At 44.8% G+C, this 72,089-nt stretch overlaps 2 protein-coding genes across 3 annotated transcripts in view; one reads left to right on the top strand and one right to left on the bottom strand.

Annotated features, from left to right (window-relative positions):
- POLH (DNA polymerase eta) overlaps positions 1-2,559 on the top strand; it is a 37,971-nt gene extending 35,412 nt beyond the window's left edge. The window contains exons 9-10 of the mRNA XM_082248958.1: positions 1-72; positions 1,704-2,559. The exon at positions 1-72 is cut by the window's left edge and continues 101 nt beyond it. Coding sequence (XP_082105084.1) covers positions 1-72; positions 1,704-2,460 — 829 coding nt within the window. The 3' untranslated portion in view covers positions 2,461-2,559. The remainder of the gene's footprint in view (positions 73-1,703) is intronic.
- Positions 2,560-15,225: 12,666 nt separating this feature from the next.
- LOC309551732 (chordin-like) lies at positions 15,226-71,489 on the bottom strand. Of its 2 annotated transcripts, XM_082252417.1 has the most exons (23): positions 71,336-71,489; positions 68,188-68,291; positions 55,919-56,045; positions 55,651-55,788; positions 48,639-48,756; positions 46,963-47,053; positions 46,738-46,879; positions 44,432-44,569; positions 38,891-38,967; positions 38,619-38,766; positions 33,649-33,755; positions 33,419-33,532; positions 32,053-32,209; positions 28,273-28,484; positions 27,090-27,203; positions 26,047-26,253; positions 24,194-24,287; positions 21,643-21,690; positions 21,467-21,564; positions 21,281-21,383; positions 16,698-16,852; positions 15,485-15,584; positions 15,226-15,402 (listed from the first exon to the last, which is right to left on the bottom strand). In XM_082252417.1, exons 1-23 carry the CDS (start codon positions 71,457-71,459, stop codon positions 15,338-15,340), a joined length of 2,781 nt encoding a protein of 926 aa, XP_082108543.1. In that variant the 5' UTR covers positions 71,460-71,489; the 3' UTR covers positions 15,226-15,337. The 2 variants fall into 2 exon arrangements, with proteins under 2 accessions (XP_082108543.1, XP_082108544.1); XM_082252418.1 differs by lacking the exon at positions 44,432-44,569.
- Positions 71,490-72,089: the final 600 nt, after the last annotated feature.

Here is a 72,089-nt window from a genome sequence, read left to right as displayed (position 1 = left end):
ACAGAAGATCAGCAGCGATGCCTTTGCACTCCTGAAAAGTTTTAATGTGGCCGGAAGCCACCAAGCTGCATGGTAAGTGGATGCCTCTACATAATTGTGAACAATCATTTGTTTGTACAACCGGTATTAGCCCCACAATATGGACACTAAAGCTGGGCATCAATGGATGTTTTTTTCTTCTTTTTCTTTATTTTTAATTTTTTTTTAATTTTTTTTTTCCAATCAGCTAGTGGGCTGATCAAAAAAAGAAACTGAACAGATTTTCCCCTCCACATAAGTGAGGTGGATAAATAAATCCTTCCCACTGTGTTGTATTCTGAAAGCGGTGAAAGCTGTTAGAATACAATGATCAGTGCTGTAGCTGACTGACTGAAAATGCTTTATTGAACAAGCATTTTCTAAAAAGCCTTGTAATTCCCAATGTACTGCGCAGATACTGGTGAGCGCTCTCGCAGTCCATTGAGCTTCCTGGACTGCGGTAACTGCCTGCCCATATCGGAGGTACATGCAGACAATGTACTGACAGTCTGCAAGAGCCTCACATTGCACCTGTGATCTGCTAATCACTGGTGCAAGGATTTACAGGCTCTCAAGAAAAAAAAAAGATAAATGCACATCTTTTTACCTGCAAAAAAAAAAATGTGCATTTATTTATTTTAAGTGAACTTATACTTTAACCACTTAAGCCCCGGAAGATTTTACCCCCTTCCTGACCAGGGGGTATCTTGCGATTCGGTACTGCGTGACTTTAAGGGACAATTGCGCGGTCGTGCGACGCTGTACCTAAATGAATTTGACGTCCTTTTTTTCCCACAAACAGAGCTTTCTTTTGGTGGTATTTGATCACCTGTGCGATTTTTTGATCATGCGCTATAAACAAAAAAAGAGCGACAATTTTGCAAAAATAACTATTTTTCACATTTCTTTTATATGAAATTCCCCAAAAAAATGTAAAAATCAAAATTTTTTTAACATTTTCGGCCAATTTGTTTTATGCTACATATGTTTGGTAAAAAAATTGCAAAAAGCGTATTTTGATTGGTTTGCGCAAAAGTTATCGCGTTTATAAACTAAGGGAAAGATTTTTGTCTTTTTTTTTTTTTTAGTGCGTAATGGCGGCGATCTGTGATTTTTTTTTTTTTTTTGCGGTACTGCGACATTGGGGCGGACAGATCGGACCCTTGACTGACATTTTTGACACTTTTGGGGTTACCAGTGACATTACTGCAGTAATCAGTGCTATATATATGCCCTGTTACTGTAAAATGACACTGGTAGTGAAGGGGTTAACTTTTTATTTGAGAGGGAGGGGCTGTGTGTGTCCCTAGGGGCGTGATTCTAACTGTGATTGGCTGTGGCTTGAGGTGTAGGAACAGTGATCAACGGTCCTACATAGTAGAACCGTATGATCACCATTCCTACACAGGGGAGAATGACAGGCGGCTTGTTTACATTAGCCGCCTGCCTTTCTCCCGCTGTCACGGACGATCGTGAGTGACCCGATGTCCGCCAGGCACGCGCGCGCGGGGGGGGGGGGGGTCCGGCGGCGCGCTCGCTCCCTAGACCCTGCAGTATATGTACTTGCGGCGGTCGGCAAGTGGTTAATAATTTCCCTAGGACAAGCTTTACGTCTCCCAAACAATGCTATTTAGTGGTTTTGCTTTGTGCAGCACATAAAATGATTCACCCCTGTTTTCCTGCAGGTCTCCATCACTCAATCTGCTGGCACTCTCAGCCAGTAAGTTCACAGAGATTGCATCATCTGGAAGTGGAATTTTCAACTTTCTCACCAAAGATCCAGCCAGTACCCAGAATCCTCCTGGTGGCCTCACGCAGATGTCGCCAAACAGCCCCAAAACTCCACATAAATTGCACCAAGATTCAGAGAACAGAGCTCCCAGTGCCATCCAACTGATGTTCCAAAAGGCAGTGGAAAAGAGGAAGAACATCCCAGAGGAAGCCCCTCTTCCCAGTGTTTCCACCCTAAATCCAGATGATAAGCAAGACTGTGTGAATAGCACGGTGTCTGTTCGAAGGTCCTTCTTTGAGTCCAAATCTCACCAACAGCTTACAATGGACCTGGAGAAAACTGAACCTCTGAGCAGTGTCCAGGATGGAGGGGCCTCCTGTGAAGATCATGTATCTGATGAATTTATTTCCTCCTCCATGGACCCAGTAGAACAGAAACCAGGACACCCTGAGGAAGACATGATAAGCTGTGAGAAGTGTCACCAGCAGATTCTGGTGTGGGACATCCCAGAACACATGGATTATCACTTTGCCCAAGAATTACAAGACTCTTTCTCTGTTCCTAGTCCTAGCACTGCTCTATCTAGACCCACCATGACGCCTCAAGCCAAACCTAAAAACAAAGCTAAGAACCATCCAACTCCGAATGCAAAACGCGCCCGGAGTGAAGGCAGCCGGACTTTGGATACCTTCTTTAAAAAGGCTCCTTAGCTCCTGTCTTCTCTGTAGGTCTTTTGCTGACTGTCATCTGCTGCATATAAGTTTCTGGTGGGAATAGATCCCCATGTAAAGATATAGAAAGCCTCTGTGAGCGTTTTACCGTATTTTCTGGAAAGCCTCTGTGAGCGTTTAACCGTATTTTCTGAAGTTGTCATATGATAAAACTTTTTAAAAAGAGGACCTGAACTGTGGAAGCTGTGCCCAAAAATGGCATGCAGAGAGCTCAGTACTAGCCCACCCGTATTGCTTGGCAGAGAACAAAGTATTTGTCACCAATAATGCATGTAGCTGACTTGCTATGCCTTTTGCACAAAATCTCTGTGGAGGTAGCCATCTTGATAAAGGGGCAGACCTTTTTTCTTATGTCAGAGCTGCCCCCAGTGACTCATGATCTAATAATGAGTGGGTTAATGATTAGAGATGAAGGAAGCACAGTTCCACTGAGAAGGATGAAGCAGGGAGATCCTTGCACTGCAGGTCATCAGGCACAGCTTCCTCTCCAGCAAGGAGAACAGAGAGCAGCACAGGAGTGACATCACAGAGTTTCACTCTAAATCTGGTGTAACTAGCAGTCACAGCCAGCAGTGCCTTAAATAATCTCACGCTGCAGATATATAGCTATGAGGCTACAGAACAGGAAGGCCTAGGCACAAAAAGTGCACTGCTATCTTTCAGAAGGAATTCCGAACAAAAGGTAAATCTTTCCAGGGTGCTGCTTTAGGAACAATTATTTCTTGATCTCTATAGGGCAGCAAGGTGTAGGCTGGGTTCACGTCTATGCTAATTAGATCCATTTGGAACCACATCCAATTCGCATGACATGTGAATTTGGCAGCCTTCTCTATGGAGCCGGTTTGCTTTTAGAGTCCTGTGCTTTTTTCGTTTTGGTTCAAGTGCGATTTTCAAGTAAAAATTCGCACCTGAATCATACCTGAACCGGTGCACAAAACCACACTGGACTTCCTTTTAAATATCGCACTCAAACCACAGCCAGACGTGTGAGCCGAGCCTTACTTTGGGTTCAGGTGCAATTAAATCACTTATACTAATTTTAGAATGGTATGCATTTCCACTTTTATCAAGTACAGAGAACTTGGTGGAGCTCCAGTCATTTTTGGGTTTTAATAAAAGTCCGCAGCTACAAAAACTATAACTGCTGACTTTTAATAAACACACACTCACTTGTCCCACGATCTAGTGATGTGCTCAAACGAGCCGTTCCTTTCCTCGGTCTTCTGTCCCTGGTGCCGCCATTTAAACTGTGGGCACCTGGCTGTGACAGCTTGCGACTTCACAGTGGGATGCCCACTGCACATATGCGAACCGCTCTTTGCATTATGATTGGTCTTCCAGGACCTGTAATATGTCCCAGAAGACTGAGGGGAGGGAGGGGGAGAGGAGAACTTCTGCTTGGATCCCTTAGACCAGTGGTCTTCAACTCTGGTCCTCAGGGCCCACTAACAGGCCAGATTTTTAAGTATTACCTTGGGGAGATGCAGACTAGAGTACTGCAATCACTGAGCAGCAAATGATATCACCTGGGATGTATTTCAGTTATCTTGCAAATCTGGGCTGTTAGTGGGCCCTGTAGGCCAGGGTTGAGGACCACTGCCTTAGACGATCTGAGCGAAAGTGGGAGCAGGCACCTGTCAAAAAAAAAAAGTGACAATTTTGTTAAAGGGAAGGAGAGGCCTAAAAGCGGAACGTCTTGGGTGGAGCTTCAGCTTCTTTAACCAGGAATGGTGAAAGGAGGGGAAAGCTCTGGGTCAAGGTCTCGTGTATACTAGGACTACATATACGCTAGCGGAGGATAAAAGAACATTATTGTACCACAAAGAATGCTTCAATGAATTTTCAGATCTCGGAGAACCCCCTGCTAAAAAAATGATACCTATAGCTTACAGTACACACATAAAAATAATTGAGAAAAACAGTGAAAATTTCAGTGTCTCTTTTTAAATGGATGGTCTGTGGAGAAATGCCTTAATTACAATAATAGGTTGGAAAAAAAAAAATGCACATTGGGGATTGTGATATAAATAAAGTTTTAGCAAAAGTGGAAAAAAAGTAAAATGTTACGCCCATACCCTTAACCTCTGTGATACACATGTTGCATATCAAAGCACACACTGGAGTGAGAGCAATCATTCTACGCCCATTATTCATGGTTAATTCGAAAATGATGACCCGAAGAAGCTTTTAAAGATTCTCCAATGGAAAATATAAGGTACTGTAGTATGTAGTCATTTTGCAGGTGCGTGCAAATTAAAAGCTGGACATGTTGAGTATCTGTTTACTGACCAAAACACATATTTGATATTTTACATGCCCTGAAATTTAACTTTAGTGTATTTTTACTGAAATTGTATGCTTGGTAAGCAGTGTCACATAAAAAATTGAAACTACCACCTTTTTATGCTATATAATGTGTGGGGTTTTTAATTAATCTTGAGGCCTAAAGTGATTTTTTTTTAAAAAATGTGTGCAAAAACACAAAGTTCTGGCAGCAAAACATTCATTAAACATTTGACATATTTTGGGGGTTCTGTTGGTCCTCCTTCATCAGGGCTTTTCGATGTACAGTATTTATAAAGCTTGTCTGAGCTGTCAGAAAAAAAGGGGGTGGAGAGCTGAGTGGGAAGAGCTTTTGAGAGCTGATTGAAGGGAAGAGACACAACCCCTTCACACACAGGAACAGCGCTGAGGCTGTCGGTAAGCTGGAGGTCCCTCCCCTGTCACCATTTTTCTCTTGGTGTCAGGAAAACTTGTCAGAAGTGACTCATGCTATTGAATAGCAGGGAAACGAGGCAGCAGACAGAAATTACACTTAGTGCTCTGGATTGAGACAAGTAGACACTATAGAGGGATATGCTTTAGAGATTTACAACCACTTTAAATTTGCACTAAGTATCCAGGCTTTAATGAGCTCTGGACATGATGGGGTGAAGTGATGATCTTGTGCATAGAAATGTTTCATTGTTGTATAAACCTTATTTTTAAATGTGTATTTTGTAATTATTTTTGGAGATGGCTATGGTTGTATCTATTACCTATGCAAGTCCTGCTTAAGAGTGTTGCACATTCTTCGCTGAATTTGTCAGCTGATTGAAAACTATAGGTATAGTATGTGGCAAAATTATTTTTATATCCTTGATGGCAGTAGCAGGGATGCTGGTTTTATTTTGGGGTACACAGCCTCTGGCAGGAGAATTTTTATAATTTAATATAAGATATATGACCATAGTAACCAGGAATGTGCATGGAAAATGTGAACACTGCATTTAATAAACTATATTACCAAAAGTATTGGGACGCTGCCTTTACACGCATATGAACTCAGGCGTCGTAGTCCGTAAGGTTCAATATTAATTTGTAAAACTTGTTTTGTACACTGGTGTGCAGTCATGTTGGAACAGGAAGGGGCCATCCTCAAACTGTCCCCACAAAGTTGGGAGCATGAAATTGTCCAAGATGTCTTAAGGCCCGTACACACGCGTCGATAATTGGCCGTGAATTTTCGGCCAACGTCCGATTTTCGGCTTGTTAGTATGATGCTTCCGACAACCGACTTTTCGGCTGAAAAAAATCTGGTGTGCATGCTATAAAATTTTTGTTGGCCGTCAACACAACGGCCGATTTTCCGTCAGTCAGTACAGATTTCGGCAGACAAAAATCTGATGAGCAAGACTGGGCATGCTCAGAGAAGAAAAAACACACGGAAAGTAAACCAGCACATGACATCACTTCTGAAGTTGGTTTTTGTTGGCCGAGAAAATTAGTGTGCAGTCTAGACACATTCCAACCAACAAAACACCACTCTGGACAAAAGTCGGACGATCGGTCGGCCGATAATCGTTGCGTGTGTACGAGGCATTAGTATGCTGACACCTTAAAAGTTCCCTTTACTGGAACTAAGGGGCCAAGCACAACCCCTGATAAACAACTCCACACCATAATCCCCCCTCTGCCAAATGATTTGTACCAGTGCATAAAGCAAGGTCCAAAAAGACATAGATGAGCCAGTTTGGGGTGGAGGAACTTGACTGGCCTGCACAGAGTCCTGACCTCAACCTGATAGAACATCTTTGGGATAAATTAGAGTGTAGACTGCGAGCCAGGCCTTCTTATCCAACATCGGTGCTTGACCTCACAACTGCCCTTCTGAAAGAATGGTCAAACATTCCCATAGACACACTCCTAAACCTTGTGGACAGCCTTCCCAGAAGAGTTGAAGCTGTTATAGCTGCAAAGGGTGGGCCAACTCAATATTGAACCCTACGGACTAAGGGTCCTTTCACACGGGCGGTCCGTATGTCCGTTTTTCATCCCATCCGTTTGCTGATGATATACGGACATAATGCATGTCAATGGGATTGCGGATGTCAGTGGACGACCATCCGCTGACTTCTGATTTGCGTCCTTTCCGATCAGTTCAGTTTTTTGGAACGGAAGAGAACCCTAGTTTTCTTCCGTTTAAAAAACGGAACGGACGCAAAAACGGATGTCAGCGGTGTCATCCGCTGACATCCACAATCCCATTGACATATATTATCTCCGTTTATCATCCGCAAACAGATGGGATGATAAACGGACTTACGGAACGGACACTCCAAAGTGTCATCCATGTCCGTTTAAAAAAAAAAAAAGTGCCTGAGCGGAGGAAAATACAGACCGCGCCGTGTGAAAGGACCCTTTGGCTCCTTTCACACAGGCGGACCGTTCAGATCCACCTGTCTGTTTTTTTGGCGGATCTGAACGGATGCCCCATGCATCTCTATGGGGCATCGGATGTCAGCGGAGACATGTCTGCTGACGTCCGATCCGTCAAATCTGGACGGATGGAAACCCTATATTCCATCTGTCCATCGGATCGGATGAGAACGGACAGACGGTCCATTCTCATCCGAATCCCCCATAGAAAACAGTGGGGACCTGACAGCTCTGTCAGAGCTGCCATCCGCCTGCTCAGCGGGGGGGGATCGATCCCCGCTGAGAAAAACGGAGTCCGCCAACCGACTCTACAGTGTGAAAGGGGCCTTAGACTGGGATGCCATTAAAGTTCATGCGTGTGTAAAGGCAGGTGTCCCAATACTTTTGTATTATATACAATACATAGTGTGTGTGCAGTAGTATGTAAAAATAACACCATACACCAGAAATGTCTTGTATTTTATTGAGGATTTGTGCAATGTATTCCAAAGCTAATTTCTAGACAAGCTACTCCATCTACGTTTGAAATAAATTAATGTAAACTGTTTACCTACTAAAGGATTTGACGCTCAGTACAGACTGTCTTGTGATTCTTGCTGGGAAAACTCAGCCATGGCCTGGACCTCCTTTTTCTCCATTGCAGTTCAAGTGACTGTCATAAGGGAAATACAGGGGCTGCTATGATTCTCTCCTGAGGAAAATCTACTTTAGAGACCTGAAATAAACATGCGATGTGGGAGTTGTAATTCCTTCTTTCTATACTTATTCCAGGATTTAGGGTTACCATATACGTTGTTATATCACTATAGAATCTTTGCACAGTCAACTTAACCACTTAAGCCCCGGAAGATTTTACCCCCTTCCTGACCAGGGCCTATTTTGCTATTCGGCACTGCGTGACTTTAACGGACAATTGCGCGGTCGTGCGACACTGTACCTAAATTAATTTGACGTCCTTTTTTTTTCCACAAACAGAGCTTTCTTTTGGTGGTATTTGATCACCTGTTCGATTTTTACTTTTTGCGCTATAAACAAAAAAACAGCGTAAATTTTGCAAAAATAACAATATTTTTCACATTTTTTTTATATGAAATTCCCCCCCAAAAAAAGGAAAAATCAAAATTTTTTAACATTTTGGGGCATTTTTATTTTTTTTACCATATGTTTGGTAAAACCGCCCAAAAGCGTATTTTGATTGGTTTGTGCAAAAGTTATTGTGTTTACTAACAAAGGGAAAGATTTTTGTCATTTTTGTTGTTTTTTTTTTTTTTTAACGCGTAATGGCGGCGATCTGCGATTTTTTTTTTTTTTTTTTTTTTTTTTTTTTTTTTTTTTTTGCAGGGCTGCGACATTGCGGCTGACAGATTGGACCCTTGACTGACATTTTTGACACTTTTGGGGTTACCAGTGACATTTCTACAGTAATCAGTGCTATACATATGCACTGTTACTGTAAAATTACACTGGCAGTGAAGGGGTTAACTTTTTTGAGAGGGAGGGGTTATGTGTATCCCTAGGGGCGTGCTTCTAACTGTGATTGCCTGTGGCTTGAGGTGTAGGAACAGTGATCAACGGTCCTACATAATAGAACCGTATGATCACCATTCCTACACAGGGGAGAATGACAGGCGGCTTGTTTACATCAGCCGCCTGCCTTTCTCCCTCTCCACGCGATGATCGCGAGTGCCAGGTTGACCTGATGTCCACCGGTCACACGCGCGGGGGGGGGGGGGGGGGGGTCCCTGACCACGCGGGAGCGTGCCTCCGGCAGCGCGCGCTCGCTCCCTAGACCCTCACAGGCTAGCAACGTCTCCCTACGTCGCACTGCCTGTGAGGGGCTGACTGCCGACGTAAATAGTTGTGCGGCGGTTGGCAAGTGGTTAAAGTGGTTGTTATCCCTTCCATATACCCAGTGAAGTGACTGGCCTCAGGTGATACACAGAGATAGCAAATTCTCTGACATAATCTGTACCTGTTTAGCTACAGCTTTTTCCTCTTCATCTCTTAAAAGTGCTGAGTTTGAAAGCGACCCTGAGTAGTGTTTTAGAAAAAAGGGGGGCGGAGAGCTGCGCTGAGCAGAGCTCAGTGAGAAGGCCTCGGACAGCTGATCAGAGGGAAGGGACACCCCCCCCCCCCCCTCCACACAGGAACAGAGCTGAGGCTGTCAATCAGCTGAAGATCCCTCTCTCGTCACCATTTTTCTCTTGGTGTCAGGAAGACTTGTCAGAAGTGATTCATGTTGGTAGCAGAGAAACGAAGCAGCAGACAGAAATAACACTTAAGGGTTGATTCACTAAAGTCAAGTAGTCTGTGTACTGCAAGGGTACTGCGCTAGATCTAAGGAGAAGCTCTGCTGATTTCTATCATCCAATCATGTGCAAGCAAAAATGCTGTTTTCTTTCTTTTCCTTGCATGTTCCCTTGAGATCTAGAGCACCTACGTGCCTTTAGTAAATCAACCCCTTAGTGCTCTGAATAGGCTTTGTTCATTTTTCATGTCTGAGGTTTACAACCACTTTAAGGGGGAACTCCACTGTATCTGAGCACTACAGACCAAAAACACCATTTTAATTTATTTTCAAAATTCAGAGCAAACTCCCCCATCCATTTATTCCTTCATGCTTTTTTATTCTGTTGAGAAATCACTTTTAAAAACACCCCCCTAATATTTCTAGCTGCTGCCATCTTGAGCTAGAGCAGATTTATGTAGCATTTCATCTGCCCTTAGCTAAAGCATGCAGGCAGGAGTGTGTGCATAATGAGGTTGTAGACCCCCCCCCCCAAAAAAAAAACCTGTAAGACAAAGGCATAATGAGCTAGTATGCATCACATACTAGCTCATTATGAAATACTTACCTTAGAACAGGCATGTCCAACCTGCGGCCCGGAACCTCAGGCAATGCAGCCCACTGCCCCCTAACAATTTTTTTTTTTTTTTTGCTGGGGAGGAAGGAAGTCAGGTCGGGGGCACGGCCACAGCAGCTTCCAAGATAGGCAGAGACTGCCTCGAGGGAGGGCGGAGGATGTGCAGTGTTTCTGACTCCTACCACCATGGCCACTTCAAATCACTGAAGTGGTCATGGTGGTTAGAGTGTTCCTTTATTATCGCTCAGAAGTAAAACCTCTGTATACTGATTCCATTTCATTTGATCACCCTCTAGTTGTGTTAAATAAGTGCGGGGGGCGCGGTGGCGGCATTTTATTACTTATATACCTTAACTATAGTATATATTTTATATGCGGCCCGAGAAAATTTCTCTACACTCAATGTGGCCCAGAGAAGCCAAAAGGTTGGACACCCATGCCTTAGAACGAAGCCCCAGCAGTGCCGGCCGCTCAGCGGTGACACGGCCGAGACATGTTTGGCCCGTCTTGCTTCCCGGTTCACGTTCTCCGGGCATCTAATTGGCCGGAGGCGAGATGAAATCACTCCCGCACATGCGCGTGGGAGCCATCGTTTACGGCACAGGGCTCTGAAGGAACGACACGGGTGGCAGTTCCTTCAGAGCACATGCACCGATGATGTCATCGCCTGCATTAATGGTAAATATCTCCTAAATGGTCCAAGTTTAGGAGATATTTACAGTACCTATAGGAAAGCCTTATTAAAGGCTTACCTTATAGGTACAAGTTAGAGGGTTTACAACCTCTTTACCTGAAAAAGCCCCTTCTCCCATGAAGATTCCTGGGATGTATGGCGACATTATGATTTGGGCTGGAAACCAGGAAGCAAGTGAAGATGTTTAGAGCCTGCTTGGCTGAAACTGTGTGATCCTCCATAGATAGGTACAATGCAGTTAGTGACTATTGTCGCCCTAGGACAGGCGATGTTACTGGTATGAGCTAGTCTTTAACTACTTGCCACCCCATGACGTACCTGTACATTGCAGGTCATTCAGTGGGTATACCAGGATGATAACTGCAGGTATTATCCTGGTATTGTTTTTTTTGTGACCGGTGGATCACTTTCATGTCAAAGCAATGCTAGCTACTAAATAGACGCTGGATTGCTTTTACATCGTCTTCCACCACCTTCCCGGGCTCTCCTATTCCACCGGAAATCCAGAGCGGCCCCGACCATCTCTATGGTCTAAGGCTCCATTCACACCTGGGCGTTTTCAGCTCCAAAAACGCTCAAAAGAAACGCTTCCAAAACTCCCAACAAGTAAAACCCCATTCATTTAAATGGCCCCTGTTCACATCTGAGCGTTTTACAAAACGCCTGTAGCTGAAAAAAGTACATGAGCTTCTTTTTGGGCTGATTACCAGCGTTTTTGATAGATGTCAATGAAAAACGCCTGTAAAATCGCGGTAAAAAACGCTACGCTCAAGTGTGAATGCAGCCTAAGTAACCGGAATTAACAAGTATGTCATCACTACCAGTTTCCTATTTATAAACAAAGCTTTACTGCTTTGAAAAAAAAAAAAAAAAGCATCAGATTGATCTTAGTATGATCTGAAGCTTTTAAAGCGGAGTTCCAGTCCCCTAAACAATTTTTAGTTGAAGAAGCCTGTAGCTTTGAAAAATCAAGTACATGAAGATTATCAGTCATAATGCATTTCGTGTTATTTTATTAAAAAAATAAGCTTTTACTTACCTGATGTCCGAAGCAGGCAGGTTCCATTCTAGCTGTGGTCATCTGAAGCCCTCCCGCATTTATTTCCAGGATTTCTGTGCAGCTGGCTTCCCAGCATGCACCCGGATTTCGCGCCTGCGCAGTAATATCACAGTGCGGCTCTCCCTCCCGTGCAATTACGTAATGCATCAGCTGTTGCTGCGTCCCCACCGCTTCCCAGTGCGCATGCTCCGTCCCCGTGCGCATGCGCAGTCAGTCACTGATCTCGGCTGTAGGTAAATTGTTGCTTAAGTCTGCCTATTCGCGTAATTTCCGGCCTGCAAATAACGCGATATTTCCTCCCTAGGCGATTCGCAAGGAGTCATGGGATACATAACGGGCCCCAATGGGCCATAAAAATATTGGCGACGCCGGGGGCAAATCTAGCCCCCATAGCGACGCCTTTTATCTGGAGATAATAGTGGTGATCGTACCAGAAATAATTGTGCTGGAGACAGAACGCTAGACATCTCAACAGGAACTTTTTATGTTTGGGTGTCAGATCCGATTCGGATAGGGCCCATTTGGTGGATGCTATTGCTTATGCTAAATAAATAGCCCATCCTAGCAGAGAGCACTAGATTCTGTTTTTTATTTCCACACCGATGCTGCATACATTTGGAGAAAGGAGCAGGAGGCGGTGATTGGAAGACCAGGCTATTGGAATTTTCCAAAGTGTGCTTTGACTCTTAGGAGTCTCTCCTTGAGGTGAGCTGCTAGTCTGTCACCAGTCACTGGGAGTACTTGGAGCGGAGCATGCAGCACCTTTTAATCACGTTTATGGATGAAGATTTTAGTCACGATTTCTGACACAATCTTTTATGTGTGATTGGGGACAATTTATTTACGTTTAGTGATTTTTATATCACCTGATTGGGACAATTTGATTGATTTATATCACTTGATTACTTTCACATGATATATTTTTTTCATTTGATATTTAAACACCGATTTATCTTCAAGTGATTGATGTTCACTTGGCGCAGCAATATTATTACTGTCACTGCTATTGCTATCATAAAGGATGTTTACATTCCATGTGGTGACGATAAAAGAAAAAAAAAAATTAAAGGTAAAGTGTAAAAATTAACCACTTACCCTCCGGAAGATTTACCCCCTTCATGACCAGGCCATTTTTTTTGCGATACGGCACTGCAATATTTTACCTGACAATTGCGCGGTCGTGCAACGATGTACCCAAAAAAAAAAAGTATGTCCCTTTTTTTTTTTTTTTTTTTCCCCACAAATAGAACTTTTTTTTGGTGGTATTTGATCATCGCTGCAGTTTTTATTTTTTACGCTATAACCAAAAAAAAAAGCGATAATTAAAAAAAAAATAATAATTCTCTTTCGTTTAGCGACGTACACAGTTTCTGATCTTCTAAACAAATTTAAAAAAAAAATGGAAAAAAATAAAATTTCATCAATTTAGGCCATGTATTCCAAAAAGCGTGTATTGATTTGCGCAAAGGTTATAGCGTCTCCAAACTACAGGATAGATTTGGGGATTTTTTTTTTACTAGTAATACTAATACTGTACATGTAACAAAAAGTGTCAGAAAAAGGTCTGGTCTTCAAGTGATTAAATGAAATTTTTAGGGGATAAATAGTACGCCCAAGGTCTGCAACTGTAAAATATCCTACGAGAAGATGATGTTTTGAGCGATGAACAGTCAGACATTTTCAGCAGTTTATTTGAGTTTAAATAAATACAATTAGAGTTATTTACACGGCGGAAGCATCCACTGAAAGTGCTATAAGTAACGGCAAGTTGTCCAATGTGAAGGGCATATTATGTTCATGCAATCATCCCCCATGTCTGAAGGTTAAGTATGTAATGAGACTTAAGCCCCGTACACACGTACCGATTGTCGGCCGTAAATATTCGGCCGACGACCGATCGGCCGATTGTAGGCTTGTTAGTATGATGCTTCCGACAGCCGACAGCGCATTTTCGGCCGAAAAGAATCTGTCGTGCAGGCATTAAAATTTTTGTTGGCCGACACCAGAACGGCCGATTGTTCACCAGTCAGTACAGATTTCGGCCGACAGACAGCAGATTTGCAAGACTGGGCATGCTCAGAAAAGAAAAAAGACAAGGAAAGTTAACCATCACATGACATCACTTCTGCAGTCGGCTGTTGTTGGCCGACAAAATTTGTGTGCAGTCTTTTGCACTTTTCAGCGGACAGGACATCCCTGGACAAAAGACGGCCGCTCGGTCGGCCGACGATCGGTACGTGTGTACGAGGCAATCCAGTCCTCCCATATCTGTATCTGTCACACACAGAAAAGGGTAACATCACTCAAGGTGAGTACAGTTAGGCTCCGTTCACATGTCAGCGTATGGATCGCGCAGGCGGAAATCGCGGCAACATCGCTCAGCGTTTGGGGGGGCTATTGCAAATCAACGGGCAACGCAATAATCTCCGGATCGCGGGCGGAACCGCGGCGGTTATGCCCGCGATCCATATGCTGACATGTGAACGGAGCCTTAAGCTTAAGTGAAGCCTCGCCTCCGAGAGTGCAGAACATGTAAAGTTGAATGGCCACACATTCCACTGAAAACGCCAATACTTTATTGAAGATTCAGGATAAAAATATCACAGCACACAAGCACAAAAGAGTAGGAAGGTTAACTGCCGGTTCACACTGTTCCGACTTGTCAAGCTACTTGGTCGCCTGACAAGTAGCGGTCCATGCTGTGCAATGGTTCCCATTCTAATAGGAGCGACTCAAGTCGCTCCGATTTAGAAAAAGGTTCCTGCACCTTTTTTTTGCAAAGTCGGAGCGACTTGCATTGACTTTCATTATGTGAAGTCGTTGCAAGCCACGCCAAAGTCGCAGTGCACGGGCGACTGCATTAGTCGCCCGAAGTCGTGTCGGATCAGTGTGAACCGACACCAACACGTTTCACGCACAGCAGCGCTTAATCATATCTGTCACACATTCACTCCTCATCCAGCCCTGCACAGTCTTCCTCATCACATTGGTCATCACGCATATGCCATCTCCAATCTTTTCCAGAATCTTCCTTAAAGATTTGATGATTCCTTATATATTTTTGGTGTTGGAGTCGTGGTGGAGCTGCTCCTGTCACACAGATAATCTGACCATCTGTGAACAGAAGTGATTTCCAGCATCCCATTTATGCTGTGAATGGTGCTTTGTGAATTGCCTGTCCTCACAGATAATGCATGCTATTATACCATAGTGCCATGGTTATCCTCAGATGGAGTAGCCAAAGGCCCGTTTGACATTACAGTACTGCAGATATCTAGTCTCAGAAGCCATGGCAGTCCTGTCGTAAGATTACAACCGAGGCAACAGTCAGTTATATAGAGATCGTTGGTAACGAATTCCGAGTTCTAGCATTGTCTTGAGATGTTCTTTGGCTTATGTCACCACCACCACCACTGAAGTGCTTCTAAAATTAAGCATCCGTTAAGGAGAAATTACAACAGAGAATCCTGCGGCTGTCCTCCTGACCCAGTTTTCTGGGGATTACCCAATATTTGGTCCATATAGTCCATTTTTGGCTTTCTAATATCTCCATGTGCTTGTAGGTTCCTCAGGTCTGGACTTTTCATTTTCCTCTTGGTTATGACCTGCATCAGACACAGGACAATTAGAGGTGGCAAGGGAACTTTGTGAGCTAATGAGCAAAAGATTACATACATTGACACTCACTGAGGCATTCACTGCAGCAGATTCTGTCTGGCGTTTTGCTGGCACTGCATTTGGGGTCGCTGCATTTCCATTTCTCTTTGTCACACTGGGGGATACCATCCTGTGGAGAGACACATGGAGGTCATAGCTTGTTCTGTAGAACCACATCCTTCTCTGCCATGCCCAAGCCTGACAGGTAGAAAAGACCAACAACATTTCATTCACATACATATTCATCATAAAACAAGATCAATAAAATACATTTTAAATATGACATATGGTACAAGTGCCCAAATCTCACCTTTTATTGGCTTTCTGTAGATATGTGCTAAGCAGGAGGAGGGGGAGGGGGACGGGCTGAGCTGTGAACTTATCACGCTGTACCTTATTACACAAGTCAGTGTACAGGGATGACTGCAGTGTTAATTATTCAGGCATTATATTGGAGCTGGATCACTGACCAAGCTGTATTTCTTTAGTATGGTGGAAAAAAAATGTGGTCACCAGCCCCTCTGTGCTGAGAGATATGAAAGAATGATAAGGCTGACAGAACTTCTGTGTGGCCCACAATAAATGCTTAATGCTGTCAAGGTCCGATGAGTTGGATGCCGCTGACTAGTGAGGGTGCAGGCTGAGGAAAGGTCTTTCCAGACCTAAAGCATACTGCAGAAATAGGATGAGATGGCTCGGCCGCCGCACACACACCTCACCCAGCCTGAGTGGTTAGCAGGTAAAAGCAGTCTCAGCTCGATACATCCAGACCATGACTCCAACATGTTTCGCCTCCCCTTGGGCTTAATCATGTAGGATCTACATGATTAGGCCCCGGAGCGAGGTGAAACATGCTGGAGTCGTGGTCTGGATGTATTGAGCTGAGACTGCTTTTACCTGCTAACCCATAGGGCCGGGCTATCTCCTCCTTTTTCTGACAGAACATCTAGGTATCGAGGAGCATGTAACTCACTCCCATTCTACTCATGTCACGGGGCTGGTTCTTCGTGATGGCCACCCAACACTCTCACCTCTGGAAAGGCTCTAAAATAAGACTTTCAGCTTATACAGTGTTTCCTCTCTGCTTGTGGCTGAAAGGAGTGACAGGGAAGCAAATATAATGTGTGTTTGTACTGTTGAGGAGGACAAGAGGAGTTGGGTGACCCTATTCCTTTGTCCTGTATGGCAAAGTATCCTTATCTCTGATCTTCCATCTCCCACACTTCCTGCTGTTTTTACTTACCAGGCAGATGCAGGTCACACACGACACTACGCCATGTTTTTGGATCGTTGGATGCCAGCGCTCGTTGTTTGAATACAAGTGATCCATCACTTTGCATTTGCGTGGCTCATCAGACTGCATTGTGTCTGCCAGCACTGCAGGGTTCTGCTCCTCCTCTACATGGGAGAGGATATAATATCAGTGTTATGAAGAGGAGACAGGAAATTATAATGGTTGGGGGTCAATTAGCAATTTTTATGTTTATACTGTATGCGTCAGGAAAACCAAGCTCATGCCTGTGGCTCAAAGAAATGCACATGCACAGAATTAGGACCTTGTGTGCATCTACACAAGCATGTGTGCGTGAGCATAAGCGTGCTGCTTGTGCTCAAAAGTGTTAGCATGGATGTTTGAATGGACTTTGGTGTGTCTATCCATATCCTGACCCTGCTTGTTCCTGTGCCCTTGTTGCTGACTCTGGCTTGTGACCTGACCTTGCCTCCTCTGCTCGCCCAATACTGACCTTGGCCTGGCTCTAAGTCTACCTCTGGTTCCTGATACTGTACTCCTGTTGTCCGGTTGTTTCCAGCTACTACCCTACCGGGCCAATTATGACATTTCTCTCCTACATTCAAAAAATCTTAATTTTTTTGCTGGAAAATCACTTAGCACTCCCTAAAATATATATATATATATATATTTAGCAGAGGGCTGTAAAGAATAAAATGGTGGGTGTTGCAATTTTTTAATCCATTTTATTGCACACTGTAAGGGAACCGACGACCCACACTGTACTTGTGGTCTTCCGTCAGTATACGGCTTCCTTGCAGTCGTGAACATATATCCCAGATTTTCCTGCCGCCCTCCTTCAAAGCTAGCCAACAACTTAGCTTGTACAAGTTTTGGAACCTTCTCCTTTACTGAACAGTTTCACACTCCATTTATACACACATGAGCACATCCCCCTCCTGATCAAATTACTACACACAGGTCAGGGGTTGTCTGATTACATTATCCTATGCAGATGAAATTGTATACAAAAACAGAATTAACCTGAACTAATTATCTGGACAGAACAATGTGAGGTCATTAACATTTAACAATGGGTCAGGCAGACTTAACACAATACACAATATCTCAATACACAAACAATAGGGAAATCCTGTCTCCAACACCTAAGGACACGGAACAGAAGCAAACGTGAACAGCTCCCCCAATGAACATGCCCAGAATCAAAGAGCAACAGTCCAACATATCTTTCGAGACACATGGCTGACAAACATCACTGTCCCAGTTGAAGCAACCCAAACCATCAAGTATCTGTCCCTCACTCCCAGCAACGGTGAGCACCGTCATACACACAATATAATACCTAATTTTTTGCTAAAATATAAAAGATGATGTTACGCAAAGTAAATAGATACCTAACATATCACACTTTAAATTGCGTACCCCTGTGGAATGGTGCCAAACCACGTACCTAAAAAATCGGAGACGCTTTAAAAGCCTTTGTCAGGTCACCAGTTCAGAGTTACACATGAGGTCTGGAGCTAAAATTATTGCTCTCTCTCTAACATTCACAACGACAACCCAACAACTGTGGTGCAATCACCATTTACATATGCATTTGCGCGTAAGCACGGGGGGAGGGAGTGCTTTTAATTTTATTTTTATTATTTATTTTATTTGAAACTTATTTTTATACTGTTACTTTCATTTTTTTTTTTTTTTATCAACTTTTTTTCTTTCGCAAGGGATGAACAGGCCATGACAGGTACTCTTTTTGGAGAGATCTGGGGTCTATTAGACCCCAATCTCTCTGTTAGCCTCCAATGCAGATGATCAGACAGATTGGTCTGATCAGCTGCTTACCTGGCCGCTAATGGCCAGGTAAACAAAGAGCCTAAAGTGGAAGTGACAAAATCCTCATCACTTCTGGTTCCCGGGGGTCACAGAGAGAGAGGAACATTAGTTCCTCTCTCTCTGTGTAGTGTCTCTGTCGCTGTCGGTTGCAGCGGTCCTGGGCTCCGCGGTCAGACAGGGGAGCCTAGGAAAGGTAACAGCGGCAGGAGTGATCAAGTGGCTGCAGAAGTGATCGAGTGGTTGTTCAGATACACAAAACACTTCTGCTTAGAAGGCAATCATCGGCTGCAATTTTTGTTACTGGGATGATGCCTGTAGCTTCAAGCATCATCCGAGGATAACCACCCCAACCGAAGGACTTTCATGGATGACCTACGGTCAGGAAGTGGTTAAACTGATTCTTTGTCTGCACTCAATCTTTCTTTCATAAGTAAATAATTTAACCACTTTAGGACCGGAGGATTTTCCTGCTTTACGTCCAGGCCACTTTTTGCAACTTGGCACTGTGCGGATTTAACTGACAATTGCACGGTCATGCAACGCCGTACCCAAACAAAATTTACGTCCTTTTTTTCCCACAAGCAGAGCTTTCTTTTGGTGGTATTTGATCACCTCTGCGCTTTTAATTTTTTGCAATATTAATAAAAAAATATCGAAAATTTTGCGAAAAAATTGACATTTTCTACTTTGACAGTTAAAAAATATCCAATATATTCAATTTTTGTCATATATTTAGGCCAAAATGTATTTGACTACATGTCTTTGACAAAAAAATTCTCAATGAGCGTATTTTTAACCGCTTTAAGACCGGAAGATTTTACCCCATTCCTTACCAGGCCATATTTTGCGATTCGGCACTGCGTTATTTTAACTGACAATTGCACGGTCGTGTGACGCTGTACCCAAATTAAATTGATGTCCTTTTTTTCATCACAAATAGAGCTTTCTTTTGGTGGTATTTGATCACAAAAAAAAAGAGCGACAATTTTGAAAAAATCGAAATATTTTTCAAATTTTTTTATATGAAATTCCCCAACAAAAATGTAAAAATCAAAATTTTTTAACATTTTAGGCCAATTTGTTTTTTGCTACATATGTTTGGTAAAAAAAATCGCAATAAGCGTATTTTGATTGGTTTGGACAAAAATTATCGCAGCTACTAACTAAGGGAAATTTATGTAATTTTTATTGTTTTTTTTTTTAACTAGTAATGGCGGCGATCTGCGATTTTTTTTTTTTTTTTGTGGGACTGCCACATTGCGGTGGACAGATCGGACCCCTAACTGACATCTTTGACACTTTTGGGGGGACCAGTGACATTACTACAGTAATCAGTGCTATAAATATGCATTGTTACTGTAAAAATGACACTGGCAGGGAAGGGGTTAACTTTATTGGTGATCAAGGGGTTAAATATATGCCTGGTGCTTACTGACGTGTGTGGGGGGAGGGGACTGTGTGACACAGGCACAGATCGCATGTTCAGCTATGCTGAATCCTGTAATCTGTCCCTGCCTGTCACTTTGTAAACAAAGTGGGCGGATCTCCTCACTCGATCGCCAACGATCGGGGAAGAGCGGCGGTGATCACCGCCTCTCCTCCCCTGGCCCGACTCCCGCTGTGTCTGAATACAGCGGGAGCGAGCCTCCGGCGGCGTGTGCGCGCCGCTCACAAGGGGAGGAGTCCAGCGACATAGGTCTACGTCGCTGGACGATATCGAGCCACTTTGCCACAGTACGCTCCATGTGAGAGGTCGGCAAGTGCTTATTAAAGAGGAAGTAAACCCTCCTCTGACACTTGTACCTATAGGTATGCCTATGATAAGGCTTACCTATAGGTACTGTAAATATCTCCTAAACATGTACCGTTTTGGAGATATTTACCTTACATGCAGCCAGTGACGTCACTGGCGCATGCGCTCTGAAGGGACGGCCGCTCGTGCCGTTTCTTCAGAGCCCCGTGCTGTGACTGTCGGCTCCCGCGCGCACGGGAGTGACGTCACCGCGGCTCCGGCCAATCAGATGGCCGGATGTCGCGATCCCGGAAGACAGGCGACTGGACATGTCGCCCGTCATACAGGTAAGCGGGCGGCACGGCGGGGGCTCGTTCTAAGGTAAGTATTTCATAATGAGCTAGTATGCGATGCATACTAGCTCATTATGTGTTTCTCTTACAGGTTCCAAAAAAAAAAAAATTATATGGGTTTACAGCCTCTTTAATAAATGACACCCAGAGCACTATGGGTTATCTAAGGAAACAGCATAGCACTAGTTATCTTCCAGGCAGGATGTGCCTGATTGAAATCTCGGACAAAGCTGGAGGGAGGAGGCTGGATCACTGCTCTTACTCATTTGCCTGTGCGTGTACAGCTCAGTTTGAGCTGTTGAGCTCTGTAATCAATAGGAGGTAAGCAGAGTTTTGAAAATATATGAAAACTAAGTGAGAGCGCAAGCCTGCTAGGTGGATTTAAGTATATAGTCCTCTACTGGACCTCAGAGAGCATTTAAAACTCTGCCTCACTTTTAAACTGCGTTAGGGCCTGTTTGGATGGGCTTTTGTTCACACCAGAACTACTTCTCTTACACAAAACTGTTGGATCACAAAGCAGCTTGATGCAGATCAGGAGGCCAAATGCACCTGCCAATGAATTTTGAATGAGCACAAAAGATTCAAGCCAATATCACAAACACACTGTATTTGCCACCAAGCGCAAAAGCCCTTCATTTACTACTTCCTATCACCTGGACATTTTTTGCAGCAGTCCATCGGGTTAGAGCGGATCGGATTGGCACAAGAAAGATGGGGGCAGGTCTGTCGCACGCAGTGCAGGTCTTGCGAGGACGTCTAATACAAAGACAGATGGGTAAAGTCAGAGCCAGAGTGAGCTGGTGGGACATTAAGGGTGGAAGGAATGTGGGGAATCTTACTTTGCACGAACAAGTTGCGCATAAAACTAGACCAAAAGGTTCAATCCACGGATGCCATTGTGTTCCAGCGGACCTCCATTCCCCGTTGAAGTAACACCCTACAGTAGAGAGGATGACGTGCTGAAATACCAAATAATAGGTGAGGAACATTGCAGGAGGCAAGGAAAGTTTCCTACCTTCACTTTTAGGTCTTCTGTGGTTCCTCACCAGGATCTCTTTCTTCTCTGAAATAGGTAAAATGCATAATGCAAAATGTTGATACAAAGTGTTGGAGATAATAAAATTGATCTCTATTAAAACTGTAACGGAATACTGACATATGCCATTGGGGCAAACAGACTGCAGACTTGGACATGTAGAGGTAATCGAATGCTGGCTAAGCAGTGTCACTGATTGCTAAGGCTGGCCATAGACGGTTCGAATCTTGGCTGTTTCAGTAGGAACCGGGCAAGATTTGAACCGTGTGTGGGCAGGCTGAATGTACCAAGTTGATTGATCAATCAATTTGGGTACAACCAGCCTGCCAGATTTATTTGCGATTATCGCTAGCGGCTGCTATCTTGCTAGCAGTAATCACTGTCTTCTCCCGGTAGAACACAATGTCTCGGCAGGAGGGATTCCCTTGTTAGCACTGCCCGTGCTGATGGCAGAACCGTGCAAATTTATTTCCTGCAACCCATGGCAGGAAAGAAATTTGCACTGTCTATAGCCTGCCAAAGCCACCTGGTATTATCCATTATGACCCCCCCCCCCCCCCTTTGATTTCCTACATGTTGCCCAGGTAGATCTCAATCTCTGAAAAGTTGTTTACTGCTGCTCTAGATGAAGCTGGCCTCATTTCCTATTTCATTTTGTAAATTTAGTATCCAAACCATCTTGCAGACAGCAGACATAACTCATATCTATTAAGTATCTTGTGCTGTGTTCTTTATTGAGTAAAGAAGAAAACTTTGTGTCTCAGTAAAATCCTAATCTCACAAAATGATTAACCACTTGCCGACCGCTCACATGGATCGTACTGCGGCAAAGTGGCTCGTTATCGTCCAGCGACGTAGGTCTACGTCGCTGAAATCCTCCCCTTGTGGGCGGCGCGCGCGCGCCGCCGGAGGCTCACTCCCGCTGTGTCTGAATTCAGACACAGCGGGAGTCGGGCCAGGGGAGGAGAGGCGGTGATCACCGCTGCTCTTCCCCGATCGTCGGGGATCGAGTGAGGAGATCCGCCCGCTTGTGTAAACAGAGCGGGCGGATCTCCTAAGTGACAGGCAGTCACAGATTACAGGATTCAGCATAGCTGAACCTGCGATCTGTGCCTGTGTCACACAGTACCCTCCCCCCACACACCTCAGTAAGCACCAGGCATACATTAACCCCTTGATCACCAATAAAAAGTTAACCCCTTCCCTGCCAGTGTCCTTTTTACAGTAACAGTGCATATTTATAGCACTGATTACTGTAGTAATGTCACTGGTACCCCCAAAAGTGTCAAAAATGTCAGTTAGGGGTCCGATCTGTCCGCCGCAATGTCGCAGTCCCGCAAAAAAAATTGCAGATCGCCGCCATTACTAGTTAAAAAAAAACAATAATAATGACATAAATTTCCCATAGTTAGTAGCTGCGATAACTTTTGCGCAAACCAATCAAAGTATGCTTATTGCAATTTTTTTTTACCAAATATATGTAGCAGAAAACAAATTGGCCTGAAATGTTAAAAAATTTTGATTTTTACATTTTTTTTGGGGAATTTCATATAAAAAAATGTTAAAAATATTGTTATTTTTTCAAAATTATCGCTCTCTTTTTGTTTATAGCACAAAAAGTAAAAGTCGCACAGGTGATCAAATATCACCAAAAGTAAGCTCTGTTTGTGGGGGGAAAAAGGACATAAATTTAATTTGGGTACATCATCGCACGACCGCGCAATTGTCAGTTAAAATAACGCAGTGCCGAATCGCAAAATATGGCCTGGTCAGGAATGGGGTAAAATCTTCCGGTCTTAACGTGGTTAAAGATACGCTCATTGAGAATTTTTTGTCAAAGACATGTAGCTAAATACATTTTGGCCTAAATATATGACAAAAATTGAATATATTGGATATTTTTTAACTGTCAAAGTAGAAAAATATTGTTATTTTTTCAAAATTGTCCCTTTTTTTATTAATTTCGCAAAAAATGAAAAGCACAGAGGTGATCAAATACCACCAAAAGGAAGCTCTGTTTGTGGGAAAAAAAGGACGTAAATTTCGTTTGGGTACGGCGTTGCATGACTGCGCAATTGTCAGTTAAAGTCGCACAGTGCCGAATCGCAAAAGGTGGCCTGGACGTAAAGCAGGAAAATCCTCCGGTCCTAAAGTGGTTAAGGGTCACAAGTCTTACCCCTCTTGGTGGACTTTTTTGGTTGACTATTGCCAAAGTTTTGTGGTTCATAATGCTTTACTACAGTTAGGCTTCCTAGCAGGTGAGGTTATGGCCTCTATATGAAGCTAGTCTCATGTCATAATTTATTTTATAAACTTAGTATCCAAATCCTCCAGTAGGTGGCAGCATAACCTATGTACATTGAATATCCTGTGCTGTGTATCTCAATAAACAGTGCAATATTTATAACACATTTATGTGACTACGTAAAATCCTATTGATTGACCTATCGGACACGGTAACCCCCGAAGCACAATATTCATCTAACTGCAACTAAGGCAAATCATTATTCGGCATTTGCTGGGAACATACCGTCACACACTGGGCAGCAGTGCTCTGCCAGCTGGATAGGTTGGCTGCAGTGCAGAGGATGGCACACAATAGGGTCACAGATCACTGTGCGCTTCTGGAAGAGAAATGAAGGAGTAATGTCATCAGGTCATTTCTCACGTTACAGATATTGTATTTATTCTGCACAGGGAAGCAATCATAAAGCTACGGGCCTACTGGATTCTACAAAGATTGTATATTGCCAAATGAGTACAAACAAAGATTTTCTTGGTAGTATTATCTTCCAAGAAATATTTCTATATTTTCTAAAGGTCAAAAAAAAAGTAGAATTATTTTTTTCTAGTATAACCACTATAGTTACTGTAGACACAAATACAAATTTAAAGCGGTAGTATACCGATTTTTGTGACTTTTACCTACAGGTAAGCCTATAATAAGGCTTACCTGTAGGTACAATTAATATATCCTAAACCTACACGGTTTAGGAGATATTTGCCCTGCATGCAGCCGCTGACGTCTGCGGCGCATGCGCTCTGAAGGTCCGGCGGTCCTTCAGAGCTGCTTGCCGGATTTTGCCGGAAAGTGAAACTCCCGCGCACATGCGTGGGAGTGACGTCATCGCGACTCCCGGAAGAGACACAGATGGAGCATGTCAGCTCCCACACCGGTGTCCGGGGGTCCATGTTGGGGTTTCGTTTTAAGGTAAGTATTTCATAATGAGCTAGTATGCGATGAACACTAGCTCATTATGCCTTTGTCTTGCAGGGTTTTTTTTTTTTGGGAGTTGCAGTAATGTATGCCAGATGTCTGACCTAAGTGTCAGGACTATTACAGATAACGGACAATTGTTATCAAATACTTACCGTAATTTTCCTTTCCTGGCCTATCCTCACGTCAGCAAGCAAGGGGTTAGCATCTCCTCTGGAGCCCACAAGACCACCTCTTCCTAGCTAAATAAAAGACAGCCCCTCCCCCAACTGAATTGTTTGATAACATAGTCTGTGACAGGCCACGAGGGAGGGAGTCCGGTGCTGACGTGAGGATAGGCCAGGAAAGGAAAATTACGGTAAATATTTGATAACAATTTTCAGTTTTCCTGGCCCACCTCACGTCAGCACACAATGGGATATACCATAGCTGAATACAGGGCAGGAGAGAACACATGAAAGGAGACACTGACCATCCAAAAAATGCTGCTAAAACCAAAAAGAATTGATCTTCCTTGTCCCAAACTTGCTGACTCCACATATAGTTTGTAAAGTTGAATGAAGGCCACACAAGAACTTCAAGCTAGCTGTCTTGCATAGATCTTCCAAGCAATCCTGGCATAACTGCCTCAAAGGCTGCTGCCCCTCTAGTCAAATAAGCTTGCAACTGTTTCAGAGCAGAAAGGCCTACTTCCTGCATGACAATTTAATTATCCTGGTAATCCAACAGTGGATGACACTTGAGGACCTAATAGCTAAATGAAAAGATCGTCCTCTTTCCTTTTTGACCAAGTATACTGTTAGTAACTTGACCATGTGTGAAAACTCGGAAGGACTACTTCCCAGTTTCGATGTAAACTGGATACCACTTTAAAATTGAACTTTAGAGATAGACGTAGTATCACTATTTCTGGTAAAAAATAGACACAAAAGGGCCCTTGCAGGAAAGTGTTGCAATCTTCAACATCCTTCTGTCTGAAGTAGTTGCTGTCAGAAGAACTAGTTTACCCTGAGGAATGCCACTGGAAATTAAACCGTAGGATAAACGGGTGTCGGCACCAGTGCTTTCAAATCTAAGCCTAGATTAAGACTTTATTCTTAATTTTTAAAAAATGTATAAACAGAAGTTATCGGCAGCGTTCATTACATTCTCCAACAATGCTGTACCTGGCAGATGCACTCAGAGCATTTCCTGTCATAGTCAGGGGCCCAGCGACTGCCATGGGCCCTTCGTTTTCCTTCAAAATAACAAGACCTGGGATCTCTTTGAAGTTCGTCTGGGTGGCTCTGGCTGCTCTTGTCAGTTGATTCATTCTCAGAGTCATCAGGGGATGGTGAAGTTCCTCCCAGTTTACAAGTGTTTGGAATATGGACCTAAACAGGACAGGGGGAACAATACACACAGTTGCTGTCCCTTAATTTATAATATCAATGTTGTAACATCATTTCATCCAGAAGGGCAATCTGCATTTCATACTTGCCTGACCCCACATCTCACACTTGACCATAGATCTCACTTGACCCCAGATCTCACAAATGACTATGGATTTCACTTGACCCCAGATCTCAAACCTGACCATGGATCTCACTTGACTCCAGATCTCACACGTGTCAATGGATCTTACTTGACCCAGATCTCACATGTGACCATAGACCTCACTTGACCCCAGATACAATGACAATGGAACTCAATTGACTACAGTTCTCATACCTGACCATGGATCTCACTTGACCCCAGATCTCACACGTGTCCATGGATCTCACTTGACCCCAGATCTCACATGAGACCATGAACCTCACTTGACCCCAGATCTCACATGTGACCATGGATCTCACTTGACCCCAGATCTCACATGAGACCATGAACCTCACTTGACCCCAGATCTCACATGTGACCATGGATCTCACTTGACCTCAGATCTCACAAATGGCAATGGATTTCACTTGACCCTAGTTCTCACACCTGACCGTGGATCTCACTTGACCCTAGATCTCACATGTGTCCATAGATCTCACTTTACTCCAGATCGCACATGAGACCATGGACCTCACTTGACCCTAGATTGCGCACGAGACCATGGACCTCCCTTCACCCCAGATCTCACACGTGACCATGGATCTCACTTGACCCTAGATCTCACACCTCACCATGAATTTCACTAGACTCCAGTGTTCAACTAACACCCTATTTTCCTGACCCTAGATCTCACCTGACCCCGGATCTCACCGCGTGGGTTCAGCTTTGTGCTGACTTGGATGAAGGCCGTGCCATGGTTCAGGTGACTGAAGAGTTCCGTGTCCAAGTCCTTCACACATCCTAGAGCCTGCCAAAGGATATGATAAAAGACTATACGGTAACAGAAAGTGAGTCTGGAATGTAAATAATATCTTCCAGGGCAGACCTGCATTGTGCAGATTTGCCCTGAAATTTGTATCATTTTGCAGTTTTCGTATTGCTATCATTACTGCACACTGTGCATACATCGTAAATGCATTTTGAATGTTTAGATTGTGTCTTCTGTGGATTTAATGAGCTTTTATCACAATGACCTTTTAAAATTAAATAAGCTTTATTTAAAAATAATAAACAAATCCTATAGCAAATACATACAGTAACAGATGCAGCCTCACTGCACATTAAATCTTTAGCCAAATGCTGCTGAACACATATATACAAAGAAGAATTATCTTGTATTAAAACTTCTTCTTCCCAGTCCTCTAATTACCGGCCCTTCCATTACCAGTCTTTACCCACTGCCCTCTTTATTACCAACCCCCATTCACTGCCCTACCATTACTACCCTCCACTCATTGCACTTCCATTACCGGCCTCCGCTCACCGCTCTCCCATGGCCACCTTATACCTTTTGCTCTCTGATCACCAGTCTCCACTCAATGCCTTGCCATTACCAGCCTTTACTCGCTGCTATCAACCTCCACAAACTGCCCTTCTATTACTGGTCTTCATTCACCAGCTATCCTATTACCCATCTGCACTCACTGCCCTCCCAATACCAACCTCCACTCACTGCCCTCCCATTACCACCCATTGCCCTCCTATTAAGAACATTTACTCACTGCCCTCCTGTTATCAACTACAAACCTTTGCCTCCTCATTATCAGCCTCCACTTACTGCCCTTCCATTATAAGTCTTTATTCACTGCCCTCCAATTACTAGCCTGCCCTTTTCTTGACCAGCCTTCACTCACTGCCCTCCTGTTGCCAACCTCCAACTACTGCCCTCCCATTACCAAGCGCCAGTCACTGCTCTACCATTACTGATCTCCATTCACCAGCCCTTCCTTTACTTGCTCTTCAATGACTTCTAGTTACTGATTTTCCCATCACCTGACTTCACTCATTGACCTCGAGTCTCACTGGCCTCAACTCACCTGGGACCCATAGAAGCCTTTTAGAAGCCTCTTGTGCTTTTGTGTGCTGTGCAGATGAGCGTTCAGTGCTGCATCCTCTGTGCGTTCCAGTCCTGTCACCACAATCTGATACTGCAAGTGGCAGTATTCATCCAGCAACATCCAGGCGTGACCTGCTGTCCCCGTCATCAAAGGAGGGGACACAAACTGACCTGCCAGTGGTATTGGAGATTCTACAAATATAAACAGATGTGTAACCTTGTGTGGCAGAAAGTGCCATTGCCATTGGAAGAAGAGGTACAGAAAATGTTATATGGAGAGATTCTTCACCCAGCAGAGAGGAATGGACGGAGAACAAACAAGAGCAAAGAGTGAAAGGACTCAGTAGAAGGATAGAAGACTAATCAGAATGAAGATATAGGGATATAGAACAATCCCACAGCTACACAGAGGGCAGCCCCAGAGTTAAAAATTAATCATGCACATAGCCAGATAGACATATAATATATATATATATATATATACAGTGGGGATCGAAAGTTTGGGCACCCCAGGTAAAAATTTGTATTAATGTGCATAAAGAAGCCAAGGAAAGATGGAAAAATCTCCAAAAGGCATCAAATTACAGATTAGACATTCTTATAATATGTCAACAAATGTAAGATTTTATTTCCATCATTGACACTTTCAAAATTACAGAAAACAAAAAAATGGTGTCTGCAAAAGTTTGGGCACCCTTGCAGAATTTATAGCATGCACTGCCCCCTTTGCAAGGCTGAGACCTGCCAGTGTCATGAATTGTTCTCAATCATCGTCTGGGAAGACCAGGTGATGTCAATCTCAAAGGTTTTTAAATGCCCAGACTCATCTGACCTTGCCCCAGCAATCAGCACCATGGGATCTTCTAAGCAGTTGTCTAGAAAACTGAAACTGAAAATAGTTGACTCTCACAAAGCTGGAGAAGGCTATAAGAAGATAGCAAAGCGTTTTCAGATGTCAATATCCTCTGTTTGGAATGTAATTAAGAAACGGCAGTCATCAGGAACAGTGGAAGTTAAAGCAAGATCTGGAAGACCAAGAAAAATATCAGACAGAACAGCCTGCAGGATTGTGAGAAAAACAATTCAAAACCCACGTTTGACTGCACGATCCCTCCAGAAAGATCTGGCAGACAATGGAGTTGTGGTACACTATTCCACTATAAAGAGATACTTGTACAAATATGGTCTTCATGGAAGAGTCATCAGAAGAAAACCTCTTCTACGTCCTCACCACAAAAATCAGCGTTTGAACTTTGCAAATGAACATATAGACAAGCCTGATGCATTTTGGAAACAAGTTCTGTGGACCGATAAGGTTAAAATTGAACTTTTTGGCCGGAATGAGCAAAGGTACGTTTGGAGAAGAAGGGGCACAGAATTTAATGAAAAGAACCTCTGTCCAACTGTTAAGCATGGGGGGTGGATCAATCATGCTTTGGGGTTGTATTGCAGCCAGTGGCACAGGGAACATCTCACGAGTAGAAGGAAAAATGGATTCAATATAATTTCAGCAAATTTTGGATGGTAACTTGATGCCATCTGTGAAAAAGCTGAAGTTAAAGAGAAGATGGCTTCTACAAATGGATAATGATCCTAAACACACCTCAAAATCCATGGGGGATTACGTCAAGAGGCATAGACTGAAGGTTTTGCCATGGCCTTTACAATCTCCTGACCTCAACATAATTGAAAATATATGGATAGACCTTAAAAGAGCAGTGTGCGACAGACAGCCCAGAAATCTCGAAGACTTTTGTATGGAAGAATGGGCAAAGATACCTCAAACAAGGATTGAAAGACTCTTGGCTGGCTACAAAAAGTATTTACAAGCTGTGATACTTGCCAAAGGGGGCAGTACAAGATATTAACTCTGCAGGGTGCCCAAACTTTTGCAGACACCATTTTTTTGTTTTCTGTTATTTTGAAAGTGTAAATGATGGAAATAAAATCTAACTTTTGTTGACATATTATAAGAATGTCTAATCTGTAATTTGATGCCTTTTGGAGATGTTTCCATCTTTCCTTGGCTTCTTTATGCACATTAATACAAATTTTTACCTGGGGTGCCCAAACTTCCGATCCACACTGTATATATATATACCTTGTATATATATTTACTGCCTGGCCAAAAAAAGTCGGCACCTGGAATTAACTAAGCAAATAACTAAACTAATCATGCAGTATCTCTCCTATTGGATAGTTACTGCATGTGCCCAAAGAATGAGGTCAGCTGACTACCTGAATATACTGAATGACCAGGTTATTCCATCAATGGATTTTTTCTTCCATGATGGCACGGGCTTATTCCAAGATAACAATGCCAGGATTCATTGGGCTCAAATTGTAACAGAGTGGTTCAGAGAGCATGAGACATCATTTTCACACATGGATTGGCCACCACAGACTCCAGAACGTAAACCATTGAGAATCTTTGGGATGTGCTGATGAAGGCTTTGCGCAGTGGTCCGACTCTCCCATCATCAATACAAGATCTTGGTGAAAAATGAATGCAACACTGGATGGAAATAAATCGTGTGACATTGCAGAAGCTTATATAAACAATGCCATGGCGAATGTGTGCCGCAATCAAGGCCAACAAAATATTAGTGTGTGACCTTTTGTTTTGGTGGTGACTTTTGTTTTGGCCAGGCAGTGTATAATATAGATTATGATATATTTTTTTGCTTGTGTCGATGTGCCTGGAGCCACAAAACATGTAGAGTTTTCTGCCTCCAAGTCAAAGGGGTGGGCAAGAATGGGCAGCTGCCTTGGGTAGTTCAACAGGAGGAGGGTGCAAATAGGGTATTACCCGCAACCTATGTTGCTGTTCATTGCTTATGAACAGTGCACTTTGGCATTTTAACGTTTGGGTGCCAAAGCCCCTTGTCACACCAGGGTCAGTTCAATGATGGATGATGACATTATATAGAGACTGGTGTATTGAGGTACGTTATAAGAACAAATTGCCTTGGGCACCATAAGAAGGGGAATGATGCAGCATGCATAGCATGCCATGGCAAATTGTCGATGTGGCCAAATTGCAGTAACAGGGTATGGTTAAATAAATTTTAAATCTATGCTACTATTGGTCAAAAGAGTGTAAAGCATAGGGCGCAGGGGTTAAGATTAAACAACATAAAGAGCGCAGGGGTCAGGATTAATCAATGTACAGAGTGCAGGGGTCAGGATTAAGTAGCGAACAGAGTGCAGGGTTCAGGATTAAGTAACACACAGAATGCAGGGGTTAAGATTAAGTAATGCAAAAAATCCTGAGGACAGGATTAAGCATTCAGAGATCAGGTCAGCAGCAATTTACTCAGAGATAACGTTTCTCTTTACTGCAGTGCTGTGAACAGCCAATATGGGAACCCATAAGGAGGATGCACTAGAGCAAACAAAAGACAACCCCCCCCCCCCCCAGGATCTCTCCTGTCAGGGCCCTTACGGGGGGCACCAGATCTCCATTGGCAGATGATGACATATTGGAAGAACCTTGCTTGCCTGAGGAACCTCAATTTTTGCTGCGACTTGCACTTGGAGGGTCAGAATCTAGAGATATATCTTGAAGGGTAGAATATGGTGGAAACATCACGGATCTATGGGTCTTTCCAGTTCTCAGCTTAGCTTGCCTGGCTATGATTGCTCAGGGAGTGTTTTCTTGACACACGTTGGAACCCTTACTAATAGCATGGTGTACCTGAATATTGCCAGAGTATCTAATAGAGTGGTTACTGGGTGTACATTGATGTTGCCCACTCACCCTCGTGCCTGGCCCACAGCCCGTTGTATGGTAATGCTGTGATCTGTCCTCTGACTTCTCCTTCCTGGAAATCGTTTGTGGCCACATTAAAGAACAGCTCGGTGTGTAGTAACATGTGCAGATCCCGAGCATTAGCACTGCTCCACAATCCGTGCACCTGATCCAAAGAGGCAAATATAGGACTGATTTATCAAAACTGCTCTTCATTCATTATGTTTCTTTTTTTTAACAAAGGAGCTTACTCTCAAAACAACACTTTAAATCCTTTCCCTTTTACATATCTCCAAGGACTGGAGACATACATAGCCAGAGCCTCTCATATGCCTCCTGGGAAGACTACATCACTAGTGCCTTCCAGGGAACTCTTGTAGCTAAATAGCAACATCTCAAGAGATTTACCAAAATCTCATAAGATCTCGGGAATGAATATTCATTTTTTCTAAAGAGCAGCAGCAACTAGGTGTGGAAATTTACAATAGAAGACCTAGCGCGGTTTGTGGTTTTTATACATTAACATTCACCTTCAGGAACAAGAGTGTCGGGTAGTGTAATGATGCTCATTATGCCATATCTCATTATGCGCATGTGCGAAGTCTGGCGCTAGCATCATCTATGTACCTGCCCAGAGAATGAGGAAGAAGAAGAAGCTAACCACTGATGAATATTAAAATTTTAAATGGTGGAATGGGTCTTTCAGGTGGACAAAGTCAGGGGATTTTGGAAACTATAAATCAATGAGGCAAGTAATGGGGAGCAAGTATGGGATAGCAGACATGGAGCGGGTATAGGATAGCAAGCATGGAGCGGGTATAGGACAGCAAATATGGAACAGGTATGGAAAAGTAGACATAAAGTGGGTATGGAAAGGCAGACACAGAGCGGGTATAATAAGGCAGACGCAGAGCAGGTATGCAAGGGCAAACACGGAGCAGGTATGGGACAGCAGACATGGAGGGGGTATGGGAAAGCAGATGAGGATCCTGACTCAGCAGCTGCAAATATTTTCTCCAGCTGTGCCTCAGACTACTACAGTTCTCTTACCAACTGTTTGTCGATACCCCCAGTATGAGGTTTACTTCTACCTTACATTTATCTACATTGAACACACTGGGATGCTGGTGGCATAACAAGGTTCCACAAATTGAAAATTAAAAATGGGTGTACTTGCATGCTGCTATATTGTGCTATTGAGTGCAATAAGATTACAAAACTTACAAAGCAGATCGCTCACACCTATATACACACTCTCTAAACATGTATCAATGTGCAACATTTTCACAATTGAGTTCCACAAATAGGACAGAAGAGGAAGATTAGTGATAGTCCCCCATTCCAGAGCCCTCCTCTCTAGATATGGTGTTCTTACTTTCCCATCATGGTAGTCCTTAGTCAGGTCATGTAGGATATTCCTCATCTTTCCTTGAGGTTTGGTCTCCAGGGTCACCGCGGTCACCTCACTCATGATGCCAGCGACCTGGAGCTGTGGGAGGAAATAACTGTTACGGTGGGCTTCGGCAGAAGAGTACTGAAAAATGCTACAGCTTCGGAGACCTTCCCCAGAACCTGAGTTATTATGTGTTACTCTATGCACCATACCTGGTACTCCAGAGTCCCATTCTCATGTAGTGTGATGGTTGCTGAGCCCACTGCTCCAGTCTTGGTTGGGTTCAGGGCATCTCCACCAGACAGCACGCTCTGTAGAGCTACGGCAACAGAAAAAAGAGGATTATTTGATTGGCTAAATTAATGATATCATTGTGACGGTACTGTAAGATCCTGGTACCTTCGGTACCCTTCCAGCCTCTTATTTCCGCATTGCGTTCCACCATTCAGGTAGGTGGAACGCATATAGCTACCTGTCTCTTTAAGCCGCATGACGTCATCACTAGGCGCCGCTCTGAGCGGCTATTTCAATCGCCGGCTTTCACTCACAAGGCGTTCATGCAAACCGCCTGTTATACAGCCTTGTCTGACGCTGCCGAAGCCTCCAGCTATTTCCCCAATATCTGGATAGACCGGAGTCTCGCTACTTGATCCTGTATCTCGCTACTTGATCCTGTATCTCGCTACTGATCCTGTATCTCGCTACCTGATCCTTAGCTCACTACCGGACCCCTCACCTCTCTAAACCAACTAGTGATAAGTACCCCGCAGGGGATTCTTCCTATCAACTTACACTATCTACTCTTGCATACTAAAGACTGTTGCTATCTATGCATTACTATTTCTATCATCTGCACTGTTACATAGATTGCTAGCTCTTGAGTCTACTACCAACTATATCCTAGTCTCGCTACTTGATCCCGTATCTCGCTACTTGATCCTGTATCTCGCTACTTGATCCTATATCTCGCTACTGATCCTGTATCTCGCTACCGGATCCTTATCTCATTACTGGACCCCTCACCTCTCTAAACCAACTAGTGATAAGTACCCCGCAGGGGATTCCTTCCTATCAACTTACACTATCTACTCTTGCATACTAAAGACTGTTGCTATCTATGCATTACTATTTCTATCATCTGCACTGTTACATAGATTGCTAGCTCTTGAGTCTACTACCATCTATACCCTTGCACTAAGTTAGCATCTCCTGTACATTCATCTGCTGTCCCCTACCACCTGTTACTTGTACATGATTGCTAACCTACCTGCATACTATCTATCACCATCTGCTAACACTCCTGAACATTACTACTTTAGTGCCTATCATTGCTATCACTACTCACGCCTGTCCTTTCAGCACATCACCTCTATACTATCGCATACAAACTATCACTCCAGGAACATCTTATCTGAGTGTCTGTATATGTGCATGCTGAAGCAGGCTGGGCCACAATGATGAGTCTGGAGAGTTGGATATGGTGATTCAACACATCTCTACAGGACTACTGAGTGGAAATTCTGCAGCTGCAAATCCAGTTCACTAAAACAAACGCCAGAGCGTTACAGGTACTCACCGTCGCTGGGAGTGAAAGACAGATACTTAATGGTTTGGATTGCTACAAGTGGGACAGTAATATTTGTCAGCAATATCTCTCAAGAAGTTTGAAAATTGAATCCCACTTTACACTGTGAGACCTATAGCCTGTTGCCATGAAGTCTGTGACACCTAAATATTCATAGAAATAAGTAGATATGTATTCCATGTACTTTAATGTAGTAGACAGACAGACTGTCATTGGCAGTCTTGTCCTATTGTCTATCTATCGAGCTGGGATGTGGATTGTTTTAAGTCTGCCTGTCCCATTGTTAAATGTTAATGACCTCCCATTGTTCTGTCCAGATGGCTAGATAATTAGTTCAGGTTCAGGTTAATTCTGTTTCTGTATACAATTTCATGTGCATATGATAATGTAATCAGGCAGAGGAGAGGGATTGTGTACACTGTATGGGAGTGACTGAGTGTAAAACTCTGTTTTTATTGGATTGTGAATTTCATGTCCTGTTCCCCACAAGGTCCACCTGGGCGGTAACCTTGTGGGGGAAAACTGTATAAAAGAGCAGCTGTACCATTAAACCTTGAGTTCTACTTCACCCTCAATCTAGAGTCCTGTCTCTTATTGGGGGAATCTACTAAGGGATTGCTATGCTCTTCATACTACCTTGAATAATCACTAAGATCTTGTAACAGCTTGTTCCTGCTTCACTCTCTGGGGAAAGAGAGGTTGACCCACTGGAACCTGGAGCCTTGTCGTAGGTCCAGGGTGGGTAGGAGACGGCGAGACCCCAACCAAGCTGCGGCTGTTCGTGGGGTCTGCGGTGGTTATGGTGTCTGGTGGAGTGCTTGAAGGCTTCGGGAAGCACTAGGATCATCCGTCAACAGAGGTACCCAGTCGGGGTGCCAGTTGATCCGTTACAATCAACACAGAATATTTTATGTTATCAGAAGGTTCCATTGCATTAAAACCAAACTGCAGGCTAAACAAATACAAAAGTCATATGTATCCTTATTTAAATCTTGGTGTCCTTTGTGTATTTCTTCCAGATCTGTGCAGTAATCCAACATGAAACTTCTATAATTTGCTAGTAACACACTTCTTATCCTAGGGTGGCCTACCAGGGCTGCTATTAGAAATTGTAGCCCCCCCCCCCCCCCAACAGCCCCCATTGCCCAGGCCCTGTACAGCCTACCTGACAATTCCAGCCTGCCCCAGCGGATTGATATAGAAGAGACCAGAACTTTAATTGTCAGGAGCCACGGCATGGTGGATTACGGTACTCCAGCTTCACCTAAAAATCAATAAAAAGGTCCCACCTCTGTCTCTGCACTCCCTGTCCCCCTCTTTACTGCTGAACTGGGGCCCTGAGCTGGGGAAATAGGGGGAAGCAAAAGTCAACAAAATGAATCAACGATGGGCTGTATATATGGAGAAATCCTTAATAGCACATCAAAAAGTTATGTTTTCACCTAATTGGGTGTACACTGTACATATTGTAAGACAAGAAAATGAGGGTGACCATATATTATTTCTATTTGTATTTTTTTTTTTTTCATTTTACATTTTTTATATGTTATATTTACATCTAAGACTCTAGATTTCGATCTGTTGGTGAAAAAATGTCTATATACAAAGAGAGAGTGGTGGAGGCAAGAAATTAACAATGAATGAAGTATATAGGAACTTAGCAGTCAGAGGAGTTGGTTTGGTGATGGGTAATAGAGAGAAGGAATTAGCAAAAGACTGGGAATTGATTTAATAATAATTGATATTATTAAATATTGGACTCCCTTTTTTTTATGTATATTTGTTTGTTTTGTAAAGAAAAATTTCTTAAAAAATGAATAAAGTGTTTTGAAAAAAAAAAAACTACATTTTGGGCCCCCCCAACATTGCCCAGGCCCTGCACAGCCTACCTGACAGTTCCAGCCTGCCCCTGTGGATTGATATAGAAGCAGAGACCAGAACTTTAATTGTCAGGAGTCATGGCATGGGGGAATACTCCACCTGCACCCAAAAATGAATACAAAAGGTCCCATCTATGTCTCTGCCCACCCTTTCCCTGCAGAACTAGGGCCCAGTGAACTTTTAATTTATTGCTGAGAGCTGTGGAATTATTCTGCCTGTGCCCAAAGGTACTTATGCCCAGTACACACGATCCGAAAATCGGACGACGTTCCGTCCGTTTTTGTTTGGTTGCTAGTACACTCTCAATTATATCGCAAATGGGAGAGGTTACTTGTAATACAAATTTTCTCGTACGATGCCCCAAAAGCTTCCGGTATGCGTAACCACGCTGTAGAGTGTACGCGCTGTCTACTGCTCACCCTTTTTTTTCGTACGAACAACATGCTGATAATATGATTATTGTACAATGTGTTATAATACGATCAAAGTTTTTTTGCTTGCACGACCGGATAATATCGGGCGAACTGTCGTGATCGCCTCTCGTAAGCTGTGTACTAACGATCCAATTATCGTCCGATCTTTTCAAAAGCATTATTTTTCCTCCGATTTCCGGATCTTGTGTACGGGCCATTAGAGTCCCCTCCCGTCTCTGCCTAGGGCCCCCTGCTGAACTGATAGGGCCTGGACACGATACAATACAGGAAGGCTGGCTCTACCCCCTCTCAGTGGCCCTATGACAACACTCACTCACTGTACTGTATTCATGGAGGAGCAGTGTTGTCACCCAAGAGTAAGGCTACAGAATTCCTTGTCTTGAAGTCCACAAAATGCACTGATAACACTGTAGGAGAGCGGCACAGTTAGAGACCACAAGAAGATATCAGTTCACAAAATTTCTGGCAGGATCAACATGTATTTTTGCACTTATTGAACAAAAATACCGAAACACTTTAAATTCTATATTTAACAGATCAGAAGGGATCAGATCTATATTTAACAGATCAGAAGTAAGAGAAGGTAATTGGGGTCTATATACATTTTATGCCTGGCCAAGTCAGCCAACTGTTGTCACCAGGGCTTTTTTTTCCAGAGGATAGGTGCAGGACCCACCCCCTTCTGAGTCACTCCTTTTCTCCACCCCTACCTGCCTATGAGCACTGTCACTTGGTTTTGCCCCATACCCACCTCCCACTACCATCCCTTTTAGAGTATACAGAACCAAGTATCATTTTTGGTGCCAAGTAATTTGTTTGGAACTTGTTTATTATAACAAGAAAAGCAGTAAAATCCCCTACAGCCAGCACCAATATACCCCCCCCCCAGCAACAACAGATCCTCCTTACAACAACAGACCCTCCCAGCAACAATGGACTCCCCGCAACAAAATACTACCCCAGCAGCAATAGACCCCCATCAGCTACACCAGATCTCCCATCAGCCAGCATTAATAGACCTCTCCCTCCACAGTAGATCCTCCCCAGCAACACAAGACCCCCCAGCAACAATAGATCCCCGTTAGCAATAAAAGACCCCCATGCAAAAATAGATCTCCTTCAGTGACAATAGATCACTCAGCTGCCAGCATTAATAGACCCTCCAGCACACCCCAACACCTACATGCATTCAGTGCTAAAGATGGCGGAACTGCGTTCCTGCTGAAAAAAAGCCCCGGTGGTCACCGTTTGGTACAGTGAAGTGTTTTTGTCTTTTACTTACTGTCACATGACTTCCTGACTGTGATAAAGCCAGATATGCGCTGTGTACAGACGCCCTCCGTTTGCACCGCGATCTCCAGCTGCCCCTGGGCAAGCCAAAGCATCTCCTGGCCGGAGAGGTCAGGAAAGACCTCGGTAAAGTCCATCTCCTGGGAGAAAAAGGGCAATAGGGAGAGGGATAAGATGGAGACAGGGCCAAGATTAGAGCAGAGAATACAGAAAGCTAAATTGCTTCTGGTCTTACCATGAAGCTTACAATCTGCCGTTACATACCTGGACAGTGACATTGGCGCAGAGCGCTCTGATGACATGGCGGTGATGTAAGATCTGTACAGTGATCAGAATCTGTTCTGTAAGGGGGAACAAACATCACATTACAAAATTACCTTTTCCTGCCTTTAGCCCCGTACACACAAGTCGAAATGCGGCCGGGAATTTTCGTCCGACGACCGATCTGCTGATTTTCGGCTTGTTAGTATGGTGCCTCCGACTTTTCGGCCGAGAAAATTCTGGTGTGCAGGCTATAAAATTTTTGTCCTCCGTCAAAACACGTCCGATTTTCGTGCAGTCAGTACAGATTTCGACAGGGAAAAATCTTATGAGCAAGACTGGGCATGCTCAGAGAAGAATTAACACAAAGAAAGCAATCCAACACATGACATCACTTCTGAAGTAGAATTCTGTCGGTCGACAAAATTCGTGTGCAGTCTAGAGCACATTCCAACCAACAAAACGCCACTCTGGACAAAAGATGGATAAACGGTCGGCGGAAATTCGCTGCGTGTGTACGAGGCTTTTTTTTCATCATTATCAGGCTCCATAAAAAAATATTCTGTTTATTGGCTTCTGGATGCTTTACATCACTAGGCAGAAGCTTTGTTAAAGCTGAAGTTTAATCTGCTTATATTTTGCCTCCCTAGTTCCAATCTCTGGCCGCATCAATATGCTTTCCGTTTTCATTATTACCTTATTTTAGACCCAATGCGATCATCACTGGGTCTTTGTGAAATGCAGACAAGATCATAGTCGGTTGGAGAGGCTGCAGATAGCTTCTAGAATACAGCAGGCCACACTAAGTAATGCTTACATGCGACGCTGAGCCTCCATGATTGAAAGAACTGAAATCCAATGAATGAAAGGGACGGGTCAGGGACAGTCAGGCTGAGGCCTGAGATATAGGATGCTGGACATTCTCCAGCCAGGAAATGAGGCGGCTCTAAGGGCTCTTTCACACAGTCCGTCCGTCAGATGCACCCTGTTTATCTCAGTGGGGGATCGATCCGCCGATCCCCAGCTGAGCAGGAGGATGACAGCTGTTCTCCGCCCTGTGTGCGGAGACAGAGCTGTCACGTCCCCATGCAGATGCAGATTCTATGGGGGAATCGGATGGGAACGGACCGTCGGTCCGTTCTCATCCGATCCCATCCGATCCCATCCGCTGGACGGATGGAAAATAGGGTTTCCATCCGTCCAGATTTGTCGGTTTGGATCAGATGTCAGTGGAGATGCCCCAAAGAGATGCTTGGGATGACCGTTCAGATCCGCCAAAAAAACTGACAGGCGGATCTGAACAGTCCCCCTGTGTGAAAGGGGCCTAACTGACTTGCTGCAGCTTCTAATGCACATTGTGATAAGCTCACAGTGTGCGGTGAAATCAGAGGAAGCCAGTTCAGTACAAGAGAGGAGCCCGTACAACTGTGCAAGACTGAAGTGAAGGTCGCAGGTCAGATTTAAAATATATATATTTTTTTATATTTGCTGATTTTATTTAACCACTTCAGCCCCGGAAGATTTTACCCCTTTCCCGACCAGGCCCTATTTTGCAATTCGGCACTGCTTTACTTTAACGGACAATTGCGCGGTCGTGCGACGCTATACCCAAACAAAATTTACGTCCTTTTTTTCCCATAAACAGGGCTTTCTTTTAGTGGTATTTGATCATCTGTGTGATTTTTATTTTTTGCGCTATAAACAAAAAAAGCCACAATTTTGGAAAAAAAAATATATATTTTTCACATTTTGCTATGTGACATTCTCAAAAAAAAAAAATGTAAAAATCAAAATATTTTAACATTTTAGGCCAATTTGTTTTCTGCTACATATTTTTGGGAAAAAAATTGCAATAAGCGTATTTTGATTGGTTTGCGCAAAAGTTATCGCGTCTACAAACTACGGGAAAGATTTATGTCATTTTTATTGTTTTTTTTTTTACTAGTAATGGCGGCGATCTGCGATTTTTCGCGGGACTGCGACATTGCGGCGGACAGATTGGACCCCTAACTGACATTTTTGACACTTTTGGGGGGACCAGTGACATTACTACAGTAATCAGTGCTAAAAATATGCACTGTTACTGTAATAATGACACTGGCAGGGAAGGGGTTAACAATGTTGGTGATCAAGGGGTTAAATGTAAGCCTAGGGGAGTGATTCTAACTGTGGGGGGCGTGGCTTCTGAGATGACCATAGAGACATGCGACCCTATATAGCAGGATCACATGGTCTCTGTGATCACCCCAGGGAGAAGGACGGATGGCTGTGTTAACATCAGCCGACCGTCCTCTCTAAGCAGGGAGAGATCGAGGGTGTCAGGCGGCAATTGGAGCGACCTGACACACGTGCCGGCTTCCCCACTGAAGAGCGAGCGCTGTACATGTACGGGGTTTCCCCCAGGAGCGGCTGCCTGCCGCAGTATATCTGCGGCGAGCGGTCGTCTAGTGGTTAAAGGGTAACTCCACTTTTGTGAGAAAAAAAAAAAATCAAATAAATAAAAAATACTATGGCATATACAATTGCAACACAAGTCATTTTGTAATTGAATGGTATTAAAAAATACCTTTTCTTTTCAATCTGCAGCTCTGTAATTTTCTGAAAAATGCAATATGGCAGTCTGGAGGTGTTCTGTACACAGACTGTGTACAGGATGCCCCCAGAAAATGTAATTTCCTGCTTGTGTGATTGGCTCACTGATTTTCCCAGAAGTCTGAACTAAGATACAAGTCAGATTTTTGGCATCCCCTGCAACAAAAATGTCATTTTTGGTGAGAATTCACGTCTAAAGGGATGCAGACCCTGCCACTTCCCTCATTAGAGCCCTGCAAGTGCAGCAGCTGGTTGATAATTATAATACCACTCCCATACAGGTTCACATAGCACATGGACACCGACAAAAGCATAGCTCCCAACTGTCCCTGATTTAGAGGGAGTGTCCCTTATTCAGAGCAATGTCCCTCCCTCCCTCTTTCCTCCTCATTTGTCCCTCATTTTGGTCTGATCTATAAAGTTGTATATAAAATGCGCTACTTATCTATAAAAAAAGTGGGCCCGGTGCTAAACCTTTTATCCAATTTCTAAATTGCTGAATTTGTAAATTCCAAAATCCAATATGAAGGAATAGTAGTGGTAAAAAAAAAAGCACTTGTGGGTTTAACCAATCATTTTTTTGTACAATTTTCCTTTAAGCAGTTGGTCCTATGCTTACATATGTTTGCTAATACATTGAGTCCCTCATTCTCATCTCAGAAAGTTGAGAGGCAGGGCAGGACTGGGCCACGGGGCAGGGGGGCAGTTTCCCCCTGGGCCGCTCTGATGCCCTTTAAAAAGGCTGCACCGCTTCTGCAACAGACATGCCTAAAGGATTCCTGGTGAAGAGAAGTAAAAAGTCCCCACTGCTAACCTACTGAGTGCAGGATGAAGACAAGGACAGAGCGCAGACCTCTCCCCCCAGCATGGATGGTGTAAACTGTGTCTGAGCAGAAGCCGGTTCCATGCCCCGCTGGAGACACTTCTCCTCCAGGCAGCCCCGACGGAGCTGTCCCAGCTCCTCCCCAACTGCTTCCTGCTGGCCAGGTCGGATTCGGCTGGTGAGTAGAGAGTACCTGGAGCCAAGCTTCAGTCTGTAATGGGGGTCAGGAAGAGACAGGGAAGAAGGAGAGTGGGGGCTGGGTTGCTGCACCATGGGCCTCTGGTTTGTACTTGCCCCCTGGGCCGAAAGTTGCCAATCAGCCCCTGTTGGGAGGTATAAAAAAGGTAGGAATCTGCAACAAAGTTTGTTAAAATTTACCAGAGGGGAATGTTTTTATTTAAACAGAGGTGGAGTTACTCTTTAAATTACGCCTGGTGATCCTTCCTGAGAGATTTTGGTCTCATGCACATGAACGTTTATAGGCTGAAAAGTCCTCTAGCGTAAAAACTCCCTGTGCTAGCCTGTACTTTGGGGAAAGTGAATGCACAAGCGAGTAATGGAGTTTACACGAGTATTTTCGCATACAGTCTTTCACTTGAATTTTCCACTGTGTGCAGCAACTGCAGATCCCTGAGTGCCGGAAAGTGCTGAGAGTTTGAGCCTCCATTCTTTTTTTTTTTTTAAGCCTGTGGTGTGTGAAACACACTCAAATGCTACACCCGGTGCATAAAAAAGTGCACACACGCAAACGTGGGAAACACAAAAAGTGCACAAGGCGTACACATAGTCCTCCTCCGAAGAGGGAAGGCCCTAACCCTGATCCCCCGGGGCGCAAGGCTCCTGGCAGGGACTGAGGTACTCACTTGGTCCTGCCTGGCCGAAACCAGGCAGACCCCGTTCTCTGGGAGGACTGCCGAAACAGCCCACCCCAAGTACTAGGTGGGGCTCCCCCGAAGGGAGACCCCAAGAGAGAGCGAACTAAGCCAGAAGGCCATATCCACCCCCTCCCAAGTCTTTCAGGGCAGGCCCGAGGACCTACGCCATACTCATCGTGCTGTGAACATAATCAACCGCCACATAAAAAAGTACAAACTGTGAACACACACAACACAAAAAGAGTGGGGAAGGGGAAGTGTAGAAGTGCGGGTAGTGTCAAAGTGCAAGACCTTGACAGGCCCCCCGGCCAGGAATAAAAAATTCCTCTGGTGCCAGTCAAAAGGCCCGTCCGTCCCAAGAGGCAGGTGCGAAAAAAGTGTGTATGTGGTGCAGTGACCAAGGTGCCAAAAACTCAAAAGTGAACTGCGCCTCACCAATGAGAATTACGGCACCCCTGGGCTGCCACCCCAGGGGCACGTACTGCAACTTGTCCTGTGATTTGACAGTTCCAAATCGCATGACAAGTCACACCCTACTGTAGGCAATAGAACTGTCCAAATCGGTGTGACTTCGACTTTCCGGTGCCGCACTGATTTGAATAAAAGGTTCCTGCACTACTTTTTAGATTTCAGTTGCGACTTGCATAGACATCTGTGCATGAAGTGGCACAGATGTCAGCAAAGTAGCACCTGAAATCGCGCTGACCTGCTACTTTGAAATTGTGATACTTCAAGTGATGACTTCAAGTAGGGCCAGGGACTATTCATAGGATTCAGATATATTGGGCAGACTAGATGGGCCAAATGGTTCTTATCTGCCGACACATTCTATGTTTCTATGATGTAGCACGATTTCAAAGTAGCATCAATGTGAACCAGGGCTTATACTTGAGGGCTTTTTCAGCCTGTAAATGTCCATGTTCATGAGGCCTTGAGTGAGCCCACAGGTGGGATCCCATAGGAAAGGAGCGCACCAAGAAGAGGTGGAGCCCAGAGCACTGGCGGGCGAATGGAAAAGAGGAAGGTCCGGGCTGCTTTGTGCAAAGCCATTGCACAAGGCAGGTAAGTATAACATGTTTAATATTTTAATTAAAAAAAAATATATATATATATATATTTTACAATCACTTTAATTGTATTCTATAATCAGAGGTGGTATAGTAATCCTTCCTTCACCTGCAGAGCATTTCTCCAATGGTGTGATAAATAGTCTGCAAGCTTCTACTATAGGTCTCATGATCCCAGGAGTCTTACCTTGCTCCTCCCCTTGTATCCCTCTGAGCATTATGATAAAGTGAAGGTTGTCATCCCCATCACCGAGTGTCAGCATAGCCAGACCGCGTTCCCTGCCCCCTGCACTGCCATCTGGCATTAGAAGGGCGCTAAAAGATTCTATTGGAGATAAAACAAATAATAAAGATCTCTGTGAGCTTTTCCATGTCTTGGCTGCCAGTCTCTCCATCTGTCTTTAAATCTGGCAGATAATGCATGCCTCACCACCAATGGTACACTGCAGGGCTAAACTAAATACAAAGTCTGTAAATTCTATAGGAAGCACAGTCTACCCATATTGGCGCTACTGTAGTCCACCATCCTTCCTGATTCTTTCTTTAATCTGGTGATCTGCGAACACCCACCTGTCACGCAGAAAGAAGATTCCCAGATACATCCTCTGCTTTCTCACATTAAAAATACAATTCTGAGGCACCGTTTCTGGAAGTGGGATCCCGCTAATGCCGAAATGCAGATGTGTCCATGCTAGTCAGTCTCCTAATGCTTATGTCACTCCCCTTCTGGATCCTGAGAGGGCCATCCAATAGGAAATGTGCATGTCATTCAGGCAGTATGACAACAAAAAACACCAAAGACAGGCCCTCAACTCTCTTCCTGAAGAGGAGTGGAGACTCAGGGCTGGACTTCAGCTTCAAGAGAGTAAAAAGGGCATTTTTTCTCTAATGATAGGAATCATTTAGAGCAGGGGTCTCCAAACTTTCCAAAACAAAGGGCCAATTTACTGTCCTTCAGGCATTAGGAGGGGCAGGCTGTTGCCACTGGATGTAGAAAATGCCCCAGCGTCAGTGGCAGTAAACAATACCTTGTCATTGGTATCAGTGGGAGGAATAGTTCACCATTGATGGTGTCAGTGGGAGGTATGGTGCCCCATCCTTATTGTCAAGTGGAGGGATGCGGCCCTGTTGATGGTGTCAGTGGCAGGAATAGTGCCCCATCATTGGTGTAAATGGAGGGAATAGTGTCCCATCATTGGTGTCAGTGGGAGGAATAGTGTCCCATCATTGGTGTCAGTGGGAGGAATAGTGTCCCATCATTGGTGTCAGTGGGAAGAATAATGTCCCATCATTGGTGTCAGTGGGAGGAATAGTGCTGCATTGATGGTATCAGTGGGAGGAATAGTGCCCCACTAATTGTATCAGTGAAAGTATTATTGTCCCATCATTGGTATCAGTGGGAGGAATAGTGCCCCATTATTGGTATCAGTGGGAGGAATAGTGCCCTATCATTGGTGTCAGTGGGAGGAATAGTGCCCCATTATTGGTATCAGTGGGAGGAATAGTGCCACATCACTGATGTCAGTGGGAGGAATAGTGCCACATCACTGATGTCAGTGGGAGGAATAGTTCCCCATCATTAGTGTCAGTTGGGGGAATAGCGCCCATTATTGGTGTCAGTGGGAAGAATAGTGCCCCATAATATGTGTCAGTGGGAGAAATATTGCCCCATCATTGGTGTCAGTGGGAGGAATAGTGCCCCATCATTGGTGTCAGTGGCAGAAATAGTGCCCTATCATTAGGGTCAGTGGGAGGAATAGTTCCCAATCATTACTGTCAGTTGGGGGAATAGCGCCCATTATTGGTGTCAGTGGGAAGAATAGTGCCCCATAATATGTGTCAGTGGGAGAAATATTTCCCCATCATTGGTATCAGTGGGAGGAATAGTGCCCCATCACTGGTGTCAGTGGGAGAAATAGTGCCCCATCACTGGTGTCAGTGGGAGAAATAGTGCCCCATCATTAGGGTCAGTGGGAGGAATAGTTCCCCATCATTGGTGTCAGTTGGGGGAATAGCGCCCATTATTGGTGTCAGTGGGAGAAATAGTGCCCCATCATTGGCGCCAGTGGGAGGAATAGTGCCCCATCATTGCTGTCAATAAAACGATTAGTGCCCCATTGATGATAATATCAGTGGGAGGAATGATGCCCCATTATTGGTGTCAATTGGAGGGATAGTGCCTCAAGTGCCAGATAAAGGCAAGCAAAGGACTGCATCTGGCACCCAGGCCACAGTTTGGAGACCATTGATTTAGAGGGTGCATATGTGCATGGAGGTAGAGGGGGATAAGGGGAACCCCACATAAGGTGAAGATCCCTCTGGAATCTTGCTGAAGTGTATTACACACGAGCCACATTAGGTTAAATATTTTAAATTTAACACAGCGGCAGTGTTTGCTGGATGACGATTGCCTCAAATTCTTTTCCATTCTTATTCTGTAACTGATCGATTTTTACTCCATCTAATTACTGTTTGGGCTTACATAAACGCTACCTGAGAATAAAGCTTTGTGATGGACAATCTTGCCAGAGATTTCAGGTTCAGGAAGTGCCTCTGTTACCAGGGAAACATGAACGTGTCCCAGACGTAGAAGATTGAGGGAGGAGTGCGAAACGGAGCGCCATATCCCACAGATCTGCAGAGCAAAATATTGGATGGGTGCGGGGAATGGAAAGGACAAAAACAGGAGACATGGGTGGCTTCGTCCACATGACTTACCGTGTTGCTGTGCCCCACTTTGTGCACAGGGTGCTCGAACAGCACAGAGCCATCAACATCTGAGAAACGAACCCGGGAAAGGCCATGCATCCTAAAGACAATGAATGGTCAAGAATGACATATATGAAACCAAATTACCAAGAGGAGAAGGAAACGGACACAGCATAAAGAATAAATCATGACTTAAAGGGTCAGTCTATCCAAAAGAGATAATTGTTTGGATGGGGCTTGGTCCCTGACTTCTATTATCCAACATTGAGATCTTTCATCTCTGCTCCTGTCCACCTTCCAGTTATAAGTGTTCCTTTCAACCTTTGTGTGTTCCAGCTTCTCCTGTTACATTATTTATAATATAAAATAAATAAAAAATCCAGCAGGCATGTAGGGATCCCCTCATATATGGCACAGCAGGGTTGCAAACATTAAAACTAAGGGCAGGAATGGTGGGAACACCTCATAATGGGCACAGCAGTTGTGCATACCCAATAACTCAGCACAGGGATGGTGGGAACCCCTCATAATTGGCACAACAGGTGTACAGGCCTGGAAACTCAGCACATGGATGATGGGAGCCCCTCATAATGGGCACAACAGTTGTATAGACCCAGGAACTCAGCACAGGGATGGTTGGAAGCCTTTATAATAGGCACAGCAGGTTACAGACCTGGGAACACAGCACAGGGATGGTGGGAACCCCTCAGAATGGGCACAACAGGTGTACAGGCCTGGGAACTCAGCACATGGATGATGGGAACCCCTCATAATGGGCACAGCAGGTGTACACACCCGGGAACTCGGCATGGGGATGGTGAGAAGCCCTAAAAATGGTCACAGCAGGTGTACAGACCCAGGAACTCAGGTGAAAACCTTTATAATGGGCACAGCAGGTTACAGACCTGGGAACACACCACAGGGATGGTGGGAACCCCTCAGAATGGGCACAACAGGTGTACAGGCCTAGGAACTTAGCACAGGGATGGTGGGAACCCCTCATAATGGGCACAACAGGTGTACAGACCCAGGAACTCAGCACGGGGATGGTGAGAAATCCTAAAAATGGGCACAGCAGGTGTACAGACCCGGGAACTCAGCACAGGGCCAGTATAAACCCCTCATAATGAGCACAGCACGTGTACAGACCCGGGAACCCAGCACAGGGATGGCGGGAACCCCCCATAATGGGCACAGCAGGTGTACAGACCTGGGAACTCAGCACAGGGATAGTGGGAAAGCCTCATACTGGGCACAGCATGTGTACAGACCTGGAAACGCAGCACATGGATGGTGAGAACCCCTTCCAGTGGGCTCAGCACATGTACAGACCTGGGAACTCAGCATAGGGATGGTGGGAACCCCTCACAATGGGCACAGCAGGTGTACAGACCTGGAAACTCAGCACAGGGATGGTGAGAACCCCTCCTAATGGGCACAGCATGTGTTCAGACCCGGGAACCCAGCACAGGGATGGGGGGAACCACTCCTAATGGGCACAGCAGGTGTACAGACTCGTGAAACTCAGCTCAGGAATGGTGGGAACCCCATATAATGGGTACAGTGGTTCTGTAGACATGAGAACTCGGCACAGGGATGGTGGGAACCCATAATAATGGGCACTGCCAATTATAATATGTAATAAGCTATGTAAGAATATAACCAAAAAACAGCAGGAACCATACCCCTTATAATTGATGGAGAACAATAAATTGGAACGCAGCAGGCTAAACTTAGCTTTGGCGAGGCCGCTCTTCGCTGGAAGCTCCACATGGCCTGACGTGGTCAAAAAAGCAACAAATTCTGTGAAAACAGAATGTACGTAAATACTATGTAGGGTGGAGTATTGAGTACCTGTATATGACCACAGGAGACATACAGCAAATACTTCACAGACCAATTATTGATGACACTTTGAAGGTCCAATTCCAATCACATTTATTTCTGTGTCTGGAATCATTTCAGATACAGAATTTACAATGTATCCACAGCTATCAGTGAAAATATGAAAGGTGTAAAGGATAATTTCACCTTTCATAACTAGGGATGAGCTTCGAGTCGAACCTAAGTTCGACTCGAACATTGGCTGTTCTTTGCCGAAACTTCGAGTTCCCTCATTAACATGGACTCTGACCTCTGAATTCCAATAAATCACCTGCTGGCCGGGGGAACCCACAGCCATCTCATTGCAAGCCTGGTATTCTACCATAATAAACACATGATGTCAGTAATTTATTCACTGCACCTGAGCAGTGCATTGTGGGGCGGCTCATGATGTCAGGTCCCTATAAAAGAGCTGTCGAAGCAGGAGCTTCTTTTTTTTTTTTCTATTTTTCGGGCGAACGGGCGACTGATCATCGGGGGACAGTATTTTTTTATTTTTTAATAAAAGACTTTTCCAAAACTGGCTTTTGTCTTTATTTTTTTTGTACACTTTTTTGGTGAATGGGTAGGGGTATGATGTACCTGATATCCATAGGGGCCAGGGTCTGGGGGTCCCCTTGTAAAAGGGGGCTTCCAGATTCCGATAAGCCCCCCCCCCCCCATGTTGAGGGCATGTGGCCTGGTATGGTTTGGGCGGGGCGCTCGCTTGCCCCCATCCTGGCCAGGCAGGCTGTGTGCTCAGATGAGGGTCTGGTATGGATTTTAGGGGGAACCCCACGCGGTTTTTTTTTTTACATTTTGGCACGGGGTTCCCCTTTAAACCCACACCAGACCCCATGATCTGGTATGGATTTTGGGGGGGGGGGGGGAGCCCACGCCGTTTTGTTTTCATTTTTTTATCTGTATTGCCGGGAGCCGACAATAAATTACAGCCGTGAGCAAGTTTAAATGACATTTTTTCCTTTAGAAATGCGCTACTTTACAGGCACATTAAGGGGGCCCCCAGGCACAATATTTAAAGGAATTTTTCATTTTTATTGTTTCACTTTAAGCATTATTAAAATCACTGCTCCTGTAAAAACGATTGTTTTAAAAACATTTTTTTGCTTTGATTCATGTCCCCCAGGGCAGTACCCAGGTCCCCATACACATTTTTGGGACAAAAACTTGCATTTAAGCCTTTAAATGTAGGACTTTTGATTTTTCATGATGTCCCATAGACTTTAATGGAGTTCGCATATTCGCAAGAACATTTCCCCTGTTCAAGATGTTCTGGTGCGAACCGAACAGGGGGGTGTTCGGCTCATCACTATTCATAACATGTTACACCCATATTCAGGGTGTAATATGTAACATAGTATGAAAGGACCGGCCCCTGTTCCCCCTTTTGATAGCTAGCGGGAATCATCCCGCCTGCTAGCTTTCACAATTTTAAAAAAACGCAGCTTTGTCACTCATTCACAGTGTTTTGTGAATAAAAAAAATACAAGTCCAGACAGCCTTAGTGGCTGTCGGCTTGTAGTTCTCAATGAACTACCTCGGTGCTGTGAGCGCTGTGGTAGTTCGTTGATTCTTCCTGTCAGAGTGTATTGGCTTTCCCATACAGGGTTTGAGTAAGCAGATACACAGACAAATCTGCAGGAGAACTACCTGGCATTGCTGGTGCAATGCTTTACATGCTCCCAAAACAAAAAATAATAAATGCACATTTTTTTTACCTGCAAAAAAATGTGGATTTACTATTATTTGTCAAAAGGTGAACTTATCCTTTAATGCCAATGACAACAGAGGAGAATTTAGCCCTGGGACTTTAAATTAGGTGAACACTAGTGGCCACTTAATGAGAATTAAACATATTGTCTGAATTTATTAAAAAGTAAACAGGATAATCATTATTTACAAAGTGCATAGAAAAAATGCCAAACCGATTAGTAGTAATTACATGGTATAATAAATACTAGAAGATTACAACTGTGTTGCTACAGGATGGTACAGAGGCATCTTTAAAACTTGACGCGTTTTGTGAGCTATCGCTCACTTCATCAGGAGTGGATACGCATAAGACATGTCTATAAAATAGAATATCAATTTCATCCCCCTGCGAGGCAGCGAATGCCGGTGTGACATTCGCATGCTCTCCCTAGCCACCTGTGCATGGCGTTAGGGGTGGGACTGGTACTGCCCATTTTTGGGTATAAATGGGAGGACAGTGGATGGGGATTCACATTCCCTTATCTACACAGAGGCTATACCTTTTGTTTGCAACCTCACACAACCTATGGTGGGTAAATACTCACTTCCAAACACTCTTTTACATTTCACCAATGTTCCTTGGTTGGCTTTTTCTTTCTCTTTCACACACACACACATATATTGTTTCCCTTTTTTATCACTATATTCTTAAGGCCCGTACACACGTACCGATCGTCGTCATACAAACGTCGGCGGACGAAAGATCTGCCGATTGTACGCTTGTTAGTATGGTGCCTCCGACAGCTGTCTGCGCACATTCTGCGGACAAGAGTCTTTCTTGCAAACATAAAAATTTTTGTATGCCGACACCAGAATGGCCGATTGTTCGCCTGTCAGTACAGAAATCAGCCGACAGACCGCAGATTTGCAAGACTGGGCATGCTCAGAAAAGAAAAAACACAGGGAAAGTTAACCATTACATGACATCACTTCTGCAGTCAGCTGAAGTCGGCGGACAAAATTCTTGTGCTGTCTTTGCACTTTTCAACAGACATCGACATCCCGGGGAGAAAAGACGAACGTTTGTATGACGACGATCGGTACGTGTGTACGGGCCTTTAGGATGAACTCTTTATACACATTTTCCTCCTTATCTTGTACAACGTTGGTTGTACTTTCTACCATCCCTGTCCCTATATTCATGTCTTTGCTGTATTGTGTCTTACACCGTTTAGACCTACTTAGACTTCTACTTTCATTATTATGTTATGTGGTACTCTACTATTTAGAAATTTACATATTTTTGTTACAGCTAGAACCTGTGATTATGGATATTGAGGGACATATTTTCTATTCATATATGTCACATCCACTCTCTAGCTGTTCCCCAGTGGGTTTTTTCCAGTTCTGCTCCTTCAGCTCCCGGGCAAGACGTGCCTTGCCATCACCAGATGGGAATGTTGCTTTTTCATTCCGGCTCAGCCGACTTGTAAGTACAGGGTTCCCTTAACCACTTAAGCCCCAGCCCTATTTCGGACACTTTTTGTTCACAAGTTAAAATCAGTATTTTTTCCTAGAAAACTACTTAGAACCCCCAAACATTATATATATTTTTTTAGCAAAGACTCTGGAGAATAAAATGTCAGTCATTGCAATATTTTTTGTCACGCGGTATTTGCGCAGCGGTCTTTAAAACGTAATTTTTTGGGAAAAATTTAGAAAAATCATATTTCACTGCATTTAAAAAATAGTAAACAGTAAAGTTAGCCCATTTTTTTGTATATTGTGAAAGATGATGTCACGCTGAGTAAATAGATACCCAACATGTTACGGTTTAAATTTGCGCCCCCCCCCCCCCCCCGTGGGATGGCGACAGACTACGGTCAATAGAGATCTCAATAAACAACGCTTTAAATTTATTTAACGGTTACCAGTTTAGAGATAGAGTGTAGCTCTTTATTTAAATTATTGCTCACGCTCTGGCGATCGCGGCGATACCTCACATGTGTGGTTTGAACAGCGATTTCATTTGCGGCTCGACTTCCGTATACGGTTTTTTTTGTGCGCGAGCTAACGGTGACGGGGGCTGCTAAATTTTTTTTTTTTCCCATTTATTTTTTTAACTTTATTACAGTTTTTTAAAAAAAAAAATCTGATCACTTTTATTGCTGTCATAAGCAATGTGACAGCAATATGCAGTGACAGGTACACTTTATGGAGGGATCGAGGGTCTAAAAGAGCCTAGACCCCTCCACTACACTTCCCTGTATGCAAAACGCCAAAAACGGCGTTTTTGCATACAGCCATTTTTCAAATCTGCCGCCTTTTGCAGCACAGTAACCCGGAAGTGACGTCACGGACGCCGCCTCCGGGTTACGTCATCGGAGACCCAATCGAAGCCGTTTCCGGCTTTGATCGGGACTCTATCCAGCCGGCGGACGTGCCGGCTGGGTGCTCGGGGCTCCCGGTGGGACGGGAGCCCCGGTAAAAGCCACAGAAGGCGGCGGGAGGGGGGGTCATCCCCTCCCGCCCCCCGGGTAACGATCGAGTGGCTCCCGAGCCGCATCGGTCGGTACCGACGGAAAGCCAACCGTCGGCTCTAAACCACGGTACCGGGATGATGCCTCTAGCTAGAGGCATCATCCCGGTACACTGCCGCAAAGTTTACCGACGTACCCCTACGTTAGTATGCGGTAAGTGGTTAACAGGGTCCCCTATGATTTGCAATACATCACTTGCCATCGTGATGAATACTTCAATGATATTCAATTTTATAGACATGTCTTATGCGCATCCACTCCTGGAGAGGTGAGCGGTAGCTCACGAAACGCGTCAAGTTTGAAAGATGCCTTTGTACCATCATGTATCAACACAGTTGTAATCTTCTAGCATGTATTATACCATGTAATTACTACTAATCAATAACAGGGGGTGTGTCTGCGCTATCAAAAGTGATGGATCAACTCATGATAAATTAATAATGAAGTGAAAAAAGCTGCTAACACAAAATCAACAGACAGTGATCGATAGTACAATAATAATAAAAAAAGTGTAGCGCTAAAATATACATAATTGAAGGTAATATTGGTGAGAAATCATCCTTTAAACAGTGTAAGAAAAAAATCTAAGGGAAAATATGGTGAATAAAGTCCCAACCAAGAATAGAATAATGGTGTAAGTCCAAATAAATCCAGTTGACAATACTGTGAAGAAACAGTCCTTCCCGTGACACCCAAGGAATGTGTAGGGTGGGGACACCTCGGTGCACAAATAATAGAAGCAGCTTACCAGAACACCATGGCTACTCAAATGAATGAGAAAGCCTCGCCCAGCAAAGAGATGTTTTCCACTGTATTCAATGGATCCAAGGGAAAGTAGGTAACACCATAAAAACGGTCAAATCCTCTTAATCACTCCGTAAAGGTCAAATAGGTGTATGGAGGAAAAATGAAACAAAGGACCATAGTGTAATCCCGTAAAACACATGTATATAATTTATTAAAATACTACTCACAATAGTATGGACATGAACAGGCACATAGATATGGCAGCTGAAGATCCGACCGCGGCGTCCCGTGTGTATTTAAGCTTATTTAATGCCTTTATTCTTTTCTTGGTTGGGACTTTATTCACCATATTTGCCCTTGGATTTTTTTCTTATACTGTTTAAAGGATGATTTCTCACCAATATTACGTTCAATTATGTATATTTTAGCGCTACACTTTTTTATTATTAAATTACTACTAATCGGTTTGGCATTTTTCTATGCACTTTGTAAATAATGATTATCCTGTTTACTTTTTAATAAATTCAGACAATATGTTTACTTCTCATTAAGTGGCCACTAGTGTACATCTCATTTAAAGTCCCAGGGCTAAATTCTCCTCTGTTGTTTATGTTTATAGAGATGGACGTCTGTGTCACTGGCAGCACCAGACCTTTCATTTTATTTATTTATTGCATTTAATGCCAAAGACTGACTTCCAGCCCTCGGTGTTCAGTGAAATATGGTGGGATGACAGCAGTGTAAATGTGCCAATCATGGAACATAACACTGTTCTTTTTTTTTCTTAAATGAAATCTATTGAAATGTCACCAGTGACATTTCATTAAGTTCTATTGGCCACCACTGCGCTGCACTGAAAAAAAGTGAACCAGTCAGGTAGGAAATAAGACATTACTGCCTTGTCTTGCGGTGGAACTTCAGTGGGACTGCGCCGGAATAGATGTCCAATGCAGTCCTACCGCACCTGGTGTGAATGTACCTTGAGCCCCTGTTTACATCGAGGCAATTTGACATGTCAAATCGCATTCAAAATCACAGCCTACTGCCGGCAACGACACTGTCCGAACGAGTGCGACGCCAACTTTGCTGCTCTGCACCAATTTCCAAAAGTAGTTCCTGAACTGCTTTTGGCGGCATCAGGGGCGATTTCAATAGATATCTGTGCATTAACCTGCACAGATGTCTTTTTTAAATCGCCCCCAATCTCATAATGAAATGCCGGTTTGAAATCTTGCAAATTCAGCTGAACTTGCACGATTTCAAATCCGCCTCCAATGTGAACGTACCTGTAAAGCTGAAGTTTAATTTTAATAACTCACTAATGAGATCTTTAAATAAAATCTTTTCGTTTTCATTACATAACTTATTTTAGACTCATTGATGTCATCTATTCCTCCCAATGACAACAACAATGGGGCACTATTCCTCCCACTGATCCCAATCATGGGACACTATTCCTCCCACTGATACCAACCATGAGACACTATTCCTCCCACTGAAACCAATGATGGGGCACTATTCCTCCCACTGACACCAAAGATGGGTCACTATTACTCCCACTGACACCAACGATGGGGCACTATTCCTCCCACTGACACCAACCAAGGGGTGCTATCCCTTCCCCTAATACATGTTTACATGTACTAGGGGGAGGAATTGTTTGTATTGTTTACTCCCACTGATGCCAGGACAGTTTCTACTCCCAATGGCCACAGTCCAGTCCCCCAAAAGTCTGAAGGACAGCAAACTGGCCCTTTGTTTGAAAAGTTGGGAAATCCCTGGTCTAGATGATTCTGGATATCCTCCAAAAAAACAGGAATCTCCACGCCTTTACCTGTCCAGCTGTCCTCAACCTCATCATCAGAGCTCAGGTACGAACGATCATTGTACAGGTCATCCTCCTTTTCCTGGAAATACTCAAACTCATTGACTACAACCTCTGACTTCTTCAGAAGAGGTGGAACGGCCACAGCTGGAAGAGACACAAGATTAAAATGAATTCTATAAAGTGCTAAAAAAATATATATAACATGAGATGTATAAAGTCGGACTGGGAGTCTATCAGGGTAAGGAGACATCCTGGAGGACAGAAATTGCCTTACTCTTGGGGCACAGCCGGCAGCACTGCCCCGGAACCTCCACAGGATTGGCACAGTCTGGCAGTGGACATTGACTTCTGATGTTCTTACAGCTGATCTTCCCGGATTCCTTTCCCCAACGACTTCCCTGCTAAAGCAAAGATAAAGGAAGTAAGTCAGAGAATTAGGCAGGACAAAGTCGACCAAGCTTGGGCCATCCCCCTTATAAATCTGCCATGTAACACTCATGGCTGGGTCTGTCCTCCCCATGCTGGCCATAAAATGTCCCCATACCTCCAGTATACAGACTTTTCCTTCTCCCTCTATTCTTCAGTCATGTAACAATCAGTTTAAAGCTGAAGTTTAGGTATGGTTTTTTTGCATAGTTACATAGGTCCATTTTGGATCAATGTAACTGTAGCGCTACCCTTGAAGTAGACGCTGGATTTCAGGCCTATTTCCCCCTCACAGCACCCACAGCCGAACAAAAGGCATTTTCGCACACTTCCTGATCACTCAATAAACAGTCTAGGGGTTTTGTTTTTTTGGTGTTTATTTTAGGAACATTGAACATGGATAGGGAATTGGGGTGCATGGGATAACTAGAGCTGAAGAAAACTGTAGAACTTAAAAAAAAACAGTTAAAAATCTGTGTGGCAGGGCCCACCGAGGTGATGTTAAACCAGGATTCTCAACCAGGCAAGTTGAGGGGCTCCAGGAGGTTTGCTTAATTAGGAGGAAACTGGCTTTTCAGTTTCCTTATAGGTAAAAAAAACAATTTTGGGACCTGGAGCCCGGAAATTTGTTAGCCATCTGGGTGGGATGAAATCACCAATCCTGGGTCCAGATTATGTGAACCACCAGCACACTGATTAGTCAGGTGTGTGCTGAGCTGTAGTAGCGACCTGACCATGGTTCTGGGCTCCACCCTCTCGAAGAGTCCCGGTGTGGGAAAGACAGAGACCCAAGCCTGGGGGCTAGAGCAGCAAGGGGCTGCTACCTATATGGTCTGTGGGAGACAGATGTGAACCTGAGCAGAACTGCTGTATGTGTAACAGTATGTGTAACAGTAAGAAAGCGAGGCCAGAACACATTGGCCCCATAAAAGACGACAAAGGAAATATGGCCACTGAGGACAGAGAAAAGGCGAAAGTGTTAAATAATTTCTTCTCTTCAGTCTTCACAAAAGAATCGGGGGGCTACACGAACCTAGCTTGTAAGGCCGAACTAAACAACACACCTCAGGAAGTGCCGCCATGGCTAACTGAAGATAGACTTAAAACTAAACTAGAGAAACTTAACATAAATAAATCACCGGGACCGGATGGCTTGCACCCGAGGGTTCTTAAAGAGCTCAGCCAGGTGATTGCCAGACCATTATTCTTGATCTTTAAGGATAATTTACAGACAGGTATGGTGCTAGCTGATTGGAAAAAAGCCAACGTGGTACCAATATTTAAAAAGGGGCCGAGATGTATCCCGGGTAACTATAGGCCGGTCAGCCTAACATCTGTAGTCTGCAAGATTTAGGAGGGGATGTTAAGGGACCACATACAAGACTTTAGTAATGAAAACGGTATTATTAGTAGTAATCAGCATGGATTCATGAAAAATCGTTCTTGCCAAACCAATCTATTAACCTTCTACGATGAAGTGAGCTGCCACCTAGATAAAGGAAAGCCTGTGGATGTGGTGTATCTGGACTTTGCAAAGGCCTTTGACACCGTTCCCCACAAACGCTTACTGTACAAACTAAGGAAGGTAGGTATGGACCATAAGGTGAGTACCTGGATAGAGAACTGGCTCCAGGGGAGAGTCCAGAGGGTGATGATTAACGGGGAGTACTCGGATTGGGCGGGTGTGGAAAGTGGGGTCCCCCAGGGTTCTGTCCTGGGACCAATCCTGTTTAATTTATTCATAAATGATCTAGAGGAGGGGATATCTAGTACAATCTCAGTATTTGCGGATGATACTAAACTAAGCTTGCCAATATCTTCTATGCAGGATGTGGAAACCTTACAAGCGGACCTGAACAAAATAACGGGGTGGGCAACTACATGGCAGATGAGGTTTAATGTTGAAAAATGTAAAGTAATGCACTTGGGGGCCAGAAACCAGAAAGCAAGCTACTCACTAGGGGGGGAATGTCAGGGAACTTCCCACAAGAGAGCTGGATCTTCCGCCCACACTAATACAGCGACGCCCAGTGGCCTATTTAAACCAGCCTGCTCCAGCCATTAGTTGCTGGATGATCTTCAGCTTCCTGTTTCCTGCTTCCTGTGTTCCTGTTTACTTGGATTACCCGTTACCGACCTGGCTTGTCTCACCTGTCTTGTCTCTCCTCCTGGCTCCGACCATCGGCTTGTTTACCTACTCTGCTTCAGTCTGCTGTTCCCGTGTATGACCCCCGGCTTGCTTCTACGGACTCCTCTACTGCTTGATGAACTGTGTTTGACCCCTTGGCTTGACCTTGACCTCGCTCTTGTCGCACTTCAAGGCATCCTGCATTTCAGCACGCACTACGTGTCTACTACCACAGCAGTCACCTCTTCACCGGAGCTTGCCGCAGCTGGCGACCCCTGTTCCTTTGGGCACAGCATTCCCTGTCTCCACCTCCAGGGGTGCCTTGCACTTAGCCACAAGGGAAGCCCTCTCAGCACCTCGGCCTCTGATCAGGTACGTGATAGTATCATCCAGCCAGAATATGTCAGAGGCCGACAGAGGTGCTTCCCAGCTCGAGGCTCTGTGCCAGCAAGTCGCAGCCCTTACTCAAGCAGTGACCAACCTACAGGACGGGTACTTCCAGTTGGAGGGTCGTTTACAGAACTTGGCAGTATCTTCCGCTACTACAGCTCCTCCTTCTGCAGGTCTTGCCTCAGCCTCACTGACTCCGGAGCGTCACTCATCCACTCCTATGATGATGGTCCCTCCTCCTGAACCCAGGGTTCCCACTCCAGAGCGTTTTTCCGGCGATCGGAGGAAGTTCAGGGCCTTTAAGAATGCCTGTTCTCTCTACCTGGCTCTGCAACCAAGGACCTTCTCCCTGGAAACAGTTAAAGTGGGATTTGTCATCTCTCTGCTCTCCGATGAACCGCAGTCCTGGGCTCATCACCTGTTGGAACAAAAAAGTCCTGTCATCAACACTTTGGACACCTTTTTTGAAGCCATGGGCCAACTATATGACGACCCACAACGCAGGGCCACTGCAGAGGCCACTCTCCATACCTTACAGCAGGGGAGGCGCCCTGCTGAAGACTACACTGTGGACTTCCGCAAATGGTCAGCGGATACTGAATGGAACAATGCCGCCCTCAGGTACCAGTACCGACTTGGCCTATCTGAGGCCCTCAAAGATGAGCTGGCACGAGTAGAAAGCCCCACCAGTTTGGAGGGCCTCATTCAGCTCGCCATCCAACTGGACAGACGCCTGCGGGAGCGGCGATCTGAACGTGTTCAGTCCTTCCGGCCTTCCTGGATGCTACCTAAGGTCCCAGTTGTCCCTGCACCTATTCCGGCCACAGCAGCCTCCTCTGAAGGAGAACCTATGCAAATTGGCATGGTTCGTTCTGCCCTGACCTCTGATGAGAGACTCCGCCGCAGGCGGGCTAACCTCTGCCTCTACTGTGGGGAGGCCGGACACTTTCTCCGCAACTGCCCTGTGAGGCCCAGTAAGTCTTCCCCACACAATTCCATGTATCAGCAAGTCTCAGGACCTTCCCTTACTCATCTTGTTCTCCATGTCTCCCTACAGGTAGCGAAAGGGGAGGTCCGACTCCCAGCAATAATTGACTCTGGGGCATGTAGTTGCTTCATGGATGTAACCCTTGCCAAGGACTTCCGGATTCCTATTCAGACTAACGAACTTAAACTCAAGGTCCAGTTGGCCGACGGTACCACTCCTCAATCCGGGCCTGTTACTCACGAGACGGTACCTATTCTTACCATTACTGACTCTGGCCATCAAGAGTTCCTGAAGTTTGATATTTTATGTTCCCCCATGTTCCCCATAATTCTGGGGATACCATGGTTGCAGGCACACAACCCGCAGATAGACTGGATCCGAAGGGAGATCTCCTTTGGGTCCCCCTACTGCCTTCAGCACTGTCTGATGCCCAAACCTGTGTCTCCTTCCAGTTGCCTGACCATCCAGCCAGTCTCCGACTCCAGCCAGGACGTTCCTCCAGTTTACCATGATTTCCTGGACGTCTTTGACAAAAAGAAGGCCGATATATTACCACCTCATCGCCCCTACGACTGCCCTTTCGAGCTATTACCTGGTGCAGAAGTTCCCTTTGGAAGGATTTTTCCACTTTCAGAGACTGAGCTTGAGGTGTTGCGCCAGTACATTGATGAAAACCTAAAGAAGGGATTCATCCGCCCCTCATCTTCTCCAGCTGGCGCCGGAATTTTCTTCGTAGAAAAGAAAGATCATACCCTCAGACCCTGTGTGGATTACAGGGAGCTCAATAAAATCACCATTAAAAACCGGTACCCTCTTCCGCTTGTTCCTGAGCTCTTTCAGAGGTTCCGTACCGCCCGGGTCTTTACTAAATTGGACTTGCGCGGTGCCTACAACCTAGTACGCATTTGCGAGGGCGATGAATGGAAAACAGCCTTTCGAACATGTTTTGGGCATTTTGAGTACCTGGTTATGCCTTTTGGTCTATGTAATGCTCCAGCTACCTTTCAGCACTTCGTGAATAATATCTTTAGAGAATACCTGGATAACTTCATGATTGTGTACCTGGACGACATTCTTGTCTTCTCCCCTATCCTGGAACTACATAGAATCCATGTCAAGAAAGTGCTGTCCACACTAAGGGTACACGGACTCTATGCAAAAGCAGAGGAGTGTTCCTTTGAAAAGACTTCTATACAATTTTTGGGTCTGATCATTTCCATTGATGGGGTAGCCATGGACCCCCAGAAGGTATCTGCCATCCTGGAGTGGCCAGCTCCCACGGACAAAAAGGGCATTCAGAGGTTCGTAGGGTTTGCGAATTTTTATCGGAGGTTCATCAAGGACTTTTCTGGCATTATCGCCCCGATTACCCAGCAAACCCGCCAACACTGCCGCTTCCAGTGGTCCCAAGAGGCTCAAGAGGCTTTTGGTAAATTAAAGGCGTTATTCACTTCTGCCCCTGTCCTGCAGCATCCTGACCCCACCCTGCCCTACGTACTGGAGGTTGATGCATCTGAAGTCGCCACAGGGGCCATCCTATCTCAACGTCTGGGCCCTAAAGCACTATTGCATCCAGTGGCTTTCTTCTCCCGAAAGCTCTCTCAGCTGGAAAGGAACTATGATGTTGGGGATCGGGAACTGCTGGCCATCAAAGTCGCTCTGGAGGAGTGGAGATATCTCCTGGAGGGTGCAGCGCACCCAATTATGATATTCACCGACCATAAGAACTTTGAGTATCTCAGATCTGCTAAGCGCTTAAGACCACGACAGGCCAGGTGGGCCTTGTTTTTCTCAAGGTTTAATTTTCACCTCACCTATCGCCCAGGATCCAAGAATGGCAAAGCGGATGCTCTGTCACGAATGTTCCCTGAGACCCCAAATACTGCCACCCCCAGCACCATTCTGTCTCCCCAGAACTTTCTTCTTATCCAGCCTGATCTTAGGGCCACCCTGGAACAGGTTTCTGCCTGGTGTCCTGAGTCTGAAATCCCCACACTTAGAAGGCAGGAAGGTCTTTTGTGGCACGGGGATAAGATTTTTGTACCCGAGGGAGCCAGAGTCCAGGTTCTTAAAACGTTCCACGACCACCAGCTGGCAGGCCATTTTGGGGTCCGCAAGACATTAGAACTGATCCAACGTTCCTATTGGGGCCCAACCTTAGACAGGACTGCAAAGACTATGTAAGTTCTTGTACGACCTGTACCCGAAGTAAAGGAAGTCTCACGCAGACTTGGGGCTTGCTAAGACCTCTGCCTGTTCCGGACCAGCCTTGGAGGATGTTGTCTATGGACTTTATTGTAGAACTGCCCCCTTCTGAAGGTTTTTCCACTATCCTGGTAGTAGTAGACCGCTTATCAAAGATGGCACACTTCCTGCCTATGGTGAGCACTCCCTCAGCCATGGACACAGCACATATCTTCATCAAGGAGATTGTAAGGCTACACGGCGTACCAAACAGTATTGTCTCGGGCAGGGGGGTACAATTCACCTCTCGATTCTGGAGGGCCCTCTGCAAGGCTTTGGATATCAAGATTTGCCTATCATCTGCCTATCACCCCCAGATCAATGGCCAAACGGAGAGAACAAATCAAACGTTGGAACAATACCTTCGTTGTTTTTCTTCCTTCTCACAGGATAATTGGGTGGCCTTACTGCCCTGCGCAGAGTTTGCTTACAATAACTCTATTCATGCCACCACCAACCAATCCCCATTCTGGGCCAATTACGGCTTTCACCCCTCTTTTTACCCAACTCTGTACCAGAAGCAACGGTACCTGCAGTTCAGGATAGATTAACCTTTATCCAAGAGAACTACCTAACCCTCCAGGCAACCATGCGTAAAGCGCAGGAAGATTATAAGAGGTCATATGACAAGAAGAGAAAGGAGAATCCAGCCTTGAAAGTGGGGGATGAAGTGTGGCTCTCCACGGCAAACCTCAAACTACCCTGCCCATCACGGAAGTTGGGTCCAAGGTACATTGGCCCTCTCAAAATCAAGAAGGAAATCAATCCTGTAGCCTTCGAACTTTCCTTACCGGATTCCTACAAGATCCATCCTGTTTTCCATATCTCCTTGCTCAAGTCTTCCTCTTCTGGCCCTTTCTCAGGAAGGGGATGATCCACCTCCACCTCCCATCTTGGTGGGTCAGGAATTTGAGTATGAGATAGAGACCATCCTAGACTGCCGAAAGAGGGGAAGACAGGTCCAATACCTGATTAAGTGGAAAGGGTATTCACCTGAGGAAAGTTCATGGGAGCCTGCAAATAACGTTCATGCCCCCAAACTTCTTAGAGAATTTTTCAACAACAAGCATCCTGAGAAGCAGGCCCAATTGGGCATCCGGAGGCTGCCCTTTGGGGGGGGCACTGTCAGGGAACTCGGATTGGGCGGGTGTGGAAAGTGGGGTCCCCCAGGGTTCTGTCCTGGGACCAATCCTGTTTAATTTATTCATAAATGATCTAGAGGAGGGGATATCTAGTACAATCTCAGTATTTGCGGATGATACTAAACTAAGCTTGCCAATATCTTCTATGCAGGATGTGGAAACCTTACAAGCGGACCTGAACAAAATAACGGGGTGGGCAACTACATGGCAGATGAGGTTTAATGTTGAAAAATGTAAAGTAATGCACTTGGGGGCCAGAAACCAGAAAGCAAGCTACTCACTAGGGGGGGGGAATGTCAGGGAACTTCCCACAAGAGAGCTGGATCTTCCGCCCACACTAATGCAGCGACGCCCAGTGGCCTATTTAAACCAGCCTGCTCCAGCCATTAGTTGCTGGATGATCTTCAGCTTCCTGTTTCCTGCTTCCTGTGTTCCTGTTTACTTGGATTACCCGTTACCGACCCGGCTTGTCTCACCTGTCTTGTCTCTCCTCCTGGCTCCGACCATCGGCTTGTTTACCTACTCTGCTTCAGTCTGCTGTTCCCGTGTATGACCCCCGGCTTGCTTCTACGTACTCCTCTATTACATGCGAGATGTAGTACTTTTCTTGTGAGTACCATTCTATTTAAGAATAAAGCCTTTTTAAGCGGTCTGCGCTATGTGATGTCCCTCTTTTTCTTTGCATAACATACCACATCGAGAGCTTACTAAGACTGCATTGGAGAAGCCTTCATGATTTCCAGTTATGCGCTACTTTTGATCTCTGTGATGGAGATCAATCACTTTTGGTAAGAAGTACTGGTGTTGGAGTGCTTTCTGGTGGTGGTTTTCTGCTCGAGAATTACTTCTTTATGTGGAGACGGACACACATGGACTGCTTTTTTATTGCTTTATACACATCCTCAAGTGGGACTGTCATTTATTAAGGGTCTTAGCGCCACAGTTTTGTTTTTTATTTCTTTTAATCTGCTACATTTCAGATTAGTGTGGCTGCTGTACCCACTACTGTATATTTGCTGTTTTTACAGTTTTTTACCTTAAATGCGCAGCAATTTCATGTTTTTTGTACTCCTCTACTGCTTGATGAACTGTGTTTGACCCCTTGGCTTGACCTTGACCTCGCTCTTGTCGCACGCCTGGCTACCTCCTCCAGTCACCTTCAAGGCATCCTGCATTTCAGCACGCACTACGTGTCTACTAACACAGCAGTCACCTCTTCACCGGAGCTTGCCGCAGCTGGCGACCCCTGTTCCTTTGGGCACAGCATTCCCTGTCTCCACCTCCAGGGGTGCCTTGCACTTAGCCACAAGGGAAGCCCTCTCAGCACCTCGGCCTCTGATCAGGTACGTGATAGGGAACCTCTGGGTGAGTCTAGGATGGAAAAGGACCTGGGGGTACTGGTGGACAACAGGCTTGGCAGTGGCATGCAATGCCAAGCCGCTGTAAGCAAAGTCAACAGAATACTGGCATGTATAAAAAAGGGGATTCACTCCAGAAATTAAGAGATTATTCTACCACTCTACAAGACTCTAGTCCGGCCACATCTGGAGTATGCTGTCCAGTTCTGGGCACCGGTCCTCAGGAAGGATGTGCTGGAACTGCAGAGAGTCCAGAGAAGGGCAACAAAAATAATTAAGGGAATGAAGGCCATCAGCTATAAGGAAAGACTACAAGCACTGAACTCATTCTCTCTGGAGAAGAGACGATTGAGGGGGGGATATGATATCAATGTACAAATACTGTACTGGTGACCCTAGCATAAGGAACAAACTTTTTAGAGAAAGGTAATACAATAAGACACGTGGCCACTCACTAAAACTAGAGGAAAAGCGGTTTAACCTTAAAATACGTAAGGGGTTCTTCACTGTCAGAGCAGTAAGGATGTGGAATTCTCTTCCGCAAGCAGTCGTATCAGCAGGGAGCATCGATAATTTCAAAAACCTATTAGATGGGCACCTTAAAGACCACAACATACAGGGGTATACAATGTACGGTTAACAGCAAACACACACACACATCATAGGTTGAACTGGATGGACTGATGTCTTTTTTCAACCTCACAAACTATGTAGATTATTTATCTGGAGTGGGCAGAGCCTCAGGGAAGTGGGTGTGGTAAGTAATAGATAGCTGTCCCGGGAATTTTTTTTCAAATGTTGGCAACTATGCAGGTGTCACCTCCAGACGGGTGGACCCAGACATTTATGGGTCATTTACCCACCTTCAGGGCAGAAAGAGGTAACAGAGCCACAGCCTGTGAAACACTAAACAGCCTCCTAAACACAATTAACCCCATGCTCCTCTGCCTACAGAAGAGCTAACTAAATTTACCTAACAACTAGCAAACTAGTAGGGTGATATATAATTCTGCGTATGATTAAATATAATTGAGTCCAGTTGTATTTATCAAGACCATGTCCCAAAATGATATGGGAAAAACATTTTAAGGAAAAATAGAGGATTTTAACCACTTCAGCTGCAGAAGGTTTTACCCCCTTAATGACCAGGCCATTTTTTGTGATACGGCACTGCGTTGCTTTAACTCACATTTGCGCGGTTGTGCGACGCTGTACCCAAATACAATTGATGTCCTTTTCCCCCACAAAAAGAGCTTTCTTTTTGGTGGTATTTGATCACCTGTGCGATTTTTTATTTTTTTTCCTCTATAAACAAAAAAAGACTGATAATTTTGAAAAAAAAAAAAACAATATTTTTCACTTTCTGCTATAAAACACATCCAATAAAAAAATTTAAAAAATCAAATTTCATCATCAGTTTAGGCCAATTTGTATTCTGCTACATATTTTTGGTAAAAAAAAAAAAATCCAAAAAGCGTATATTAAATCGGTTTGCGCAAAAGTTATAGCGTTTACAAACTATTGGATAAATTCATGGACTTTTTTTTTTTATTGCTTTTATTAGTAATGGCGGCAATCAGAGATTTTCAGCGGGGCTGCAACATTGCGGCAGGCATATCTGACACCCCGTGACACTTTTTGGGGACCAGTGACACCAATACAGTGATCAGTGCTAAAAAATATGCACTGTTACTGGATAAATTACAATGGCAGAGAAGGGGTTAACATCAGGGGCGATCAAGGGGTTAGGTGTGCTCCTAGGAAGTGCTTCCTAACTGTATGGGGTATGGATTGACTGCAGGAAGAGAGAGATCTGTGTTCCTGATTAGTAGGAACACAAGATTCTCTCTCTTCCTGTCTGACAGAATGGCGGTCTGTCTTGTTTACATGCTGCATAAAGTGCATATAAACCAGAGGGGGTCGCTCTCGTGGCACTGGCACAGTTCAGAAAACACTTTACATTTTCCCAATGAATGCAAATTGTTCTCTTATTGGAAAGGGGGGGACAGAGATGACATTGAATGGCGCCTGTGCCAAGCAAGCGCCCCCTGTGTTTGCTAAGCAGCAAGGCAGCCACTCGGCATAGGACCCAGAAGCCAGCCGCGATCACTGTAGAAGCGGTGCCCACTACATACTTTCTGGATCTCATGCTCAAAATGTGGGCGGGGCTCATTGCCCAAATGGGAGGGGCCTGGGGGGCCCTCACAAATGCACACACTAATGTTCAGGATGCAAAAGGCAAAAATCACCCTGGGATGTGAAAACCAGCATTAAGGTGGCACCCTAACTTAGAAGCAAGCCATTTTATTATTGTTAAGCACCCGTCACGTGTAACCTTAACACCTTCTCCTTTCATATGAATGCAGAATTTCTGAGGGGACACCGCAAAGCTTGTGTCCTGCTTCACCAGCAGAGCCATGATTGCCACCTCCCTCCCATGTTTGATGGCTGTGTGCCATCCACACAGCGCAGACCTCTGTTACTAATGAGCTTGATTATTTTGCTTGGATCCACTTCTCCCTCTCTCTTCCCATACCTCCAGGCTAGGTCCATAGGTTCCCTGTACTTGGTCCTATATATGAGGTACAAAATCGCTAGGGAGAGGGCCAGGCTCACTAACTCCCTCACTAACAAAAGTTACCATCTCCCATACCAAGGCACTAACCTTCCACTGGCTGGCTGATATAACATTCTTCACCACTTCACTGGTTACTGATGGCAACGGCACTTGGCTGCATCTCCCGCCAACTCCATAGCACGATTAACCCTTTCATGGTGACCCTCTTGTATTACCTCTTCATCTCCTGTTGCACAAGCCCTGTTCTTTTCTACTCCTTACATGCACTCCTTTCTGGTACGGTTCGGTTCGGTACGGTACGCTATTTATGCCGTTTCCATTATCAATGGTACCCTAATTCCGAACCGTACCGTACCACTTTTTGGTACCCTTTCGTTGGGGTACCAAGCACATTAGTACCGTACCAACAGGGTGGAGCTATACTCTGCAGAACTTTGATTGGTTGACAGAGAATCCTCTATCGCAGCTTTCCTGCTACACCACGCCTATCATGAAAGGGTACTATTGGCAGTGGAAACGCAAGGTGTACCGTTCCGAACCGTACCGTACTGAACCGAACCGTACCGTACCACTCAGTGGAAATGAGCAGAGAACTTTTGTTTGTACTTCTTGCAATAACAGAATTAATGTGACACAGTCTCTCAAAAGATCTTTTCAAACATAGCTTAGGTCATCCTAGGCTGTCCAAAACATACCTTCCAGGTAAGGAAATTCCTTTCATCAAAGTCAATATCTGACTTCCGGTACCCTGACTGGGTATCCCAAAAAGGGATGCCACAAGCTCAAAACAGATTTACATGATGCAGCATTCCTTGCTCTCTATTCCCATGTGGAAGGGAAGCCCAGAGACACCGTCTACTCTTGTATTTAAAGCCCTCCACAAGGGGGCAGACCTATGAACACCCGGGAGTGAGCAGACTTAGCCCCTTCCTAACCTCCTGGGCAGCCTATTACACAAAAATTCACTAACATGGATGGAATAGTAACACAAATCAGTAACATCAGGCAGCATACACCCCAACAGTTGCACCTGCCTACAAACCACTGGCTTACATACCCTGAGCCACAGATACATAACATTATGTAGAGAAGCATTTTTAGTTCTCCTGACCTGCATACTTGTTCAAGGTCAGTGACACAAAAGCTAATGAAGCCAGAGGATGAATATAACAGCTAGGCAACTAGCACTTCCATGGTATTGGCAATAGCAATCCCTGTTTTTATGCTCACCTGATAGGAAAAAAAAATGAGCCACTAGGGCATTCAAGTTCTAGCAGACCTGAACTTACCACCTCACAGCGGCACAATACACAGTAAGCGACCCCGAAAGGTTTTCCCAGGTCTGGATGCCATGTGTCCTCCAGGGAGTATATTTGACCACCAAAATGACAACCTAAAGGAAAAAGATTGCAATGAGAGGTTTTCCCCAGAGGTTGCTAGAGGTTACTTGACTTATGAAGGCCCTTCTCCACTGACCACAAATGCAAGTGGTCCTTAACCACTGACCATCAATATAACACGGTCCCTCTCCCACCGACCTCCAATATAAGGGGGCACCTTCTCCACTGACCATCAACATATAGGGGTTCTTCTCCCACTGACCCCTAATATAATGGGGCCTGTCTCAACTGATCACCAACGTAAGAGAGGCCTTCTCCACTGACTACCAATATAAAGGAGCCCTTCTGCCAATGCACACCAATATAAGGGTGCCCACTGACCACTAACATAAGGAGGCTATTCTCCTACTGACCATCAATGTAAAGTGACCCTTTTCCCACTAACAACCAATGTAAAATGTAAAATGGCTCTTCTCCATAGACCACCAATGTAAGGGTATCATGTACCACTAACCACCAATATATGGGGGCCCTTCTACCACCAACCACCAATATAAAGGGGCCCTTCTCCACTTACCACCACTATAATGGGGTCTTTCGCCAATGACCACAAACATAATGGGGCCCTTCTCCCACTGACCATCAATATAACAGGGTCCCTCTCCCACCGACCTCCAATATAAGGGGGCACCATCTCCACTGACCATCAACATATAGGGGTTCTTCTCCCACTGACCCCTAATATAAGGGTGCCTTTCTCCCACTGACCGCCAATGTAAGGGGGTCCTTCTCTATAGACCACCAATGTAACTGTCTCATTCACCACTGACTACAAATATAAAGGAGCCCCTCTCCCACTGCACACCAATATAAGGGTACTCACTGATCACTAACATAAGAGGCCCTTCTCCTACTGACCACCAAGTAAAGGGGACCCTTCTCCATAGACCACCAATGTAAGGGTGTCATTTACCACTGACCACTTATGGCACTTTTCCACTGCAAGTACCGGCTCGGCTCTACTCGGCCCTGCTTGGCCCGGCTTGCTTTTCCACTGCTGCTTTTCCACCAATCAGTGGCTAGTAGTGACTGCATGCAAAGGATTGTGGGATATGGTACCGGGTATGGTACCTCTTGGAACCACAATCGAGGTGGTACTGTTTTTGAGAGCCGTACCGTTCGGTTCCATGCAGTGGAAAAGCGCCGGCGTACCGTACCGTACCGAACCGTTTCTACACCGTACCATGCGGTACACCAGCAGTGGAAAAGCACAAAAGCGAGCCGAACCGTTCGGTTCCATGCAGTGGAAAAGCGCCATAATATATGGGGGCCCCTTCTCCTACCGACCACCAACATAAGGGGGCCTTTCAAAACGGACCATCGCTGAAATGGGGCCCTTCTCTAATGACCACCAACATCAAGTGGCCCTTTTTCCACTGATCACCAATATAAGGGTCTCCTCCTCCAATGTCCACCGATTAAAGGTGGGTCCTCTCCCACTGACCACCAATGTAAGGGGGCCCTGAAGTCTTCATTGTCTACATTTATTTTATGGCCATTGTTATTCTTCGTAGGTAGGAGAGGGGGTGTTAAAAAAAAAAAAGATCTTCTCTGGAAGTCAGATTAGGTATACCACATTCTTTATTGGTTCATTGATTACCTACAACCTTCCGATCACACTACTATACTGTGAGGTGTAGCTAGAATTTTTTTTTTTTTTTTACACTTACACTAATATACAGTGAGGTGTACGTATAATCATTTTTAGACAGGTTCCCTGAAGATTAATTCAAGGGTTTTTCATTTAAAAAACACATTGGGGTTGATTTGCTAAAGGCAAATAGACTGTGCCCTTTGCAAGTGCCATTGCTCCAGAGCTAAGTAAATGAGGGGGCGCTCTGCTGACTTCTATCATCCAATCATGTGCAAGTAAAAATGCTGTTTTTTTTTATTTTCCTTGCATATGATTGGGCATTCTTTGCACAGTGAAGCTTCATCTCATTTACTAAGCTCTGGAGCAAATGCACTTGCAAAGGGCACAGTCTATTTGCCTTTAATAAATCAACCCCAATATATAATCTCAGAGAGGGGCAGACACCAGACAGATAACTTGGAGAAACAGATATGTAGTATGGCACTTCCAAGGCTGCAGAGCAGAGAACTTCCTGGGACTTTCATTTCCACGCTAACTGAAAGTCGCAGAGAACGGAGGACCATGGAGCTGCAGGGGGCAAGCTGAGTGTTGGCTGTGACTTGGAGGGCAGATTCTGTAAGCCAGATGTTGCTTTTGCTATCTTACTTTAGAAAGGGACAGCTTTTAAGGAATTGAGGAAAATGTGACACAACAGAGCAGAACCTGAATATGTGACAGGGACGTGGTGTGAAGTTCTGGTAGAAGGCAAGTCACATAAACATTCACTCATAGCGACTAAAAGGCAGTTTTCTTCCTATGGGAGCCAAAATCCAATTCATTGCAATTACGGCTTGGCCACATAATTGTCACACCCCACGAAATGTGCTGTGGCTGCTTGAATAGCTAAAGCCCTTCGTAATGGTAAAAATGCTGGATTATAAAACCAAGACCAACCAGGTGATACCTCATGCCATCCCACCAACTGCCCCCTGCTAGTTGGTACTACCTCCTCGCTCACACATCTACTGTTATGTGTGAGTGTCTACCATAACCAATGTATTAATACATTGGAGCAATCATAGGCAAGCGCAGGGCACACCCTAATCACCTTGTGCGGTGCAGATTTCCCCTGATGTCTGGTGCTGATACTTCACCAAAGCCCCACAACGGGGCTCCCAAAAAAAATGTAAAAAAATGAAAAATATTATTGTACAAAAATAATAAAAATAAACTGACACCGTCCTCTGCGCTACTGACACGTCAACTGCTCTACTGACACCGTCCACGTTTTAATATTTTAATACATTTTAAAATGTTTGTTTAAATATACAATATATAGACACACCCACACACACGCATGTGTGTCTAAACTTTGGGGTGCACACCCTAATGCAATAGGCTGCGCACACCTATGGGAGCCACTAGTAAATCTGGGCACTGGCCATGACTCTTGGCTTCACTCACCTATCTGTGACTTGGATGACAGAAGGTCCTGCTCCGGCTTGATGGGAAGAAGAATCTTACGTCGTGTGGCACCAACATCCAGGATCCAGAGAAGCAGCATGAGAGTGGATGGTGACCTCTCCATGGTAGCTGCCCACCTAGTGGAGGTAGAGGTATAAGTAGCCTTGTACTTTGCCTCTTCTGTCCTGGGAAAAGCACGTTACTTTCCACTTTCTGGCCAACTAAGGAACGCTGTATGTCTTTTGGCACCTCTTTCTTTGCCCAGCCACTCTTCTGATTGAGAACTGTCCTCCTGAACACTTCGGTCTCAGGGCTCAGGCATCTTCTGATCACTGAGATGGTGATCAGCTGGATTTATGTGCAGGGGTGCAGCTAGCACAGAAGCCCCCCTTTGCCCTGGCCCCCTCTTCTATGTCACTGAAGTATAAGGCTGGAGTTGCTCAATGGGGTCTCAGCCTGGGGAAAGTCTCTGCTAATAGCACTAAATAACCCAGCAGGGACTCAGCTCCCCCCCAAACCAACACACTCAGACACAGCATCCTGACTCAGCCCAGACCCACCCAGAAGAGGAGTGAGAGTGATACATGGAGAGCGAGGAAGAGGAAGGAGAGGATGATACATGGAGAGCGAGGAAGAGGAAGGAGAGGATGATACATAGAGAGTGAGGAAAAAGGGGCAGAGGATGACTACAGAGGAACCAGAGGATACAGTGCAGGCTGGGACATCAGGAGATGAATGGAGAGAGAGCAGAGCA

This window comes from Pelophylax lessonae (genome assembly GCF_965119305.1).
Source record: "Pelophylax lessonae genome assembly, chromosome: 3".
Lineage (NCBI taxonomy): Eukaryota > Metazoa > Chordata > Amphibia > Anura > Ranidae > Pelophylax > Pelophylax lessonae.
Note: the sequence above shows the minus strand (reverse complement) of the source record. Positions and strands in the feature narration are given on the sequence as shown.

Bases quoted from the DNA above. Each gene is read 5' to 3' on its own strand.
- LOC309551732 (XM_082252417.1), bottom strand. From the start codon at position 71,459: ATGGAGAGGTCACCATCCACTCTCATGCTGCTTCTCTGGATCCTGGAT. The intron at 15,585-16,697 runs GTAAGTAAAAAC...GTCTCTCCACAG, and splicing joins GTGTGACCTGCATCTGCCTG to GATGGTATCCCCCAGTGTGA. The intron at 15,403-15,484 runs GTGAGTGTCAAT...TGTCTGATGCAG, and splicing joins CTGCTGCAGTGAATGCCTCA to GTCATAACCAAGAGGAAAAT.